At 38.5% G+C, this 72,089-nt stretch overlaps 1 pseudogene across 1 annotated transcript; it reads left to right on the top strand.

Annotated features, from left to right (window-relative positions):
- The first annotated feature begins 6,568 nt into the window (after positions 1–6,568).
- Positions 6,569–48,070, top strand: REREP1Y (arginine-glutamic acid dipeptide repeats pseudogene 1 Y-linked; annotated as a pseudogene). The gene is made up of 3 exons (XR_938667.3): positions 6,569–6,971; positions 33,790–33,862; positions 43,481–48,070. The product of XR_938667.3 is annotated as an arginine-glutamic acid dipeptide repeats pseudogene 1 Y-linked (transcript).
- The last annotated feature ends 24,019 nt before the right edge of the window (positions 48,071–72,089 follow it).

Raw genomic sequence — 72,089 nt, forward strand, 5'->3', positions numbered from 1 at the left:
AGCTGGAGTTTCACTCATGTTGCCCAGGCTAGAGTGCAATGGTGCGATCTCGGCTCACCCCAACCTCTGCTTCCCAGGTCCAAATGATTCTCCTGCCTCAGCCTCCTGAGTAGCTGGGATTACAGGCATGTGCCACCACGCCCGGCTAATTTTGTATTTTCAGTAGACATGGGGTTTCTCCATGTTGGTCAGGCTGGTCTCGAACTCCCGACCTCAGGTGATCTGCCCACCTCAGCCTCCCAAATTGCTGGGATTACAAGTATGACACATTCACATTTTTACCAGTTGTCCTAATAAAGTCCATGGCAGCAGAAAGATCCAATCCAGGATCACTATACCGAATTTTTGTGTATCTCTAGTTAGACTTCCCTTGACTTATATGACCTTGGTTTTTTGGGGGTGTTTTGTTTTGTTTTGTTTTGTTGTTGCCCAGGCTGAAGTGCAGTAGTGTGATCTTAGCTCACTGCATCCTCTGCCTCTTGTGCTCAGAGGATCCTCCCACCTCAGCATCTTGAGTAGCTGGGACTACAGGTGGGCGCCACCATGCCTTGCTAATTTTGTTTTTGTTTTGTTTTGTTTTGTTTTGTTTTGTTGGTAGAGACGCGGTTTGGTGACATTGCCGAGGCTAATCTTGAACCCCTGGGCTCAAAAGATTTGCTCTCCTTAGCCTCCCAAAGTGCTGAGATTATGGGCATGAGCCATCACGCCTGGCTGACCTTGATATTTTTGAAGATAGCAGGCCAGTCATATATGTCCCTCAGTTTAGGTTTATTCAGTGTTTTCTCATGATTAGACCCAGTTTATGCATTTTTGGCCACAATGTCATAGAAGTGATACTGTGCTCTTCTCATTTCATGCTGTCAGTTTGTCACGTTACTAGTGGTCTCGTCTTTGATGACTGGATTGAGATGACATCTGCCAGGTTTCTCCATGGTAAAGTTAGTTTTTCCTCCTTTGTGATTAATAAATGTTGTGAGATGTGGTCCTTTGAGATTATGTAAACTCCAGTTTCTCCTCTACTTTTACCCACTACTTTGAACATCCATTAATACTTCTTTCTTGGATTGATTTTACAGTCATGGTTGCCAAATGGTAATTTTTCTAACTTTATTACCCCTTCTACATTTATTAGTAGGCATTCTATTGTAAGCAAGAAGCTGTTCTCCTCTCATTTATTTTTTTCACTCATTTACTTATATCAATGTCTACTCATGGGTTCCTAGTCAGTGGGTTATAATTCATTGCTGTCATTATTTATTATGATGCTCTTATTATCACAGGTTTGGCTTTTTAAGCAGGCTTCTGTGTCCTTGCGTCATATCATTTAAGTATTGTTTGAGGACTTTCTCACCTTCTAGTGCAAGAGAACAGGCTCATTTTCTTTCCTTACCCCAGCTCTGGAATTAGCCATTTCTCCAGGGAGCCCTGTTCCTCTTAGTAGAAAGTGGCATTCAGAAACAATGATCTGGGCACTAGGTATGCTAAATGCTGCTCTAGTGTTGCTCTTCCCAGGCCCCTTTCAGTGGACAGAGCTAGGAAAGACATACATATGGATGCATTTGCTTACATATACACATACATTTACGTCTTTATTTCTTTATCTTTCTATATTGAAAATCATAAGTTCATACCAACATGGGGTTCTTTCTAGCTTTCCCTTTTTTTTTGTATTTATGTCTGCCTTCTCTAACAATGAGAAACCTAGTTGCCATTTTCAATATGTTTACTTATTTGCTCAATCCCTTGAGTAAAGGCAATCCCCTAATTAGAACCAAGTAGACCAGGCTACTACCTCACCACTATACCCTCCTCTTATTGTCAGGGCTCTTTGCCTTCTGAGAAATAAGGAAAGCTGGGAAGAGGGAAGGAGGAAAATAGGTAGAGATAAGTTTTTTCTTAAAGCATTTGAAAAGAAGATTCTGTCATCTTTTTCAGTAACCTTTTACATAATCACAAGGAAAATAAGTGCATAGAATATAAAAACTGATATTTAAGCTCTTTGCTTCAGATTTTCATTTAGATTCTTACATATATTTTATAAATGCACATGCATGTTAACCAAGTTTTTTTTGTGATAATGACCATGTATTGAGCATGACCACATGCTAGGCACTGTGATGGATGATTGTGTGTGTGTGTGTGTGTGTGTGTGTGTGTGTGTGTATCCTAAACCATATAACAACTCTGTAAATAAGCATCCTCATCACTATTTTGGGTGATGAACCAAATAAGATTCAATGAGGCTGAAGAACTTGATCATATCAGTCAGTTAAGCAGGGGTTAGAATTTCAACCCAGGATATCTGACCTCAAATACACAACCTTCCCAAACCATGTGTACAGCACCATGGTATATTGCTAGCATTGGAAATCATCACTGGGGAGCATTTTATCAAACATCACCCTTAAACCATGCCATTTGGGTTTTTTTAATTTAAAAAAATAAAAAGAGGAAAAAGTAGAAATTACTCAACTGGTTCATTAATTTATTCCTTTACTAACTTTTGGGAGAGTTGAGTCAATGACAGTCGATGATTAGTATTCACATCATGGAGACATTTTATTGGTTTATTCACACATTAGATATGTCCCATCTCAAAAACAAACTTATGCAGTTCCTCTATTTGATAGTTCTTATATTTGTTGGAAACTCTGTTGAGCTGACTACCTGGTGCTCTTAATTCCATTATAGCAACGCCCTAAAGTTTATAGACTTTTTTCTTCCCTCTTTTTTACCTACAAGAAATAAAATAGATGAACTCAGCATTCCTATCCTGCTTATCTGGAATGAGTTATTTTCTAAACAAGTGGCTGTTTGCAAAGCTCATCCTGTAGAAGTCTGTGGTCAAGAATATTTCCATTCAGTTCTTATTTTTACAGGGGAATTAATATCTTTACAGTCAGAAAGGAACAATAAATGCTTGTTGGCTGGGTTGAAAAAAATTAAATCTACAAAAAGACAAGTGAAGAAAGAAAGAGCTTACATTCAACTTTCTGGAGAATTTTTCTCTGTTTCTCTGTATATCTGATGTGTTCCTGCAAGTGTCTCAAATACCCAGGATTTTACTGAAGGATTTGAATTGGTAGATCTTTTCAGATCTGTTTTTACTTTACTTTAATCAACCAAAGTTTATTCTTCAGGCAGTTGTATTTTGTTCCCCTTTTACTGGCTGTGTGTCTTTGGCCAAGACACTTAACCTTTCAGAACTTCGCTTTCTTCATCTGTAAGATAGTAATATGGTCACGAGTCCCTTAACGACAGGGACACATTCTAAGAAATGAGTTGTTAGGCAATTTCGTCCCTGAGCAAACATCACAGAGTGAATTTAACACAAACCTAGATGGTACAGCCTACTACACACCTAGGCTATGTGGTATAGCCTATTACTCCTAGGATACAAACCTGTACAGCATGTTACTATTTTGAATATTGTAGAGCTGGAACATGATAAACATTTGTGTGTCTAAACATAGAAAAGGCATTGTAAAAATACTGAGTAAAAGAATAAAAATGATATACCTGTATAGGGCACTTACCATGAATGAATGCACCTTACAGGACTAGAAGTTGCTTTGGGTGAGTCAGTGAGCAAGTGGTGAGTGAAGGCCTAGGACATTACCGTACACTACTATAGACTATTAACACTGTGCACTTAGGCTACCCTAAAGTTATAAAAAAGTTTTTTCTTTCTTCAGTAATAAATAACCTTAGTTTACTATAATTTTTTTACTTTATACATTTTTAAAATTTAACGTTTTGACACTTTTGCAGTAATACTTAGCTTAAAACACAAACACATAACGCTGTACAAAAATATTTCTCTATATTCTTAATCTATAAGCTTTTATCTGTTTTTTTTTTTTTAACTTTAAAACTTTCTTATTAAAAACTAAGACACACACACATTAGCTTAGGCCTACACAGGGTCAGAATCATCAGTATCACTGTCTTTCACTTCCACATCTTATCCCATTGGAAGGTCTTCCTGCATGGAGCTGTCACTTCCTATCATAACAATGCCTTCTTCAGAATATCTCCTGAAGAACCTGCCTGAGGCAGTTTTACAGTTAACTTTTTTATATATAAGTAGAAGGAGAAGTACACTCTAAAATAATGATTAAAAATATAGTATAGTAAATACCAGGTTAGGCCGGGCATAGTGGCTCATGCGTGTAATCCCAGCACTTTGGGAGGCCAAGTCAGGCCAATCACAAGGTCAGAAGATCAAGACCATCCTGGCTAACATGGTGAAACCCTGTCTCTACTAAAAATACAAAAAAAGAAAATTAGCCGGGCATGGTGGCAGGCGCTTGTAGTCCCAGCTACTTGGGAGGCCGAGGCAGGAGAATGGCGTGAACCCAGGAGGCAGAGCTTTCAGTGAGCCAAGATCACGCCACTGCACTCCAGCCTGGGCGACAGACTGAGACTCTGTCTCAAAAAAAAAAAAAAAAAAAAAAGTAAATACCAGGTGATAAGAATTTTTCACTTCCATTATAGTCTTATGCGACCACCATTGTATGTGTGGTTTGTTGACAGAAACATCAGTTATGCAGGTCATGACTGTACAGTAGTATACATTTTCAGTGTGGTTGAGAGGATCAGGTGAGATAATATATGTTAAAACACTTTATAAAATATAAAAGAGTTTGTCATTGTTACTACTTCCTAGAAGTGGACATAAGATAGAAGTAAAAAGAGACAAAGAGGCCAGTTTGGAGTAAAAGAGGTTTACATTCCCTCTCTAATTGCCAGTGAGTGTGAAATCACTGTATGAATCTTACAGAAACAGGTCAGGAAACTGTGTCTGATCAAGTTGTTCTTGCCATGCCTTTAAGGAATAATATAAACTGGTGACTTTCATTCAACATATCAGAAAAGTGTCACTAACCTTTCCCTAGCCAGTCATGCTACCAAGCATGGGAATGTTAGTATTTAGGTTTACATCAGTATTTCTTTAAGTGAAAAGATCTAATGGAGACTCACCTTATCAGATGAGATTAGCTATATAAGCTATATCCATAATATATATCATATACGATCTGAATTCCCAATATAATTTGCTTTTTATTTTGTTTGTTTGTTTGTTTGTTTTTGAGACAGAGTTTTGTTCTTGTCGCCCAGGCTAGAGTGCAATGGCACGATCTCGGCTTACCACAACTTCTGCCTCACTGTTTCAAGTGATTCTCCTGCCTCAGCCTCCTGTGCAATAGCTGGGACTACAGGTGCCCCCCACAACACCTGACTAATTTTTTGTATTTTTAGTAGAGACAGGGTTTCACCATGTTGGTCAGGCTGGTCTTGAACTCCTGACCTTAGGTGATCTACCCACCTCGGCCTCCCAAAGTTCTGGGATTACAGGCGTGAGCCATCGCACCTGGCAACAGTTGGCCTTTGAGACACAGTGTATTCTAGTTTATGATAGAATTTATCAGTCTTCTTAAGGAAGACTGAGTAATTTCCAGGATCCCTAATAAAGGGGTTCTGATTCACTCTCAATCTAAAAGAATGAGTTTGTAAAACTCTTTTCAACCTATATTCCTCAGACCAACTTCCAAGTAGCTGATCACTTCCCTTGATTTAATTTCACAAAGTTAATCATAGGAGTAAAGAAGTTGTCAAGGCAATTAGAGGGAAAAGAATAGCATGTTGAGAAAGTTTGAAGTGAAAAGTATAAATTTCATGTGGAAAAAGGGAAAACAGGTTAGAGTTTCCAAGAGTCCAGAGAAAAGACGGTTGTTACTTTGGGGATAAACCCGTTGGCTTAGAAAACATTTGGCCTAGAAATTTTGGTTAGTGTAGTGGTAACAACAGAGTGCAAAAGATTAAATTTTAGATGTTTCTTCCAGGTCAAATCCAAAATCCTTTAACACGATGCAAATAAATTCCTCTCTTTTTAATTTCATTTTCCCTGTACTACTGAGTCTTGTAGCCTTGCAATTGCACTACTGTCTGTTTTCTCTCTTCATTTCTGGCCCTTCTTTCTTTTCCCTCACCTTTATACCACTTTCCACTGTCATTTTCCCGATTGTGGCATCTTAGGCAACTCTGGTAAGCTTTATACTTACAGATCCAGCCAGTAATGTCTTTAATGGACAGATAACTTTCTTTGCAGTGAGCCAGAGCTTCAATTTGCTTCCTCACGGTGCAACAGGAATGGCATCTCATTAAAATTGAACATTAAGGGCCTGAAGGTGCTTTGACTAATTTTTCTGTCTGGGCATTGTTACTTAAGAGATCTGGAAGTTGAAAAATCCCCCTTCTCATAGTAGTCAGAGCAATCAGCCTTAGAGACTGCTGCCTACTCTGAGGCAGGGGACACTGGAAGGTTGGTGAGGTTTGCCCCTGAGCATGCCCCCAAAGAGCCTCCCTTTATTCCTAGAAGCTGGCAGGCTTTCTTTTCCTCCTACAAGTGGCAACCCGAATTCTGAGTTGAAAGTGAATCTTTGCCCTTGGCTCCTCTCTAGCATTCTTCACTGAGTGAATAGGAGTTTGGAATGTCAGAAAATAGAAGAGGGGAGGGGAAAAGATGTGTGTATGACTGTGAGTGTTTATATGTAAAAGCAGCTTCATCTGGGAGGACTTAGGGAAACCTGACTTCCTCAGACTGCTTCCTTCTTATAAACTCTTGGTTCCTTATTTATCGTTTTTTTGTTTTTGATTTTTAAGTTGTCTGACCTGATTTTATCATAGTAGTTCCAAATGCCTTACAGCCCAGTGGAGTCAAGCTAAGGAAGGACAGCATGATTTCCACAGGATTTGTATTTCTTCCCTCTGGATAAAGTGATAGTAGATCCCAGACTCACTGCCAGCAGGATCCAAGGTGGTCTTTCCTCCAGTATTTAATCTGGTGTCATCAGGAACCTACACTCAGGTTTTATTGGAGAGCAAGCCTCAATAAGAAGTGTGCTTTGAGGAGAATCAAGGACTTAATCTAGGCATAAAAGGTGTTGCTCAGCACAATACCCTCTACGGTAAGCTACCAGTCCTGAGAACCTGTGGTCAAAACTGAATTGAAAATATTGATGGAACTCAGACTCTGTGTAACTGGGGACTGGTTCAGAGCTCAAGACTATAATTTACAGGGCAGCTTTTATCCTTTATTTAGTTCTATCCAAAGTCATCTTGCATCAAGTCAAAAGGAGAGATTCTGTGAGGGTAACCTAAAGGGGAAATTTCCCAGCTTTGTGTGAAGAATCCAGTGGTTGCGTGTCTATCTGCATCCTGAGGAACCATGTCCTCTTTATATACCCGAAGTAAAGAATTCACTAGGAATAGGAAACCTCAGTCTGATTCTCCCCCGGCATCTCCCTCCCTGACTGCCAAGATGCTCTGACTAAGCAGCATTTTTTATTTACATATGTTCATAGCTGTGTCAAAGGTAGAGAATGTGTGTATATATAACTTGGGGCATTAGGTTTAGAGCAAAGGGACTTCAGAGCATATGGGAATCAGTACAGGAAAAAAAATTGCAAGTAAAGACCCTGTAAGTTTCTCTGCAAGAGGTTATGGTTCATAATACTTAATGTAGTCTTAAGTAAAAGCAGACTTAAATATGTCGGGCTACAGTTTCTGCCTTTTAGCTTTTAACTATCAGTTGTAAACTGCTTAACAGTAAGATTTTACAGTCCTTATCACTTTATCTTACAAGGCTTTTCTTAATTTCTACAGCTATTTTAGTCACTGCCTTTCTTGTGTTTTATGGGTCAATACTATGTTTCAAGAGAAAAACCTCCTAAATGGCCACACAACTATATACATTAAACTTCAGTTTAGCAAGTTCTGTGTGTGTATTTGTGTGTGTATGTATGTGAGGTAGAGTATGCTTTTGCCTAGTTTGTATGTCTGTCTGTGAGAAAGACCAAAATGAGCAAGGAGCAAGGAGTTATGGCCACTTGGAATCTTACTCCTTAATCACCAAGTACCTTCAGGAAATTTCTTGCTTAAAAGCCAAAGAACTAACTCTTGGCCATTGACAACCAGCTGTATGGAGGTGTTTGCGATGTCCTAGGTAGAGCCATTTGGGACTTTTCTCCATTTTCTCTAATGAATGTCTCAGCGAAGAGATTTACATATAGGCATTTGCATCTGATTTAGTGTCTTCCTCTGTGGGAAGCTGACAAAAGCAACAACTGCTACCAATAGCAAGGGATGAGAAGCTCTGATGGGCATATTAGGTAGCAGGCAATGTAGCAGTTACTTTTTCAGGAACTAGATTGTGCTTTGCTGTATATACAGAGTAAGAAGAAGGACGGCCATAGCTTCCTTATTTAGGGAGCTATGGGGAGAAAATTTGCAAGAAGCCTGGATAGACTAGTGTGGGGTTTTTTTCCCCAATTATTTTGTATGCATTTTCAATGTCTTTCTTACCAGTATAAATTACCATGTAGTGGAATTTGGTATATGGCATGTTGGTCTAAGACCTCAGCTAGGGATGAGAATACCAAAAGAATATTGTTACGAAGTTATTTTATTCACAAGTTTTTGTGAGAGCACCAAGAGGGGCTCCAATATATATGTTACTGTCATCGAGTTCCAGGAGTGTCTCTTCAACACATAGACTGGTACCTCTTTTTCCCAAGGAGCCACAGAATGCTTTCACCCCACTAGCTGTTGGGTATTTTTTGGTGGCTACCAATTGAGGTCCGCAAAACTGAACACCTTACTTCAGTTAGTGTTTAACTTTGCTCCCTTCCCTCTTATACTGTGTAGTACCTTTAGTTGTAAAGAGCCCCTTATTAATGTCTCTTCACCACTATAACCATAGTTCCAGAGCAATGTGGTGAGCAGTCAACAATAACCTGTTAGGTGATCTTCCTCCATTTTCCCTTTCTGTTTCTCCTTTGCTTTCTTAGAGTTAGGTACTGCTTTCGTCTTGTCTCACTTCTAACAGCTGCCATCCAACCTCCCTACCCTCGTTTCACCACCCCTCATCCCTGCCTTTTAGACAGAGGTCACAGTGGGAGAAAATCTGAATTACAGGAAACTAAAACATAGACGGCTTAATAAGATACTGCTTCCCAATTTTAGTGGTCACTGGCTGTGGATTCCTACAATACCATCAACTTACTCTAACTAACTTCCAGTGTCCAAATGACTTGAGACTATAATAAAGAGAATGTTGATTTTCATATACCACTCATGTTCCATTATGTTGCTTATGTCTTTAATGTCAGAGAAAGATATGCAAGACTCATTTGGTGGCTGCTGACACTAAGGACTGGGTATAAAATGAAGATTTCATCTCGCAAGATCTCCCTTAACCTAGTTCATTTTCTCTCATGTCCAACTAATTAGGGTAGTCTTTAAAAACTGGTTTTGAGTGTATTTTAACAACTGGTTTTGTGATGGTGGTGTTGTGCTCATATGCCTTTTGATGCCTGGTTGCAACTGGCTGATCCTCAGCCACCCTGAAAGGTGGGTATTGGTATCCCTATTTTACATATGAGGAAACTGAGGTACATAGAAGAGAAATGGCTTGCCCAGCATTGCTCAACTAGTAAGCAGCAGAGCCTTGATTAAAGCACCAAGCTCTCTGACTCTAAAACCCCATATTCCCAGCAACATTGGAGTACGTCTCAAATATATTTGAAGGTCAAGTTTAAGAACATGCTAAAGGACAAAGATGACAGTTAAAAGCTTAAGTAGCTGTGGGAGTCCAAAATGTATCCTTGATGGAGACACAGGAAACTGAAATTGCAGGAAGGAGGGAAACTGTATTTATAGGCCAAGGGAGGGAATTGGCAGGCCATAACTGAATCTCCTATGCCTGGTTCTCAAATCCCAGTCATACTCTCTGGGACCATGGAGCCCACAGAATCTGAGAGCTTGTGGGCTTCAGGGTCTTTGTATTTCTCTAGAAAAGTGGAAATGCTTGAGTCTTTACAGTAAAGATACTGGGAAGTTTCTGTGTGCATTTCAGAGTTAAAGTCAGGACAGCTCTCTTACTGTCCTCTTCCAAACTTCTTTGACTTGTTTGTATACATACATACAGTTTCTTCTAGAGATGGCACAGAGTTACAGAGGGACAGCACCTGATCCAACATTCTTCAAAACGGAAGATTGAAATTTCAGCCAGCAGTTAAAAGTTTGATTGTTTTTTGAGTGTTGTTAACAGGGCTAAAGAGTAAATGCCCCCATATAAGGAAAATATCCTCAGAGAGAATTTTAAAATAATAGCTATTCACATGGAGAGAATATTTTGGACACTGTACCTTTCGTCAAATGTTCAAGCAGTAGTAAAGGCAAACTATAAACTGTAAGTCAAACAAGTTATTATTTTTAACTTGAGAAAACAAAAGGCAGGATGATTTTTCAGTGACTAGAAAACAAACCTTTATTATATATGTTTACTTTTAAACTCGTAACAGCAGCTGATATACTCCCTAATGAAAAATCACTCATGTAGAAGATAGTGCATGTCCTCACCAGCCAAAAAGATTTTTGTTTACCTTCTCTACTTTGTATTTTGAAAATAATAAATATTTTTAATTCTCTGAACACAAAATTATGCTATTAAACATGGTTTTTAAAAATATACACCCGGGCTGGGTGCAGTGGCTCACACCTGTAGTCCCAGCACTTTGGGAGGCTGAAGCCTCGTGGACCATGAGGTCAGGAGTTCGAGACCAGCCTGGCCAACATAGTGAAACCCCATCTCTACTAAAATTACAAAAACTTAGCTCGGCATGGTGGTGGGCACCTGTTATCCCAGCTTCTCGGAAGGCTGAAGCAGGAGAATCGCTTGAACCCGGAAGGCGGGGGTTGCAGCGAGCCAAGATTGCACCATTGCACTCCAGCCTGGGCAACAAGAGCGAAACTCCGTCTATAAGTAAACAAACAAACAAACACATCCCTCTTCCTCACTAGAGAAAATTTCATCCATCCTTTTGGCATGCCCTCACTCGCTCCTACTGACACTAAGAATGACTGTTATAAGTGGTATGCTCCTAATATTGCTGTTTTGGAGTCTGTTGATCCTAAATAATGAAATAATTTTTTTTACTGCTACTTTTGGCTTTCATATGAAGTTTCCATTAGTTCAGTATCTTTTTTGTGTCTAAAAGTTGAGAAGTTCCCTTAGTAACAGCTCTGATCATCTCTGATTTGTTACTCAGGAAAAGTGGAAAAACTTTCAGATTCACTTGCATTTCTAATGGGAACCACACCAGGTAGATATTGATGAGAATTTGAAAGCTCAGTCTCTTTTCTCATACCACAAAATAACCCTAATATAAGATGCTGGGTTCATACAATTAGTAGTAAAACTTTCTTTTGACAGTAATTTTCCAACATAAAAAAAATTATTTTTCTTTTGAGTCTTTGTAGTTAAAGAAAAAATTCTGAACTGCAAATACATTAGACACTTGTAGCTCTTGGTTTTTAATTACTATGTATATTATTGGGTCTAACGTTTATAAATTCTATAAATTAGGAACTACTCAATTTAGATGGTTTAGCATTTTTAAATTATCCTAAAAGTAAGAGCCAGGTAATCTTTGGTCAGTATTCTCAAATTTTTCTTATTTGCTAATTTAAAATTTTTTCAATGCAGGGTATATTTAAAGGAAACAAATACTAGAGGATGTCCAAATTGTAGTGCTTATCTGATATTTATTATATTGAATAAATCTTGAAGTAAGTGGGTCATCAGCTGAACCCTGGGAATCTTTTAATTAGGCACATTTTCATTGAACTGGTATTTGTTATAATAGGATTTGACCTGCATTTATAAAGCAAGATCAGTAGCATTTTCCCATTTAGTCTGGATTGCTATTCCTTCAGTTCTAACATCTCAATTTTAAAAAATGACAAAAACAAAAAATTACAGAGATTTTACATAATATTTTTCAGTCAGCCATTAATGTGCATAAAGGGAACATTTAATCAATAAGCTTTGTTTTATAACCAGTCCTACAAACTAATTAGGGTACATTTGATAAATAATTGGATGATAAAGGATTATTGCCTTCATCAGAGCTTGTCTACGTAACAACTTTGGTTAGCAAGCCAGAGACATTCTGCCCCTTTGCCTTCCAGACTGTCAGTGTTGATAATTACTTCTTGCGTGTGCTTTGTGCCTTCCTCTGACAAGTACCAAACAGTTCTTTAGCATATTATCATATCCTCTATACATCCAACACTACATCTGATGCACTACCAATCTGGAATCCATTTTTACTCCTCTTTATAATCCGTTGTCATGGAATGAGAAACACTTGGATGAACAATGCTAATTAAGAGTGCAATCTGTTAACCATTTTTTTCTGCCTAATTAAAACCAGGAGTGTATTTGTTTTTGGGGTTTTTTATTTCACTCAAGGAAAATCAATAGCAGTAATTGTTAAGCCCAAGGAATCTTCCTAGAATAGTAAAACCTGTGGGAATAAAAGTAGCTTTCCCATTAGGACCCATTACATGAATTCTTTTTTTTTTTTTTATTATACTTTAAGTTTTAGGGTACATGTGCACATTGTGCAGGTTAGTTACATATGTATACATGTGCCATGCTGGTGCACTGCACCCACTAACTCATCATCTAGCATTCGGTATATCTCCCAATGCTATCCCTCCCCCCTCCCCCCACCCCACCACAGTCCCCAGAGTGTGATGTTCCCGTTCCTGTGTCCATGTGTTCTCGTTGTTCAATTCCCACCTATGAGTGAGAATATGTGGTGTTTGGTTTTTTGTTCTTGTGATAGTTTACTGAGAATGATGATTTCCAATTTCATCCATGTCCCTACAAAGGACATGAACTCATCATTTTTTATGGCTGCATAGTATTCCATGGTGTATATGTGCCACATTTTCTTAATCCAGTCTATCATTGTTGGACATTTGGGTTGGTTCCAAGTCTTTGCTATTGTGAATAATGCCGCAATAAACATACGTGTGCATGTGTCTTTATAGCAGCATGATTTATAGCCCTTTGGGTATATACCCAGTAATGGGATGGCTGGGTCAAATGGTATTTCTAGTTCTAGATCCCTGAGGAATCGCCACACCGACTTCCACAATGGTTAAACTAGTTTACAGTCCCACCAACAGTGTAAAAGTGTTCCTATTTCTCCACATCCTCTCCAGCACCTGTTGTTTCCTGACTTTTTAATGATTGCCATTCTAACTGGTGTGAGATGGTATCTCATTGTGGTTTTGATTTGCATTTCCCTGATGGCCAGTGATGATGAGCATTTTTTCATGTGTTTTTTGGCTGCATAAATGTCTTCTTTTGAGAAGTGTCTGTTCATGTCCTTTGCCCACTTTTTGATGGGGTTGTTTGTTTTTTTCTCGTAAATTTATTTGAGTTCATTGTAGATTCTGGATATTAGCCCTTTGTCAGATGAGTAGGTTGCGAAAATTTTTTCCCATTTTGTAGGTTGCCTGTTCACTCTGATGGTAGTTTCTTTGGCTGTGCAGAAGCTCTTTAGTTTAATCAGATCCCATTTGTCAATTTTGTCTTTTGTTGCCATTGCTTTTGGTGTTTTAGACAAGAAGTCCTTGCCCATGCCTATGTCCTGAATGGTAATGCCTAGGTTTTCTTCTAGGGTTTTTATGGTTTTAGGTCTAACATTTAAGTCTTTAATCCATCTTGAATTGATTTTTGTATAAGGTATAAGGAAGGGATCCAGTTTCAGCTTCCTACATATGGCTAGCCAGTTTTCCCAGCACCATTTATTAAATAGGGAATCCTTTCCCCATTGCTTGTTTTTCTCAGGTTTGTCAAAGATCAGATAGTTGTAGATAAGCAGCGTTATTTCTGAGGGCTCTGTTCTGTTCCATTGATCTATATCTCTGTTTTGGTACCAGTACCATGCTGTTTTGGTTACTGTAGCCTTGTAGTATAGTTTGAAGTCAGGTAGTGTGATGCCTCCAGCTTTGTTCTTTTGACTTAGGATTGACTTGGCAGTGTGGGCTCTTTTTTGGTTCCATATGAACTTTAAAGTAGTTTTTTCCAATTCTGTGAAGAAAGTCATTGGTAGCTTGATGGGGATGACACTGAATCTGTAAATTACCTTGGGCAGTATGGCCATTTTCACGATATTGATTTTTCCTACCCATGAGCATGGAATGTTCTTCCATTTGTTTGTATCCTCTTTTATTTCCTTGAGCAGTGATTTGTAGTTCTCCTTGAAGAGGTCCTTCACATCCCTTGTAAGTTGGATTCCTAGGTATTTTATTCTCTTTGAAGCAGTTGTGAATGGGAGTTCACTCATGATTTGGCTCTCTGTTTGTCTGTTGTTGGTGTATAAGAATGCTTGTGATTTTTGTACATTGATTTTGTATCCTGAGATTTTGCTGAAGTTGCTTATCAGCTTAAGGAGATTTTGGGCTGAGACAATGGGGTTTTCTAGATATACAATCATGTCATCTGCAAACAGGGACAATTTGACTTACTCTTTTCTTAACTGAATGCCCTTTATTTCCTTCTCCTGCCTAATTGCCCTGGCCAGAACTTCCAACACTATGTTGAATAGGAGTGGTGAGAGAGGGCATCCCTGTCTTGTGCCAGTTTTCAAAGGGAATGCTTCCAGTTTTTGCCCATTTAGTATGATATTGGCTGTGGGTTTGTCATAGATAGTTCTATTATTTTGAAATACGTCCCATCAATACCTAATTTATTGAGAGTTTTTAGCACCATTACATGAATTCTTAGTAGAGACTGGCCTAGTTAACTCATGTCCTACATAGAGCTGGGGGAGATGGCATCTGAAGTCTTGGTTTGTTGACCAGAGAGACTGGGAGCTTCGAAGACATCAGCTCCCTTTCCTGCAAGCGGTGTCCTGCCCTTCTACTCTAATTTTTAGTTCCATGATAAATGTGTATCAAAGCCACCTGCCCTATTGTGAATCCTCCCACAACATTTTATGAGCATCTGCTTTGTAGTAGGCTTTATATTGGACACCAGAATTCATAAATGAAAGATACAGTTCCTGCCCTCAAAGAATTGGCAGTCTAATTGGGGAGATAAAGAAAATCAAGAATTAGAATACCAGGGAGGTGAATTTTCTAATAAAGACATAAGTTCAGGGTGTTTTAGATCAGTCATGTGGTTAATACATTAGCCTGAAGTTTGGAGAACAATAGAAGGTAGATGGACAAAGAAGAAAACAGTACATTACAAAGGTAGAAAAAGAATATGAGAACATAATGGCATTATTCTGAGAGCTGCATGTCGGTGTGGCTAGAACAAAAGATATATTTAGAAATGTAATAAGAAATGAGGCAGGAGGCTTAGCAAACCCAGGTCATGTGAGGCTTTGTATATAATTTTGAGCATTTGGGGAGTTATCCTGTGGATAAAGAATAAAGGAATGAAGATTTGAAGTAAAGTTGCTGTGCTCAGAATTGCATATTAGAGAAATAACTTTGACAGCTGTGGAAGCTGGACTGGGAGGAGGGTCAGGACATGATCAGGTCACTGGCCTTTGACTGCAGTATTCCGGGTAAGAAATGTTAAGGGCCTAGTCAGAGATATTTTTTCTGGGAAGTATAGAGAAGCATTCAGTTGTTTAGAAGGTAGAATTGATAAGATATGGATTGATAGAATGGGGATAAGGATGAGCCTGAGAGAGGGCAGAGTCAGGAGTGACTACCAGGTCTCTGGTTTAGGTGACTGGGTAGAAAATGGTATGATAAGTATCAGGTGCAGGGCTCACACCTGTAATTCCAGCATTTTGGGAGGCAGAGATGGGAGGATTGCTTGAGTCCAGGAGTTTGAGACCAGTCTGGTCAATGGAGTAAGAACTGTTTCTTCAAAAAATTGTTAAACTAGCCAGGTATTGTGGCACATGCCTATACTCTTAGCTACTTGGGAGGCTGAAGTGGGAGAATAGCTTGAGCTCAGGAGGTCGAGGTTTCAGTGAGCCATGATTGTACCACTGCACTCCAGCCTGGGCAACAGAATGAGACCGTCTCAAAAAGAAAAAAAAATAGTGTGACAAAATTGAGTTGGCAAACACAGGAGGCTAAACGCTGTCAAGTGGGGAAATGGTTTCACTTTTGGAATGTCGAATTAGAGGTACTTTGGGACATTCAGATAGTGATTTCCAGAAAGTAATTGGTCTGACACTTGGGAGAAAATTATGGGCTAAAAATACTGATATTTATTGTTGAAGCCATAAGAGTGGTGAGCTTATCTAAGGAGTAGATGTAACATAAGGAGGGGCTGAGAGTAAACCTCAAGAGGAGTAACCACAGCAGATAAGAGATATGTTTCTTTTTCTAATGGTGCTTTCCTATTCCATCACCAGTGGAATCACATGCAGGAAGACAGCAGGTCTTGTATCTGGTTTCTTTGTTCAGAGGTATTGTGGTCAAACTTATGTTACGGTGATGAGTTTCAGTTCTCAAAGGATTCAGAAATTTAGTTAAGGGTCAATTGGTTATGAGTTTTGTGTTGCATTCTAGTTTTGTCTTCAGTACCTAACCAGTTGTGTGACAAGGGATTATTTTTTAAAGTTTGGAAAAGTTCCCAGACTATTCAGCATTGGTTTTTAATTTCTTTTCTTAATCTGTTAATATTTGGGTGAGCTGGCAATTTATTACTATAAGAAGACCAAAGGGAAACAATCAGAGTTGGCTTTCATCAGCTTTTTATTTCTTTTAAGCCTCCTTTTTATTCCATTCTTGACCTGGTTATCATGCAGTGAGTGACGGTTATCCACAACTGGAATGTTAGTTCTCATAACAGTTCCAAAATCCAACAGCCTTCTTTGGTTACACAGCATGGAAAGAGTTCTACCAGTGACATGATTAGATAAAGATACTGAAAGTGTGTCTGGACTTTAACCTCTCATAGTTCATTATGAAAGCAACATTTTCATATAGGAGTTGTACATAAAATTGCAAGTGGCTATTTTAAAAGTTGTATGAAAAGTTAAATATTCTAGATTTAAATAAAGTTATAAAATAGATGAGAGTATATTATAGCATTTTAAAAAATGTTTTGCATTGATTTCCAAAATCAACTTTACATAGTTGGTTGTCTGAAAGTACATATATCCATCCAGACAGTAAAATAATGACCTTAAATGTGTGTAGATTAGAAAGGGAAGTAGGAATTAGCCTGGTTAATCAAAATCTACAAATAATCAAAACCCTTTACTTGAGTGCTGAGGAATTTATTTGAGCTTATTCCTCTTGCAGCCAACAAACATTGGGAGAACCAAAAGACCAAAGAGGGACGAGAGAGAATAAAAAAAAGTATGGAGGACTGTAGTAATATCAATAGCTAAAATTTATTGAACATTTACTCTTTGTCAGTGCTGTACCAAGCACTTACATTTATTGTCTCATTTAATACGTTTGATAACCATAAACACCAAGTTAACTATCTCATTTTAATGACAAGGACACTGAACAGAGAAGTTAAGTAATCATGTAAGATCACATAACTTAGTAAATGCTGGAGCCAGCTATCTGGATCAAGAGCCTCAGCCTTAACCAGTAAGGCATGTAACTGTTCTAGTGAAACTACTGTCTCTTCTTTAAATAGCTCCTAGATTATTACCAGTATCCCTGACTACTGAATCTGACTTGGAAAGAGAGATGATGACAACAAAAGCTATCTTAAGGAAAAATGTAACAGAATAACAGGAACAAACAAACCTAGATTAGTAAAAAGTCAGAATTTTTTTTTTTTTTGAGACAGGATCTCGCTCTGTCACCCAGGCTGGAGTACAGTAGCACCATCATGGCTCACTGCAGTCTCAAACTCCTGGCCTCAAGCAATTCTCTTGCCTCAGCCTCCCTAATAGCTGGGACTATAGGTGTGCTGGGGCCTCACTAACTTGTTGACCAAGCTGGTCTCAAACTCCCAACCTCAAGTGATCCTCCTGCCTCAGCGTCCCAAGGTGCTGCGCTTACAGGTGTGAGCCACTGTGCCCAGCCAAAGTCAGAATTTTACATCATTTTAAAATAGGTGTGGTGGTGCATGCATGTAGTCCCAGATACTCAGAAGGCTGAGGCAGAAGGATCACTTTGAGCCCAGGAAATAGAGGTAGCAGTGAGCGATGATCATGCCAGTACACTCTGACAACGCAAGACTCTCTCTCTCTCTCTCTCTCTCTCTCTCTCTCTCTCTCTATATATATATATATATATATATAAAATTTTAGTATTTACAAGTGTCTATGATAAAACTCAGGACCTGTTAAATTGTAACAAGTTCTGAATTAGCAGGGCCTGAATTACTGAGATTTTTCTCATCTGAGGAGACCCTTCCCTGCCAAAACCAAGAAAATAAACTACAAAAGCATCCCCTGTCCCAAAAGTCTACATTTTAAAATACCTATTCTGCTCTGGGAGGTGGTTTAGCCCCCTAAATAAGAAACTTGTGCATTTGAAGACTCAAGTTCCCTACTAGGGGTATGAAAGTGGAAGAATCAAAGAAAGCTTCAGTTCTTTATCCTTCTAAATTTCATCTTTCAAGGCAGAGTAGCACTTTGGGATGACTGTGGCCCTTTCAAGGCCCCAACTTATGTAAGATCACTTACAAGTCACACATAATAGTGTCATTTTTCATGACCATCCAGTTTCAGACTTCAAGCTGATGTATCCACTAAGTTTGTTCCTTCCATTATCGCCTTGCCCAGAATATCTAGTCAGTATTGGTCTCTCCCTTTCCTAACTACCCCTTTTTATTTACTGTATGTACTAGATGGTCTAACATTTGATTGCATTTAATCAATTGCTTTTTTTTTTTTTTTTTTGAGACGGAGTCTTGCTCTGTTGCCCAGGCTGGAGTGCAGTGGCATGATCTCTGCTCACTGCAAGCTCTGCCTTCCAGATTCATGCCATTCTCCTGCCTCAGCCTCCCGAGTAGCTGGGACTACAGGTGCCCACCACCACACTCGGCTAATTTTTGTATTTTTAGTAGAGACGGGGTTTCACTGTGTTAGCCAGGGTGGTCTCAATCTCCTGACCTCATGATCCACCCGCCTCAGCCTCCCAGTGCTGGGATTACAGGCATGAGCCACCACGCCCAGCCAACTTTCTTGAATTACATTCTATTTGTTTTATGAGTGTGCATATTTTACCTCCTCAAAGAAGAGCTCTTTGAGATCAGAGAGCCATGTCTTAGATTCTGTAATTGTCGATTTTATTCCTGTAAGTACTACTCACAAGGCTGGGCACATACAGGTGCTTAATGTAAATGCAGGGAATGAATGCTGCTGCTTGAGATTTGATCTCTCCGCTCCTATCCCATTTAGCCGTCTGGAAAGGAGTCAGAGGCCACACACACTTGAGAATCTTATTTCTAACATGAAGGCTAACCATAGGTCTTCCCAAGTCAATTCAGATTCCTGTTTATTGCAATTTGCTAGTATATCGGTCACTCCAAAATATATGAGTTAATATTTTGGTTTTTGTGGGAATCAAAAGAGAAAAAGCCTGTGGAATCTACTCAGAAATAAAAAGTTCTACCCTATGTTACTTAGGTCCCAAGTATTAATATTTATCTCCTCATGAAATGTGAGGTCTGGAGAGCCTCACTAATTCCTTTGTAAAAGTTTTGATTCACAGCCTAGTCCAAATAAAATTAAAGTTACTGCTACCCAAACAGGCTGCTGGACTGTGACATTTACCATATGAAAATACCCATCTCTTCCCAGGCTTCAAGGAAAGCTTACTTCCTAAAGAAGTATAATGGTGGTCAGTAACATCATGACAGGCTAGTGGGGAGAGACCTGGAATCTCAATTAGAGAAATGGAGTGAAACTCAAACAGTAGGATTTAAGGCCTAAATAAGGACTTTTAAAATTTACGATATACTCTATGCTGTATTCTAACAATATTTTGGAGGGACTGATCAGGCTTCTTTTCTCAGGTGTTCACTGAGGCTGTGTTTTTTTTAAATCATCTGAATGTATTTCATAGTTTCAGATGCCCATACACATCTGTGTGAACCTAAAACTCCAAGCTATGGGGAAAGTAAACATAGATATTAAATGTGAGAAACGTGACCCATGTGCTAGAGCCACACAAGTTTTAGAGCTCCTCATTCCCCTGTTGGTCATTTTCATCCTATATAGTACACAGCATGTGAAAGGCTAGAGGGAAAATATGCCGGAGGCTGCAAATGCATTTATGAATCACAAGAGTTTTCAATTATACATATAAAATGGCTTGCCTTAGGTATCTTATGGAGGCCTTAATATATCCATATATTTCCTTCTACAATGAGTGCATTTTGTGAGTTTCCAAAAGATCCAGAAATTCTTCAGAAGCTGGGAATATTCACAAAAGGGAGGTGCAGGTCTGCATAGATGCTAAGAGCTTTAAAATTCTAATAATATTAGGTAGCACAATAGAGACAACAAAAGATGAGTCTATTTCTATCATTTAATGAACTTAATGGTTTTTCTTTTAAAATATAGTGACATATGCTGCAATATATGAGATGATGTTACATGATACCATTTTTACATGCCTTAACATTTTACATGCCTTAAATTGATAGGGTAGTCACAATCTGGCATATGAGATTTTTCAGAAATATTTATAATATGAACTGAATGTAAATACTGTATTTGACTATGTTTAACTTTTTGTTCTATATGTATTAAGTAGTCGGTAAAGACAAATCAAGACATATAATATGATGAAGACATATGTGATTTAATACTTGCTTTTAAAAGTTAATTTTTCCTTGGAAGTATACTCTCTTACACATATGTATACCAGGTCACATGGACGCCTGTTTTTTTCCCTGCATAAGACAGCACTTTTGGTATTGCCCTGATTCTGAATGTATGTAATCACCTAGTGCAGCTGAGAGGCCATGTGCTATGGATGTTTCTTTTAGGATGTTACAGATAAATTAGACCATTTTTTATAAGGGAGATCCTTGTGATAGTTGGAATTTCTAAAATGCCTCCCCAAAAGGTCCTCGCCTAATCTCTAGAACCCATGTATATGACAAGATAGCTCTCGCATGATTGTTCTGTTACATACCACAGTTGACCTAAGTTAGGGAGGTTTTCCTGGGTGGGCCTGAGCTAATCACATAAGCCTGTGAAGGCAGAGAGCCTTCTCAGCAGATGATGGACAGGAAGCCAGAGAAATGTGAAGTGCGAAAAGAACTCAATGCTTCATTGCTGGTTTGAAAATCAGAAGGGCCATGTGAAAAGGAATGTAGGAGCTTCTGCAAGCAGTAAGCAGCCACTACCCTGCAAGGCTGTGGGTACCTGAAACCTCACAGGGCTGGATTCCTGCCAACAACCTGGATGAGCTTGAAGCAGATTCTTCCCCAGATGCTCCTGATAAAAGCCAATAGCAGACTCCTTGATTTCAGACCATTGAGTACTTGAGGAGGGAACCCAGCAGAACTGTGCAGACTTCTGACCTACAAAACTGTGTGATAATAAATGGGTTTTTAAGCCACTAAATTTTGTTTTGGCAGCAATAGAAAACTAATGAAATTGAAAATTTGATGATATTAATTTTTTTGATATAAAAAACAGCATAGGCCTCATTATCATTGCCCTCTACTGTCACATCTTTGCATAAACCTTGGAAGTTCTTGTTCCACCCTCACATTTATTTCTAGATTATGCAGGATCCCCAGATAAATTACTAGAACAATGAAGGCTTCACTTCAAAGTTAGAGACTGGTAGATTCTCCTTATTTCAAGTTTCCTAAGAATCTTGTCTGTTTGAATTATGAAGAAATCTTTTTCCTTAAGATAGAAGGATGGAAAACTTTTGTCTCTCTTGGACTTACATATGAAACCAGAATGATTCTTAAACTCAAAAGTTACAAAATTATACTATTTCGCAATTAACTCAGACCATGATTAGGTTTGCAGTACCTCTGAAAATTTGAAGGGTCCTTGCTGCAGCCACACTCACATCATTGGCTTGTTCATCAACAGTCAATATTCTGAGAACACTGAAGGGAAAGAAGATGGTTCTCTGTAGACCACCCCAGAATAGCTCAAATTTTTTCCTCTGGCTCAGCTAGTACACAAGAACATAATATAAAATGTTCCTTCTGCTTATTCCCTCTTCGGGAGAAAATGTAAATAGAAGTTTTTTCCCATCACTGTGGGGTCAAGCCATAACTCCAAAAGGAAAATGAGTTAAACCAGTTTCAGCCTTGGTAGCAGACATGTGACTTGGTCTCATTCCTTTCCCTTGGGCCCAGCTTTCCTGAGCCACAGTTTTATTTTAAACTTGGTAGAAGGAGTTTGCTTTTAATTATGTGCCTTCCTGAACTCCTGATAACTTTCAAGTTGAAAGCTTTTGTGGGGATTTTTCTAAGCCAGTCTCTGGTGTTTTGAGGGCCCTACACATTTCACAAATCAAAACCAGTCTGATTTCTGTCCCTTTCTAGGATTGCCATCTGAATTAATGGTGATCTTCATTCTGTTCTTTTATGAGAAACAGGCCCAAGCAATGAGATTATTATGGGAGAATTTCAAGAGGTATGAAAGAAAGAAGTCTGCTTCTTATTTTGGGACATTTTTAAAACTATGGTCTATCCAGCTAATCATTCTTTTTACCTCTACTCTCTGTATTCATATTGGTTTCTGAGCAGCTTTTAGTCTCTTCTTCTCTAGAGTCTCATTCACATTATCTGTTGTCCCCAGTTGGGCCATAAAAGCTGTGAAAGTAATTCCTTCTTTGAACAGTTTCTATCTAGTTCAGACACACTAGAGAGTCTCATTTTAGTGGCCATCATTTGTCTTCAATAGAAGGTAGAGCAAAACAGTCTTTGACAAAAACACTTAGAGAAGTTCTAAGACTTCCAGATTAGAGCATACAGCATAATAGATTTGTGAATTAACCTACCAATTGGAGAAAAGATTCATGCCTTTTCTAAAATATATGATATCATCATGTGCAGATAAGCTATTCAGACTCTACTTACAGAGTAGACTAACTTGTGTTTTTGAGAAGAGAGAGGGAGTATACAGAGGAGGAGGATGGAAGGATGGGACCATTGCCAGAGCATAGATAAGATGAGTCCACATTCCTAGCCTCTAAAGGATCATCGATTCGGCTGAAGTCCCTAAGCCTTATGTTCTAGGACTTCGCCTTATTTCCTGCCCACTCAGCTGACCTCTTAGAATCCTCTTCTCTGGGAGAAGCTTCAGTGTTCATTTCCCTACTCTGTGTTCTGCTTACCTCTTCTGATGTCACTTCCTGGCTTACTGTTCCCCTGAGATTACTTAGGCAAACTCCCACTCTGTCTTATCTCCTCTAGATTTACTTAGTAGTCACCCTGCAGGGTTGGCAGTCAGCTTTCTTGAATGAAGTCGAGTTAGTCTAACAGTTGATGTGATCTGTAATTAGTTTGAATGACAGGAGGATGAAGAGGAAAAATTCAAGTTAAGTCTTCTGAGTCAATCCAGCCACTCTGCTTCTTTACCCAAGAAACCCCATCTTCTCTCTCCCTAAATCCAACTAGTGTTTTTTTCATCAAACCCCGGATTATCTAGGGTATCAAGAAGCCAAGCAAAACAATAGTTTCTAGAGGTATTCCACCAATGAAAATTAGTTAGGAAGTATGATCTAAAAACCTAAGCCATTTTATCAGAATTAGGGGAATTAAACATTAAACCCTATATACTTTTAAGCTATCTTGCCTTACTCTTTTTAGGCTAAAAACCTGAAAGGAAACCATTTCTATTACAGTGAGAATAATTCACCCTTAGAAGTCCAGTTTTCTTCCTTTTTTGAAATAATATTGTTTGTATTAAGTTAACTGTGTTATCCCTACTGCATCCAAAGCTCACTAATCTCTGAGGTTTTAGGAGATTTATCTACTCTCCTCTAATTGGTAGGGTTGACTTTCCCAGGACATTGCTAAGGCTAGCCCCTGACGGCAATAATATTTTAAAAAAATAAAAAATAAAGGATTCCACATAGCTCCAAAAGTCAGGTAAAAGCTGGAGGGAATTAGAGATAGCAAGGAAAGATCAAGGATTAACTTGCAAGCTCTGTTTTCTCTAATATCTGCATCTAGGTAAATTGTCTACTGCCTTGTCTGCTGGATCACTCATTACTTACACATTTTATAAAAGGTTACCCAAAAAGAAATTGTTAACAAGGAATGTTAACAAGCCTTTAAAAGCTAATAAACAACAGACTGTGGTGTTTGCTTTCAGTTACTCCTGGCAAGCAGAAGTAAGAGTGTAGGTCATCAACTTCCTAGGTGGCTGTAGGGAACACCTCCTACAGTAAGCCTATAGGGACAAAAACTGGTATGGGAATCACAAGTGTGAGCACCATTATCATTACCTTCCTCCACGTGCTCTCATTTGTGGAAAAATTAATCTAGGCCTCTTGAAAATCCTGTGGAATCTGCCTTTTCATATCCAGGAACCCTGGGGGCTTTTTCTGATTGCTGCTTGATAGTGCTAACCTATTTTTTGTGTGTTTCAATTTTTAAGTGTTTGTATTTTATGTCAACCTCCTCAGTGAAGGTCATACAGTTCACACAGCCATACTATACAGCCATATATCTGAAAACTTTCTTGGCTTAATTGTGCTTCCAGAACATTCTAAATGAAAAGGGTTAATGTCATTTAAAAAGTAAAGCAATGGAAATTATTAGCATGCTTTGATTTATAGATAATGGCTAAGATTGATGCCTGGTAAAATCCTAATCTCCCTGTTTTAATGAAAAAAAAAAAAAAAAAAAGCTTGTTTTGTCACCATAGAGGCAGCTGCCAGAGTCTACACAGCAGAATTTAAAACTAAAGATATAGTAAAATCTTACCCAACAAATAGGATATTTAAAAGAAGAAACTAAAAAAAAAAAAAATTCAAGTGAGGTTTCACATTTCAAGAAAAAGTCAGCAAAAAAGCATGATTTAATTGTCAGAAAGTTAGGCCTCAGTCTGCACACCATGGAGAAATGAGCTCCTAGTTCAATAGGAGGAAGAAAAGGCCCAAGGGACCAGTTTGATTGTAAACAGGTCATTTTTCCATACCTAAGACGATGTGGAAAGTACATCTTTGGAAAGAGTGTCAACAATGCTACCCCCATATGAAGGGTATAGTTTGAAGGCTGTTCTAGTCAGAAGCACTGAGAGAAAATAAATGGTCTTCTAAATTATTGTTTCATTTGGTTACATGTGAACTCAATTCCCTGAACCAAAGGTATGAAGTTTTAAGTTGGTACTCTAACCAGCATCAGTAGCCAATATAATATTCTTTTTTTTTATTTTTTGACAGTGTCTCACTCTGTCTCCCAGGCTGCAGTGCAGTGACGCTATCTCAGCTCACTGCAACCTCTACCTCCTGGGCTTAAGCAATTCTCCTGCCTAAGCTTCCCAAGTAGCTGGGAGTACAAGCTTGTGCCACCACACCCAGCTAATTTTTGTAGTTTTAGTGGAGATGGGGTTTTGCCATGTTGGCCAGGCTGGTCTCGAACTCCTGACCTCAAGTGATCCACCTGCCTCAGCCTCCCAAACTGCTGGTATTACAGGCGTGAACCACTGCACCTGACCTAATAAAATATTCTTACAATTTAAAAAATGAAAGCAGAGGAATGGTGGCGGGGAAGCTGACATTTTAAGAGTTCACTTCCTTGTAGTTATCACAGTTAATTCTTACTGTTAGAATAAGTGGTAACTTGCCAAGGTCACATTGCTAGATGTCAGAGCAGAAATTAGAAATCAGGTCTAGCCAAGGCCATCACACTTCTCAGAGCATTAACAATTCAGTTCAGTTAGTGTTTATTGAACACCTATTGTGTTCTGGCCCTGTAGGTACTAAAAATATAATTAGGAATAAGATGGAATTTTAGGGAAATGTTCCCTCCATAACAATATGTTTTTTAAAAGAATGTATGTATCTCTTCTGGATCTTTGTTATCAGGAAAAAAATATGTGTTTGTATGTGTTTCTCTAATATGATCTTCCCAAAACTCCTATCTTTTAGGAGGTTTTCTTAGCTGAAGCCAATGGGTTACCACTGTTATCTCCATAGCACATATTCTCATGTTTTCCCTACATTGCTTCAGGCGAACTTGTTAATTATGTTCACAGTGCTCTCCTGGTTCTGTCGTGCAACTTATTCTGCTTCTTCCTCAGTGCCTCCTCTACAGGGCTCTGCACACAGTGGGCTCTTAAATACAACAGATGTTTTGCATTTGCTGGTATGGAGTTCAGGCTGAATTATTCACAAGTATTTGACATGTCACAATAAATAGTTTTCCTGGACCATGAATTTTAATCCACCCAGATGCTAGGTCTTCTCACAAAGCTAATGAGTGACATAACCCATAGCCCAGGATCTCAGCTTCACTTGCATACTTTTTTTTGTTTGTTTTGTTTTGAGACAAGGCGTCACTCTGTCACCCAGGCTCAAGTGCAGTGGCATGAACACAGCTCACTGCAGCCTCGACCTCTCATGTTCAAGTGATCCTCCTGCCTTGGCTTTCCATGTAGCATGGATCACAGGTGCACACCACTATGCCCAGCTAACTTCTTAAAAATTATTTTGTAGAGATGGGGTCCCGCCATGTTGCCCAGACTGGTCTTGAACTCCTGGGCTCAAGTGATCCTCCTGCCTCCAGAGTGCTGGTATTACAGGTGTGAGCCACTGCACCCAGCCCTGTATATGTGTTAGTTCTTGAGAGGTGATTAAAATTTAGTTTCTTTTTTGAAAAAAAAGATATCAAGAAAAAAAAACTTCAGGTAAGTTGAGAAAGTAGGCAATGAAAGTGTGGGGTATACATGTAAGTGCCACTGGAGATTAGATATATAAATGTGGGACAGGAAAAATGCCTGGAATTGTCCTGAATTTTAGATTTCCAACTTTCAGGATTCTCACCTCAATGTATGAGAATATACCATATACTTTTCTTAATGAGTCCTAATGATTCCCCCACCTCAAATGGGGGCATGTCTCCATGTTCAAAAAACCTTCATTTAGTCCAGCGGTATTTAACCAGGGCTGTACAGCAGAATCACCTGGGTTACTTTTTAAAAATACATATAGGAAAGCTGCATTCTAGACCTACTGAAACAGAATCTCCAGTACTGAGGTTAGGACATGTACATTTTGCAAAAGTGTGCAGGATTATTCTGATGAGTATAACCCTTGATTTAAAGAGAGATTCCATGAGGAAATGTCATGTTTATCAAGGTGACTCTTTTCAGTCCTCTTTAGTCATATGTGCTGTCACTGTATACCTCTCCTGGACAGCTGTAGGGTGTGGTGTGTTGGGTTGTCCTGCTATGTTGTTTGACAAACCAGTGGCTTCCAGGGACTGTTTAGTGCAAAGCAGTGTCATTGAGTGACTTCTCAGAAGTTCAAGGATTCATTATCCATTTTGTAGATTATTGGACCTTTGGTTCTCTTCCTCCTCTTGTCTGTCTTGAAGATTTTGTGGTTCTTTAACCCTTCAGAAAGGGAAATAATTAAGTACATTTAAATCAATTGAATTTTTATTTGCCAGAGTTCTTAAAAAAAAAAAAAAAAGAAGGGATAGGAGGGTAAAGGTCATCTACAGTAAAAAGTAAATGTCAAACACAGACATAAGCACTTTTTGTTGTTTGATTTGTTTACAATGACCAAGCTTACTGGTTGTATCTATAAAACTCCTTTTGAGACCTCAGAGTACCTACTTTTTTTTTTTTTAACCAGCATCCTAGGGACTAGGATGGGACTTTCTCCCATCTCCCTTACTCTTCTACTTTCACTAGCAACCTAGGAGAAACTGAGGAAGTCTCCTGAGTTTTAATATTTGTAGTTGCAGCATTCACTCAGGGCAAGGTTGGGAGTTTGTGAACGAAGGAAATTAATAGAATGAATGTTGAGATCCAGAGAGGCCAAATGTCACATAGAAAGTCTGTGATAGTCACTCCTAGAACACAAGCTTGGCTAGTTAGTTGGGCGGGGAGTTGGGGGCAGTTTTTGATCATTTTACATTTTGCTAACTTCTAGTTTAAAAAGATGCTATCCCTAATGCCTCAAATCTAGTGAGTCATGGCATACAAAGAAGTGTGAACTAGGGCTAAGTCACCTTTGTGTAGTCAATTTGATTGCTTTTCTTAAATGGCACCCCCACCTCCAGCTGTGAAGTTCAGCCATCTGATTTCAAAAGTGCATTTATAGATGGAAATAATACAAATCAGTCTCTTGCTAATGCTGTTTTCTTTTCTTTTTTCTTTTTTTGTTTTTGTTTTTGTCTCCTTTCTCTAGCATGAAAGACTTTCTAAGTAAGAACTCTCCCTGTTATATATGCATGCTTAATACTTGTAAGTGAATGCATGTCTAATTAAACTTAGCTTTATATAATAATTCAGTAATGTTTCTCACATCCTTTCCGTCATTTTCATTTCCACTGCCACCACAATAATTCAGACTTTTATTACCTCCTGCCCAAAACAGTGGAACAAGCTTTTCAATTTACCTTCCTGTTTCCAGATTCTCCTCTTTCCAGTTCACCTTGTAGACTTCCACTAGATTAATTTTTTTAAAGCACCAGTGTACCAGGCACCATGCTCGGTATTAGGGAAACAACATGAATAAGACAGTATCCTTACCTTCAATTAGCTAACAAGCCACTAGAGAGACAGATCATTTCAGCAGAACATAATAAGTGCCCATCAGAAGTACAGACAGGTATTCTGAGCACAGAGAAGAGCAATTAATCTAATCTGATGGTTCAGATTGAGGTTAGATACTGTTATTTAATAGTGGATCCAACAAAATACCTTATACCTAGATGATGCTCCTTAGTAGTTTGTTGAATGAACAAACTAAAGACCTGTTTTGCAATTGCTGAAAAATTAAAGAAGGACATCAAAATTGGGGGAATGACCCTCTGCAGTTTTTCACCTCGTATCTAAGGGTACAAAACTGATCTTCTGAAAGAAGAAACTAAATAAAAAATAATAGACTATAGAGCCAAAAGTTGGAATCTTTCTTTTTCTACTGTTACTCTGATGAAATTAAGAGATTTTCTACTGTTACTCTGATGAAATTAAGAAATTAAGAGATTGGGAGAAGACATAGTTATGGGACTATAGGCCAAATGAGTTTCCTTATAATTTGTTTAGTATTGAGCTGGTTCTGCCTTATTAATATATTCTAAATTTTACATATGTTCTTCCTCTGCTTGCCCTCTCACCAGGCAGCAGCTGAGGACAAATCATTTACTTCTAACCTAGCAGAAAATTACTTAGTTTTGCAAAATTGTTGGAGAGTGGTATTTTGCCATAATCTTTTGTGAACTCTCTTGTATTATAATAGCCATTTGTGAAAGGAAACTTTTTCCCACAGACTTCAAAATATGCTGTGAAACTGTACCAATTAAAAGAGTGAAGCACTAGCTCAAGAATAAACAAAGAGGCCTATGGAACACAATCCATAGCCCCTCCAAAAAATCACATGTATAAGGTGACTTCATCTCAGTGAGGAAATAATTATTCAATAAGTGATCATTAGGACAGTTGATTATCTGTTTGAGCAATTATATCCTTCCCTTCAGCCATACCAAAAACAAATGGATTTCAGTTGGATTACAATTTGTAAGAGAAAAGTGTTTTACCATAAAAGTTAGCAGAAGAGAATATTTTGTAATCTTTATATAGGAAAAGCCTTTCCAAGTGTGATACCGTTAGTAGAAAGGGGTCCTGATTCAGACCCCAAGAGAGGGTTCTTGGATCTCATGCAATAAAGAGTTCAGGGAGAGTCCATAAAGTGAAAGCAAGTTTATTAAGAAAGTAAAGGAATAAAAGAATAGCTACTCCATAGACAAAGAAGCTGGTTGCCCATTTTTTTGGTTATTTCTTGTTTATATGCTAAACAAGAGGTGGATTATTCATGCCTGCCCTTTTTAGACCATATGTTGTAACTTCCTGACTTTGCCATGGCGTTTGTAAACTGTTATGGTGTTGGTGGGAGTGTAGCAGTGAGGATGAGCAGAGGACACTCTCACGGCCATCTTGGTTTTGTGGGTTTTAGCCAGCTTCTTCACTGCAACCTGCTTTATCAGCAAGGTCTTTATGACCTGTATCTTGTGCCAACCTCCTATCTCATTCAGTGACTTAAAATGCCTTAATCGTCTGGGAATGCAGCCCAGTAGGTCTCAGCCTCATTTTACCCAGCCCCTATTCAAGATGAAGTTTCTCTGGTTCAAATGTCTCTGACAATACCATAAAGATAAAAATCATCAAATTTAATTATATAAAATTTAAAATCTCTAAGTAAAAGACACTATAAACAGAGACAGAAAGTGAAGTGGGAAAAAATATTTGCTGCCTATATTAGTTTTAAAAGCCCTACTCTATAGGAGGTTCCCCTACTACAATAAGAAAAAGATGATTACCCTACTGAACAAAGGCTATTAATTGGCAATTCAGAAACAAAGAAAAGAAAAATAACCAAAGATATTGATTGTTCATAATGATTTTAAAATATTAAAATTAATGACAGATATCATATTTCTGTCAGAAATATTTCATAAGAAGGTAACTGGACAAAGGCACTAAGGTTTATAGATAAGTCTGCTCATTTTAACATTGTTTAGCTTCAATCATAAATGAGACTGTGGTGACCCTGCAGAATTGACTGTTTGGTGGAGACAAGTAAACCTTAAGATTCTTAGAAACAGGAAATTTTACCTTGGGACAGGATCGACCAGACTCTAGAGAGGTACTTTTTAAAAATGGCCTTTAGGCCAGGCATGGTGGCTCACGCCTGCAATTCTAGCACTTTGGGGGGCTGAGGCGGGTGGATGACCTGAGGTCAGGAGTTCGAGACCAGCCTGACCAACATGATGAAATGCTGTCTCTACTAAAAATACAAAAATTAGCTGGGCTCGGTGGTGTGCACCTCTAATCCCAGCTACTCGGGAGGCTGAGACAGGAGAATTGCTTGAACCCAGGAGGTGGAGGTTGCAGTGAGCCGAGGTCACGCCACTGCACTCCAGCCTGGGCGACAGAGCGAGTCTCTGTCTCAAAAAAAAAAAAAAAGGCCTGAAGATCAGAGATTTATTGCTCCTGCTAACTTCCTTTTCCAAAAATTTGAGCTTCAGGCTCTCTAATCAACGATAATAGAAGAAGTCATCTAACCTGCTTGGTGTTTCCAAAAATGTATTATGGTCATGCCAGTATATTGTGGCTTATAGCATTGCTCAAAAAAAGACAGACTCAACTTTTAGATGAGATCAGGGAAACAAGTGAGTCAAAACCTGTTGAACACTAGCAAAGCCTTTCCTTTTCATTTGATGTATTGTGTGTATTAAGACACCTTTTTTAGGCTGGGCACAGTGTAATCCCAGCACTTTGGGAGGCGGAGACAGAAGGATTGCTTGAGCCCAGGAGTTCAAGACCAGCCTGGGCAACATAGTGAGACCTCATCTCTACAAAAAATTTTTACAAATTAGCTGGGCCTGGTGGCATACACCTGTAGTCCCAGCTACTCAGGAGGCTGAGGCAGGAGCATCACTTGAGTCTGGGAGGTTGAGGCTGTAGTGAGCCATGATTGCACCACTGCATTCTAGCCTGGGCAACAGAGTAAGTCCCAGCCACTCAGGAGGCTGAGGCAGGAGCATCACTTGAGTCTGGGAGGTCGAGGCTGTAGTGAGCCATGATTGCACCACTGCATTCTAGCCTGGGCAACAGAGTAAGACCCTGTCTCAAAAAAAAAAAAAAAAACACGATATTTTCTTACAGAAGACAGTAAAACCTAGGTGAAATCATTTTGTTTAAGTTACTTTTACTGTGAAGAGTGACATGAATTTCGTATGAGATGTAATTAGCAGATTAACATTTTTATGTTTTTCTGAGAAAGAGATGAAAATACTTCACTGTGTTATGTCCGTAATCTGGAACAATCATTTTACTGAGGAATGCTGTTACTGTTCTGAACTTCACATCAAGTTCCAGATTTTCATTCTCCCACATAGGAGTTTTTTAAATTTCAAAAGATGGCAGTGGGGCTGAGCGCAGTGGCTCATGACTGTAATCCCAGCACTTTGAGAGGCTGAGGCAGCGGGAGGATTGCTTGAGCAATGTGGAGACCCACCTGGGTAACATAGTGAGACTGTGTCTCTACAAAACAGTAAAAAATTAGCTGGGAGTGTGATGAGACCGTAGTCCCAGCTACTCAGGAGGCTGAGGTAGAAGAATCCCTAGAGCTCAGGAGGGCAAGCCTGCAGTAAGCCCTTTCACATCATAGCACTCCAGCCTGTGCAGCAGAGCAAAATCCTATCTCCACCCCTCCCCCGCCACAAAAAAAAGTCAGTGCTAGAACTTAATACAGACAAATTTGCATTCACAACTACAATTTCTTGGTTGAAGATTAACTGAGAAGGTATTTGTGTGATATAAATTGATCAGAATGGAGGTTTTAGAGCAGTTAGAAATCTGCTGTAAGGATTAAATGATGTGTGTAGGTTACAGTACTGTCTGTATTTATCTTTGATTTAGACTCAGCTATTGGGCAGTAAGAATTTCTTAGCAACTGAGGAATCTCTCAGAGTTACCACAGATTGCTTGTTTAGGGTGTACGCACATCTAAATCATGGGAAAGGAACAAAATATGTTAACTCTTTTTTTTACTATTATTATTATACTTTAAGTTTTAGGGTACATGTGCACATTGTGCAGGTTTGTTACATATGTATCCATGTGCCATGTTGGTATGCTGCACCCATTAACTCGTCATTTAGCATTAGGTAGATCAGCACTTTGGGAGGCCAAGGCAGGGGGATAGCTTGAGCCCAAGAGTTTGAGACTAGCCTGGGCAACATAGTGAGGCCCTTTCTATGCAAAATGAATGAATGAATGAGGCATTATGGTCACCGTTACTAGATTTGATTGACTGTGCCTTTACTTTTCAGTAAATAATACATAGACTTTCCTGACCTAAGCTTTATGATGATCTCAGGTTGTGATATGGGGGTAGGAGGAGGTTAACTCTCTCTATAGCCACTGCTTTCCTTAAAATCATTGCTTTTTATTAAAGTGTCTTAACATGGCATTTTAAAAAGCAACCTTGGCCAAGCATGGTGGCTCATGCCTGTAATCCTGACACTTTGGGTGGCTGAGGTGGGAGGATTGCTTGAGCCCAGGAGTTGGAGACCAGCCAAAAAAAAAAGCAATGCTTTACACTCCAGTCATTGAGAGCATCAAAAATTATTTTCCAACCACTGCCATGTCAAATGTAATTTAAGAAAGCACCCCTCTTCCCTGAAGAAAATGCAATTTGGTTTACTTTATTCCATCTCTGATTAGTGGCATTGGTTTTGTTTACAATTAGAAAATAAAATGTGTTTAGGGTACAATGTAATGGCAAATTGTCTGTAAGAGGTTAGTTTTCTTTCTCTTTTTGATGAGCTGAAAAGGTCATTGTAGTAGCATATTCAAGCTAGTCATCTTTGCGTATTTCATTTATTTCCTCACAAAATATTTATTACAAATATAGTAGCACGTTTCTCTTTTTTGAAGACATGTGAGCATCTATCTGAATAAGATACTCAATATTTCATCTTGATGTGTGATCTCGAGCAAGCGGTTTCTTTTATCTAAATGTCTTCATCTGAATATGGATAATCCCTTGGAATCCTCCCTTCTTCTTCAGGGACTCTGAAGAAAATAATTTAGGCTTCATCAGATTCTTTAAATTATTAGAAAAATAATCAGAAAGAACCAAAGGGCTGTTTTCCTTTAGCCTAAAGATATTTGCAATTTAATATCATCTTTTGGAAAAAAATTTACGATAAAAGATATATGTTTTGTCACTTATTTATGCAGTGGCTTTATGGGCCTTGTCTTTGTTCCTTAAAGGTAAATGCCATTGTTTTAAAATTTCTTTTTCTTTTAGAGACTGTGTGTATATCGCGAGTCGGAGGCCAAACACACCGTATTTCATCTGTAGCATTCAAGACTTCAAACTGGTAAGCATTTTTAACGTGCTGTTCGCTCTGCTCTGTATTCTCTCTTTTTCCAGTTCCATTGGCTATCTCTTATTGTTACTCCATTGCTGTTGACGTGGTTACCAGTTCACCTTTTGAGTGCTAACTGTCTCGTGGCAGTAGCACTGAAACGAGGGTTACTAGTTCCATCTTTTCAGCTTTGTAACACTTACTCTCATAATGCTTATATTGTAAACAATATTTCTGAAGTTTTTATCCCTTTAGTAACTGTTTTGACAATTTCAGATAGTCCCTTGAATTTCTGAAGTAGGTTGTTTCTTCTTAGCCATTGTTAAGAGCCTAAAGTAAAGTAAATTCAGTAAATTGATGAGTAGGGGAAATAATATAAATGGGTCAGAGAATAGTTTCCAGTGGAAATCTGTCACTTCCTTCAATATTTCGGTAGGTGTGGAGTATATGTTGAAATTGTTGTGGGGGTTTCCCGGGGTAGCGGTTGAAAGAAGTCTGGCTTGGGCATGGTAAAGCTGTTGTACTTTCTTTCCAGTTTTAGTGCATGTGTTGCAGAACTGAGGACATAGCTGCTGTACTTTCTCGTTAAAAATTCTTCCTGAATATATAAGTGTTGATGTTCCTCATTATGAAATCGCTTTTTTAGGGCCAGTGGTTCTCATACTTTAGGCTTTGGATCCCTGGATGTCTGCAGAGATTTGGCAGAGGTCTGCAAATAAACATGCTAAGCTTGATGTAAATGAATTGATCTCACATGTCTGGACAATGATTTTTCAGCCTGTTTTCAGTATGCTTTTATGATTTTTAAAAATTTCACTTATTTAAAAGCAATACACAGTTAAGAACCACTATTTGTTGTTGTTGTTGTTGTTTGAGACAGAGTCTTGCTCTGTCACCCAGGCTGGAGTGCAGTGGTGCAGTCTTGGCTCACCGCAGCCTCTGCCTCCCGGAAACAAGTGATTCTCCTGCCTCAGCCTCCCGAGTAACTGGGATTACAGGTGCATGCCAGTACAACCAGCTGTTATTTTTATATTTTGTATTTTTAGCAGAGAACAGGGTTTGTATTTTTAGCAGAGAACAGGGTTTCACCATGTTGGCCAGGCTCGTCTCCAACTTCTGACCTCAAGTGATTTGCCTGCTTTGGCCTCCCAAAGTGCTGGGATTACAAACGTGAGCTACCATGCCTGGCAGGAACCACTGTTTGTTTGTTATTTTCCTCAAACAATTGGTATTTGAAATACTACTGAAGTAGTATCATTTGGGAGTCTTTTGAAACATTTTGATCTTACAAGGGACCCTAGTACTTTGAAGATTGTGAACCACTGTCTGTACTCTTAAGGGTAGAGAATTCCTAATTCCTTAGCTTTGTAGAGATGTGTATCACTATCTGTGAATGCTCTTATTTCCAACACCCTTTGTAATTTGACAATATTTGTTTTGACTATGTTGTATGTGATATTTCAGTCTAAAGAAATGTAGTTTGAAAAGATCTTTCTCTGCATCTCCTTTGTTTTTTATCATTTTTAATGGCCCAAGTACCAAATTAGTATATTCAGTAAAAAAAAAAAAGTCACATTATTTTTCTTTGTTAAAAAGTTATTGCTTAAGTTATTGCATGCCTACTGTTTTAAGATGAAGTCAAATGTGCTATTTACTTATAAGATGGATCTATTCTTGATAGGTGACTTTTAACTTTCCTGGTTGCATTGCAAGGCGGCCTTGCAGTTTAATCTTGTAAATCAAATGCTTTCTATCCAATTTTTATGTCTATATGAATTTTTTAAAACCATTTTTAGAGGTCTTTGCTACTTATTATATCTTTCCTTCCAAAGTGTTTTTTTTTTTTTTTTTAACAGATACAGCACTGACACCTGAAATACGGGTATAGCCTTATTCCTGAAGAGTTTTGTTTTGGTAGTGGCTGCTGCTACTGCCCTTTTCCTGCCCATTGTCTTTGTGTGTGATTTTCACAAAACCAAACATCAGTGCACCATGAAAAATATATAGCTGTGAAATAAAATTGTAAATATTTTTATTTTACCTATTAGATCTTGAGCCCCCTTTGTACAGTTTTTGCACATTAACAGGTGCCTTCCTGTTTGAACAGCATCTCTTATGAAATGCTGATTACAATGTGATAGTTGCTGTTCTGGGCAGAGGTTCCTGCTGAGTTACGGTAATTGCTCAGGGTGTTAACAGCAATAGAAGCTGAAGCTTCTGTTGTCAGTATTGGTCTAATACAACACATTAAAGCTATCTACAAAAATATGTGGGAAGTAGGGTGCAGTATGTTTAGATACCTTTTTCTAAATCACACACTGCTGTTTCTCATGTTTTTGTTTGAGGTTCTGTATTCAGCACATCCTCATAGTTGTTGTGTAAGAACAACAGATGATGAAATATTTGCTCTGGGAATAAATATAGTTATTTCCACTGTCTTATTTTCTTACTTCTCTGTACTTATTAAAAGATAATCAAATAGATGAGAATGATCAAGATTTTTTTCTCCTTCAGTTTACTGAAGCTGTAAGGGAAAAAGATGAGCAGAAGGAAATAAGCTTTGTTTCTCTGTGAGATTTTAAAAAGAAGAAGAAATTGAATTTGATTTTGCTCACAGCAAATAACATGACTAGTGGAGCAATGAAAGAAAAAAAAACCCGATAGCTTTGAAATGTTGAGTAATTAGGTATTTTATCTTTTTAATAATCACAAAATAAAAAGTTGGTTTGGGGTTATAATTGAGAGACGTGTTTCATTGTTTATACTATAAATGAGAATCCCTTTGCCGTGGTGAAATTTTGTGTATAAAGTATGTTTGGGCACTGTAAAAATAACTGGGTGAATGCCCTTTATGATACACATTAGTAGGTATGATTACGATGTTAAAGACAACAAAAGCTAATGAGGTGAGGCGTGGGGAGGAGGAGACATGTACCGCCAGTCACTGAGACTAGAATAATGGCAGCTTATTGAACCGAGGGCCTTAGGTCACATTTCATGAAATAGCTCTATATGAGATAAGGAGAAGGGTCTTTGTGTTTTATGTGGGGACCTGGGTTGTCTTCTCAACTCTGCTGCTGCATTCCCTTAGAATCGAGTCTGTGGTATAGAACACAGCTGCCTCTATGTCCTGATCCCTGTCTGTTGTCCTGCCAGACTATTAAACAGCCTCCCCTTTCACTCTCAAAAATGTCTGAGTGTGGATGATAGGTTGTGAGGTTGTGTGGTTATCTTGCCTACGGGGATAGGGTCCATGGCTTCTGCTTTATTAATATTCAACCATCAAAACACACAGGGACACCACCATCCTACACTAGTAGGTGTATTTTGAGCCCGTACTTCCACAGGGTACGTGGAGGCTATGATAGTATCAAGCAACTAAGTTCCTAACTGAGCTGAGGTTTTAAAGGTAGGAATTATGTATTCTATTAGGAAGCTTTCATTCTCTTAGGAAGTATTCATTTGATTGGGCTTATTTACAAACGGAGATGTCTGATTTTGTTTAAATGCGCTGACCAAAGTATTTATGGAACAACTAGTCAAAAGCAGGAGCTCAGGTGAGCAGAAGAGGCTGGGTAGAATTATGGACAGTGCATACTTAGAAGCAGGAGAAAGAAGTATTGTTGATTAAAAAGGTCGCTTTGCACCGTAGATTTCTGAACTATATAGTAAAATAGCTGGCAAAGTCTTTATTTAGCTTTTTGAAGGACTAATAATTTGGAATGGCAGTCTGTGATCCTTGTGGCCTGGCATGAAAAGATTAATTGAGCCAAATTTCATTTTTAGAATTTAGAGTTGAGAAACTGAGAGACTGAGGCAGTTAGTAGAGGGGAAAGGTGAATGGATAATTCAAGAATTACCCCTAATATATCTGTAAAAATTAAAAATAAAAAAAGAATTACCTGAATGACAAGAGCAAGGTTAGGGCTGACATAGGCAAGCTCACTTGCTAGGGTAGGAAACTGGGAAAAGCAGAGGACAGGGAAGCTGTGGGAAGGGCAGCAGACTGCCAAGGGAAGTGTGTGCACAGCCGTCTCTTCCTTGACTCCCCTGGGTCCCACTGCACTGATGTTCTTCCCACAGGATTCTTAGATTATCCTGTTCGCTCTGAGTAGAGAGCTCTCATCTGGGCTAGCTTGAGTGGATCTTCATCAATTGCAATGGAAAGAGCCTAGGTTAACATCTCCAACCCTTCTGCTGCCCTCCCATAGCTTTTATAGGTCACCATGTGACTTAGTTACTTTGAGGGTTTTGTTCTGAATAAGTCAATATCATTGAGGAGCATTATATCACAGAGTGCAAATAGGAATGTTTTGGGCTATAATCAGGGGCATTTACTGAATACCTACTTTGTGTTCTTTATGGAACTCAGCACCTAAAGGGAGACTGAAGAAGTATAAAATATTGTTCATTCTCTCAGTGATCTTAGATTCTAAGTGACAGACAACTTGTGGCATTATTGGATGTCAGTCTTCTTTGGAGAACATTCTGAATAGGATTGACAAGAAGGGCATTCACTTTTAGTTCTAAAAGAAATGATTTCTTTTGTGTGTTTATGAAAAACAATAAAATCATATTTTTATAGAAACCCAGGCATTAAGAAGTATAATACAAATAATTTGCCATCTGGAAATAATCATGGAGTCTGAGAATGCTAACAAGGTCATGGAGACAGTAATTTTCATTCAGTATAACACTGAGGAGTTCCTTGTATAGTAAGTGGTTCCTTGTAGCAGTTAGTACCTTTCTTTATTCACAGATAAGTAAGCAAACTCACTCCTGTAATATTCTCCATGGAAATTCAGTGTGTATTCTTGCATTGCCGTCATTCATACAGTAGAGGAAAACGTGCTTTTGGTTTCCTAAAGTTACATAGGTGTTTCAGCTGTTACTTATACCAAATGAGTTTCTAGGTAGTATATGTAGCTATAAGTACTATTTTGGGTTAATAACATTGATTCATTTTGGTTCCTCAGCTGTTTTATTAAAACTTGGAAAATTGTCCTTAAAGTTAAGCCAGATAACAGAGATTCCTTAGAGTTGGGGGTGATAGGGATGTTAAAGTGTTTCAGGTGATGGTTAGCTGGGCTCGACATATTGTTATGGCTCCACATAGATGATAATGTCGCTGTATCATTTGTGTCCCTAACAGCCTACTTTCTAAGTGCTAGTTCTGAATGTGGAATAGCTAAGGATGCATACTACTAGTTACCTTGGAGAATGCACAATTCCATTATTGCTGTGAATGTGGGGGCCAAGTTATTTATCGTTTAATACCATATCCCTCTCATTGTTTCATTGTCAAATGTGACCAGCTGGAGGAAAAACACCTGGAATTTCTCTCTGATTCCTGGTCTGTACTCATAAGTTGTTTGCTACTCACTACCCTTTATTCATGCCTTCCCCGACAGTACAGCAGCAGAAGGGCTGAAGAGAAATTAACTTCATCTTAGGTTCCACTTGCCATTGAGATTGCCCACCCTCCACCAAATTTATTTTCCTAAAAATGGATTAAAAGTAACAAGAAGCTATTTCTCCTCCTTTTTAATAAAAACTTACTGAGGATGAGTAATTATGTCTTCTTTTCTTATTAGAACCATAGATGATGCTGGGAGATATCAGATAGCGACTTAATTACCCATACCTTTTGTGCACACATTCAAGTGTACACACAGTGACTTAATTATCAGACTTACACATTATCTACCGCATTTCTTTAATCCCAGCGTGGCTGTTACCACTTAACACAGAAGGCGTACTGTATGGACATTCATGGAATGGGCATTCGTTTAAAAGGAGGTAAATCTTGCATTGGAGCCCTTTTTTGGTTGCGGGGGGTGGGCAGGAAGGTCCACATAATTTGAACATGGCTAATTCAGAATTTAGGATCTGTTATTCTGGGATTGAGATGAGGGATGGTAGATTGCCCAGGTTCAGAGCTCGGACTTCGACATCAGGTTGTCTGAGTTCACGTACTCCGTCCATCAGTTGCCATCTTTCCTGACCTTGGGAAATACACTTAACCCTCTTAACTTTCTTTAGTTACCTGTGAAGTTGGGATATAAAGTACCTACCTTGCCAAGTAGATTGTTTTTAGATTAAAAGGTCAAACTTACAAAGTGTCCAGTGCCCCATAGAGTGACACTGATTGTGATGTTGTTGTTTAGTTGGTACCTTAGGTTTATGCTTTTTATTCACTGATGTATATATTGTGTGCTTATCACATTGGCTGGCTGTATTGTCCACAGTAAGTATTTAGTGAATACTGAATGAAGTAACATTTAAGTGGAATAAATTCACTGGATAAGTATTTTTAAAAAACTTTAGTAATAGTTGTTTGATACAGTGCATCAACAACAAATTAACATTCTCTTAAACAAGCCAAAGAAGTCTACTCAATTACCTTTGGTTAGCCTGCAGTGCGTAATGTATAGAACTAATAAAACTTTATTTCTTTTAAAATACTTGAGGAAAATTCAGTTTCTTCTTTTCTTCACGAATTTGAATGAATGTAGCCTAAGTCATAATATTTTTTAGGCATCATTATATTGTTTTGGGTTTTCCATAGGACTGACTTTCAGCAAAGATAAATGAGGGCCTAGTATATGTGTGAACCTCCCAGAAAAGGCCAACTGTTATGAAAAATGCCTTACGCTATGATGATTTGTTTCTGTTTTTGTTTTTGACAGTCCTTCAAGGTAGGCCTGCAAAACTGAGTATTTCTTTCTATAACTCCTTCTTCTCTTTACTTTCTTGGCTTGTACCATACAAAAAGGTCAGTATCACCCAGTTACGCCTTTGTGACTTGTTGTGTAGTGTCGGACAATGAAGTAAAAACTTTACATTGAAGTTCATTATCAAGTATTTTCAGCTATTATATCCAAGGACCAAGTGGCCTTTTCACATATAAATTTGCGATTTCTAATTTTGTTTAATTCTTTAACGAGGCAAGAGGCGGGATGGAATTCTTTTTTGGAGACAGAGTTTCCCTCTTGTCACCCAGGCTGGAGTTCAGTGGCGTGATCTCAGCTCTTTCCAACCTCCGCCTCCGGGTTCAAGCGATTCTCCTGCCTCAGCCTCCCAAGTAGCTGGAATTACGGACACCTGCCACCACCCCCAGCTATGTTTTTGTATTCTTAGTAGAGACGGGGTTTCACTATGTTGGCCAGGCTGGTCTTGAACTCCTGACCTCGTGATCCACCCACCTCGACCTCCCAAAGTGTCAGGATTACAGGCATGAGCCACTGCATCAAGCAAGATGGAATTCTTTAGCCCTGAGTTTGGTGGACTGAGTCAGAGGAGGTTGTATATCTATACTCCCCTCCCGCCACAATTGTAGAGTAATGACATTGAAAGTTTTTTGAACCACCACATCCTTTTTGCATGATACTGATGTCAACCTCTAAATGGACAGGGTGGTATTAACATAAGTGGAAATCAAAATGAGGGCTTGGGAATAAATAATTCCAGCATTTTATTGGCCACATTTTCTGAGCTTCCCAGCAATTTGTCTTCACTTGTGGCTGCCAGTCAGGGTAGGGCACTTGGGATTTTAAGTTTTAGTGTTTAACTACTATTGTGAGGTTGAATAATTCATTTTCTTCTAATTTACTTGGGTCAAGGGACTCTAAGAAACTATTGAAAAAATTTCGTTTAATTATATGTATTTCCATAAAATATATTTCTGAAAATGTTATTTACTAAAACTGTTAACTATACGTGAAATTGTTTTCAATGCAGAAAACTCTATTCTAATTTTAAAGGAGCTTAAGAAAGGTTGAGACAATCTGATATTTGCAGCCATCTACTATGCAAGAATATTGGTAAAGTCTTGTTCAAACTTAATTCTTTTCAATTGGAAATTTGTAATTTGTATGTATATATGGATGCTTGCATTAAGAACCAACTCAGTAGTCCAAGAAAAACCTATTAGAAGTACTAAAAAAACTTAGGGAAACAGATACTGTCAACATTTTCTCATTTGTATGTGAGAACAATGACTTGTTTTGAAAAAAAATGCCTTTTTAAAATGCATAAAATGTTTTAATAATTACTTGAACTATTTGCATGTTTAAGATAATGCCAAAGTGTTTGGAAATGCTTTACCAGGTGTTTTTGATTTAAAACCTTAATTTGAATGTAAGGATTTAGGTGGTTTGGGCAGTCATATTCCTAGTGGAAGAGATTATCCAGAAGTCCATTTTTATTTTGATGCTTCTGGCAAAAAATACTGAATATGCTGTACATTCAAGTGCACAATTGAATCTTTAATTTGGAGTTTGCAGTGTTGGTGATGACGGGGAGAAGGTGTGTGGTGAGAAGGTTGTGGCTACTGACACTCTGTCAGCTATACCATCACTGAGGCCATGAGAATCAGAGACTGACTGCACACAAATTTTAATGTAGATCCTAGGATGTACTCTAGATGGTCATCTTTAGTAAAAGAAAAGAAAATGATCACGATAAAACATTCTGAACATTAGCTTATTCTCCTGGTATTTGTTTTGTGTGTGTGTGTGTGTGTGTGTGTGTGTGTGTGTGTGTATGTGTAGGGAGCTTAAGAGACTTACAAAAATAGTGAATGAAATATATTAAAATCTTTGTTTACAGAAAGTTGTTAATTACTCTTGCTTTTCAAAGGGAATTATATGTAACAGGACACCCTAGTAATGATTTAATATTAAAAGGTTGCTCACCTGTAATTTTTAGACAACCGTAAGACAGGTTCTTATATAAGTATTGGGATTTTATGGATTTTTTTAGTTCATTTGAAACCACATGAAATTGGTTTAAAAAATGTTATGTGCTCTCTAAAATATTTGAAAAGGAACATACGCAAACTGTTATCTGAGGTATACTGTGCTAGCTTTCAGAAGTTGCTCTATAGTCTTTTTCTTCCTGGTTTTTAAATGTTTTCAAAGTTAATTTTAAAAAAGACGTGATACATACTAAACTAGTTTTGCCTATAAAAATAAGTAATGTCTTTCTGGAACTTTATGGTCTGTGCCTGTTCATTATACTCACCTTGTGGGCGTTTGGAGAAAATTACAACTCATGTGAATGTTGTCTTTTTCCCTCTGTTTTGGGGCCTTTGTCTATTTACTTTGCCTTCAGCTTTATGCAGTTAAACTTGAACTTTCAGAAAATGGCAGGGCCTTTCACCACCCAAATGCCCTATTTCCTTATTAAGTACATGTCTTATGTCTCTAGCTTCTGTCATTAGAAACTCTTCTGAAAGCTCAGTTTGTCCACTTGTGATTCATTTTACGGTTGTGTTTATCTGACATCATAGCATTTCTGTTTTTATTATAAGCATAGCATGTTGCTGTTAACTGTGCTTTGGCACTATCTCACATCTTAACTTGGTTATTTTGAGGGGCACACACCATACTGCTTTATGATAGGACCTGGATTAAAGTGTGGAGCCAGAAGGGTCATACGTTTGTTCACACTGAAATAAGGTAACAGCTTTGATTAATGCAAAAAGGTTAACTTAGTGGTAGAACAAATTATCTGAGGTTTCAGAGGTCATCTGCTAAAGAGTTTTTGCAGATACCGACTTGTGTGCTGCGTGCCCCAGGGCATGATGGGGCATTGGGCACGTTAACTTAAAACTGTTTTCTTTTTTAGGTCCACAACTCCCAAGCCTGTTGCAGATCTCCAACTCCTGCTTTGTGTGACCCCCGCAGCATGCTCTCTGCCGGTGGCATCACAGTCACCACAGCATCTTTCTGAAGCTAGGAGAGGGCCTGTAGGGGTAAGGAGAATCCCGTTTTTAAAAGCTATCAGTATTTTATATCCCATAGGGTATAAAATAGGAATATTATGTCCCTCCCCAGAGCCCCTTTTTAAAATGTGCTGTATTATATGTGTTTTTAAAGGAGTAACAAGTACATGCACAGAGGAAGCAAAATACGGGACTTGCCTTACCCCTCTAGGACAGTTCCAGAAGTTAGCGGGGTTTGGTGGAAGGGTATTTTGGCACCAGCAGAGAGCATGCTGGGCTGCTGCAAGGAGCAGGAGCTGGCAATCAACAGCGAGTTTGGATGTTGGCAACTGAAATGGGGAGAAAAGGGGGTAAGTTTGAGTTCAAGTGTGGAATGTGAATTTCCCCAGGCTCATTGGGACTCATGACCCACAAATCTAAACTATTTTGGGTGTTGTCCTCTCGGGTGACATTTTGTAGGGTGTTGCTCAGAAATAGCGAGGCTTTTCTCCAGTGCTAGATGCAGAATACGCACTTCAAGAGGCTTGGGTCGGGCTGTAGCTATACTTCTTAAGAGCTATCCCTTGGTTATTCCTCTGTTACTAGTGGTGGTCCTGAGGGATGTGTAAGAGGCAGCAGGATGAAGTATCTGTAGTGCTTTATCCCTTAAAGCACAGGAACCCATGTGGGTGATCATAGGGGTTATTATTGTGTAGTGCATCTCCCTTTTTAGGAAAGTTCACACTTGTCTTCCTTTTTTTTCCTGTAATCGTAGGACTTAATGGAGGACTTAATGGTAATGTTTTCTGAAAGTCGAGTATTTATTATTCCGAATGACTACTGGGTTAACATGAAAGAAGTGTAGTTTTAGTTAAGCATTGAAGTCAGTGTGAAGAAGTGACTGTGGCTCCCCAGTTCATACTGAATTAGCAAATAATACAAGAGGATAGCAAGCTCTCTCACACTTAGACACACACAATGCAGCATACTGTCAATATACAGTGAATTGTTCAGTTGCAGTGCAGAATATTAATATCTTGGGGTGAAGAAAAGAAAGTGCTCCAGATGGGATGTGGCACTTGGGGAAGTTCTGTGAAGGTGGGTAGGTTTTGAGGAGCTGGGTATGTTTTTCACACATCAATAAGAAGTGGATAGGCAGAGTATAGGAGCCTTGCAGGTGTACCTGGCAGCCTGTCCTTATAAGCAACACAGGCAGTGAGGCTGACGAGTCTGGGAGTTGTGAGAAGATGACCCGCAGGACGTCACTGAAGAGCATGGGTTAGTGGATTTTGGGAGGCAGATGTGGAGATATAAAATGGGGCTAGATTATAGAGAATCTTCAAAGTTAGCAAAGTTAAGATTTTGTGTAATAGGCAGTAGAGAGCTTGTGTAAGCTTTTTTATTCGAGATGAGCCATCTTGCAGACCACTGCTTAAGAAGACTGACTGTGGCAGTTTGCAGTGTGGAAGGGGGAAAGATGGTGAAAGCTCCAAGTAGGAGGCTAGGGCTGCCATTCGTGGGTAAGATGAAGAGGACCAAGACAGTAGAGATGATATATAGATAATTGTAACCAAATCAGGAGTAATTGTTGGAACAGCATAACACATTTACATATTTGCTGATGTAATTACTCAAGGGTCATATCATAAAAAGGGGTGGGGGTTTCACATTATGGAAACCTTGGAATTCTCTGTCTTACGGTGGAAGACAGAACCCAGTGTAGTGTAGACAAAAGTCTAATTTTAATTCCCAGAGAAAGACTGATATCTTATGGGACAAATTAGTATATTCCCATTCCTAATAATGGTGTACCTAGCTGGTGGGTAATTGCAGGCTTTCAACCTCCAGTTCATCTTCATGAGATCAATGTTGATTCAGAACAATAAGTGTCAGGTCTATGACACCTTTAAAGTTATGCTTAAATGTGAGTCTGTGACCACTAATGAATGACTACAGTTGTTTCATGACTTGCTAAACATACCTGGTTTTTCACAAGCAATAGATTTTTGAAGGAGAGGTATTCACAGTGGGTGCTAGGAAGATACACACATTAATTCTGTAGAATTTAGCTAAAATGTGTTCAGCCTAAGGGATGACATTAACAGAGACTTGTGATCCTGCTTTGCATCTCATGAGTGCTGAGCAGTTGGTAGAGATGGATGGTATTTTCCATATATCAGCATCTGCTGTATGCTCAGGCTTTGCTCCTGTTAAGGGAACTAGGGCTCTCTAGCCTTTTCAGAGATTCTGTGAGATTATGTACTTTATTATTATTATTTTGTCTAATCTAATCAGACTAGATTCTTGTATTTCGAACTAAGAACTCAGAATATATCCATGACCTTTGGTTAAAAAGCTTAAAGGGAAAGTAAACTTCATTTATTCGTTGAACAATTTATTTAGTATTTCTTATTTATTAGTGTTCTGTCTCCTGAATAAATAACTCATTTTAAGTGTTTATTGAGCACCAATTGCACATAAACTATTGTATTAGTTTTGTGGGAGAAAAAAATAAATAAACTAAATATCCCTCCCTCAAGGAATGTTTGTAAAGTTGATTAACTATGCTAGAAAATAGAAAGTGAATGGTGCTATGAGATACAGAGGTATAGTAGTAGTATGAAGGTTGAATGGAGAAAGAGATTAAATACAGCAGAAGACAATTATTTCTATCAGAGAAGAGATGACATAGGAGATGAAGAAGAAAGATTTAAAATGATTTTTACAGAAAGATGAAGAGATACATAACTCTTGAGTAGAGAAGGCAAGAAGAAGAGAAACTGTATGGACAGTATGAGCTAAATGTGAAAACAGAATTTTTTTTGGCTGGGTGCGGTGGCTCATGCCTGTAATCCTAGCACTTTGGGAGGCCGAGGCAGGTGGATCACCTGAGGTCAGGAGTTTGAGAAAAGCATGGCCAAAATGGGGAAACCCCATCTCTACTACAAATAGAAAAATTAGCCGGGTGTGGTGGCACATGCCTGTAATCCCAACTACTCGGGAGGCTGAGGCAGGAGAGTTGCTTGAACCTGGGAGGTGGAGGTTGTGGTGAGCCGAGATTGTACCAGTGCACTCCAGCCTGCACCATGGGATCGAAACTCCATTTAAAAAAAAAAATCTGTGCACAAAGAAATGGGCAATGCATTGACTCGGTGCAAAATATCATAGATGAGGTAGTGAACATGTTTAGGAATATATTCACATTTTCAAGAAGACAGCTAGTTTCCCTATTGAAATCCCTGGCATACAGGAGCAAACAGCATGAAATAAAGAAAAGTTCTATGTTTTTAGAAATAGGTATCCAACTAATACACATAAAAATTGTCTTTATGGAGTAAAATGCATATTTAATCAATCTAATCAAACACAACCTCAGCTAAATTCTTCTCTAAGATATAGACACACCTGCTAAGCAAAAGGGATAAGATATCTTGTCTCTAGGAAACAACAGAAGTTAATTAGCTTCAAAAATACTTTATATTTGCAATTAAAAATAATTTTAAATCCACAGTAGCTATGGTTCTCATTAGAACATAGAATATTGTGATGCCTTGGACTATTTTATTAAAAATGGCTATATTTGGTCCTTATCTCAAACTTTGTGTTCAGGTATATAGCTGATTAATAATGTAGTTTATTAAGAAATATTTTTTGCATATTACTGTGAAATCATAGTGTATGAAATGGACTAATAAAGCCTATAATGACCAGGAAAATATTACTTACTGCAAAGATAATATAAAGTTCAGTTCTTTTATCTATAGTTTTATTGTTAAGTTACATATATAGATAAATGATAGACAGACATCAACACACACATGACTGTTTACAAATTACGGAGGTTACAAATCTAAAACACGTGATTTTTATCTCAAAATAATAAAGATTAAAATGTTAGCAATGTTCATCCATTGGTCAAAACTTTGCATTCTTGTCTTGGATTCTTGCTTATATTCATCAATTTTAATCTGGATCTAAACACTTAAATAAATGAAAATAACATATTAAATAAATTTGTTTATGCACTGCACTTCATTTCTAACGATTTCTCATGAGATAGTGGAATGCATGATGACATATAATTTATGATATTGTTCTAGTGTTTCCATGCCCAAATTAAAGTCAATAAAATTTTATAATAGAAATACCCAAAATGAAGAATGATGATGAATTGAGCACTGATATTAAAAAGATTAAAAATGGTGCAACTTTTTATAAGCAAATTAGATCTATGTTTTAAGAACTTTATATGAAGTCTTACATGTATCTGCATTATACTCAGAGGTATAAATAAATCGTTAACTTCTTTATTATGTCTTCAAGTTACCTGATGTTCCTCCTGAGCATCTCGAACCTCAAGATAGGGAAAAATTGTATTCAATAAATCAAGTAAATACATAACAATGACTGTGTATTAACAAAAAATTAAAAATAAAAAAGAAATCAAGTTGTCTTAGTTCAATGCAATAACAAAAATAGTCACTTAAGCACAACACTCAAATGCTGAGTTTTCTCATTTCACTTCTTTCTTTTCTTATCCAAGATGGTATCTCATGTATGAGATGAACTTTACTAATAATACAGGCAAATGGGGAGATGTTGGTTGAGAGTGTATTGAATCTATAGGTAAATTTAGGAAAATTTTAAATCTTAAAAATATTGCTTTTAATCTGTGAACATGTTATATTTCTCCTATTATTAAATAATTTTTAATTTATCTCAATCATGTAGTTTTGGTAAAACATCTTGTAATTACATTTAAATCTATATATTACACAATTTGCATAAGAATATAAATTCCATATTTTTAGAAATTTATTTTTGAAATTTTCTTTACTGTTATAGAGAAATGAAATGGGGGATGACCTCCACTTTTCCCATTTTACTGTAAGTCTTTGAGTAAAGGAGTGACTCCTCAACCTTATTGTATCCACAACACTAAACAGGATATGTAAGCCAAATAAAATTTTGTTGAACAAAAGACATAACACTTTATGGGTCCACATATACATATGCATCCAGAAAACTCACTTCTGCATTTTGTGTCTGCTCCTTCTTGTGACTTTAAACAGTAAGTCCTCAGCAACAGCGTCTTCTCATCCTAAAATGGATATGATATGTCCCAAATGCATAATGCTAAATTATTTGATCATAAATTGGGAGTCTCCACTCTCAATCCTAAAGACAAGCATTATCTCCAATACCAAACACTTGAAAAAAGTGTAATGAGATTACATTTAGATATTATTCAGAAGCCAAAACCACAAATAAGGCAACAATTCTCAAAGTTTAATTTTCTCAAAAAGGTTCTTTTTAAAAAATTATTATTATACTTTAAGTTCTGGGGCACATGTGCAAAACATGCAGGTTTGTTACATAGGTATACACCTGTCATGATGGCTTGCTGCACCCATCATCCCATCATCTACATTAGGCATTTTTCCTAATGCTATCCCTCCCCTATACCCTGCCACCAACAGGCCCCAGTATGTAATGTTCCCCTCCCTGTATCCGTATGTTCTCATTGTTCAACTCCCACTTATGAGTGAGAACATGTGGTGTTTGGTTTTCTGTTCTTGTGTTATTTTGCTGAGAATGTTGGTTTCCAGCTTCATCCATGTCCCTGCAAAGGACATAAACTCATCATTTTTATGACTGCACAGTATTCCATGGTGTATATATGCCATATTTTCTTCATCCAGTCTAAAATTGATGGGCATTTTTGTTGGTTGCAAGTCTTTGCTATTGTGAACAGTGCCATAATAAAATACATGTGCATGTGTCTTTATAATAGAATGATTTATAATCCTTTGGGTATCTACCCAGTAATGGGATTGCTGGGTCAAATGGTATTTCTACTTCTACATCATTGAGGAATTGACACACTGTCTTCCACAATGGTTGAACTAATTTACACTCCTATCAACAGTGAAAAAGCATTCCTATTTCTCCACATCCTTTCCAGCATCTGTTGTTTCCTGACTTTTTAGTGATCACCATTCTAACTGGCATGAGATGGTATCTCATTGTGGTTTTGATTTGCATTACTCTAATGATCAGTGATGATTAGCTTTTCTTCCCATGATTGTTGGCTGCATAAGTGTCTTCTTTTGACTAGCGTCTGTTCATATCCTTCTCTCACTTTTTGATGAGTTTTTTTTTTTTCTCACAAATTTGTTTAAGTTTTTTGTAGATCCTGGGTATTAGTTCTTTGTCAGATGGATATATTGCAAAAATGTTCTCCCATTCTGCAGGTTGCCTGTTCAATCTGATGATAGTTGCTTTTGCTGTGCAGAAGATCTTTTATTTAATTAGATCTCATTTGTCAAATTTGTCTTTTGTTGCCATTGCTTTTGGTGATCTAGTAATAAAGTTTTTGCCCATGCCTGTGTCCTGAATGGTATTGCCTTGATTTTCTTCGGGGGTTTTTATGGTTTTAGGTCTTATGTTTAAGTCTAATCCATCTTGAGTTAATTTTTGTATAAGGTGTAAGGAAGGGGTTGTTACAATTTTCTGCATATGACTAGCCAGTTTTCCCACATTTATTAAATAGGGAATCCTCTCCACATTGATTTGTTTCATCAGGTTTGTCGAAGATCAGATATTTGTAGATATTAGATATTTGTGGTGTTATTTCCGAGGTCTCTGATCTGTTGCATTGGTATATATGTATATGTTTGGTACGAGTACCATGCTGTTTTGGTTACTGCAGCCTTGTAGTATAGTTTAAATTGAGTTACCATGATGCCTCCAGCTTTGTTCTTTTTGCTTAGGATTGTCATGGCTATGTGGGCTCTTTTTTGGTTCCATGGGAAATTTAAAGTAGTTTTTCTAATTCTGTGAAGAAAGCCAACAGTAGCTTGATGGGGATAGCTTTGAATCTATAAATTACTATGGCAGTATGGACATTTTGACAATATTGATTCTTCCTATCCATGAGCATGGAATGTTTTTCCATGTGTGTGTGTTCTCTCTTATTTCTTGGAGTGGTGGTTTGTAGTCCTTCTTGAAGAGGTCCTTCACATCCCTTGTAAGTTGTATTTGTAGGGATTTTCTTCTCTTGGTGGCAATTGTGAATGGGAGTTCACTCACCATTTGGCCCTCTATTATTTGGGTATAGGAATGTTTGTGATTTTTGCACATTGATTTTGTACTCTGAGAGTTTGTTGACGTTGCTTCTCAGCTTAAGGAGATTGTGGGCTTAGACGATGGGGTTTTCTAAATATGCAATCATGTTATCTGCAAACAGAGATAATTTGACTTCCTCTCTTACTGTTAGAATGCGCTTTATTTCTTTCCTCTGATTGCCCTCACCAGAACTTCCAATACTATGTTGAATAAGAGTGGTGAGAGGGGGCTTCCTTTTCTTTTGCAGGTTGTAAAATGGAATGCTTCCAGTATTTGCCTATTCAGTATGATATTGGCTGTGGGTTTGTGATAAATAGCTCTTACTATTTGGAGATACTTTCCATCAAGACCTAGTTTACTGAGAATTTTTAGCATGAAGACGTGTTGAGTCTATTGACATATTTATGTGGTTTTTGTCATTGCTTCTGTTGATTTGATGAATTATGTTTATTCATTTGCCTATATTGAACCAGCCTTGCATCCCAGGGATGAAGCTGACTTGATTGTGGTGGATAAGCTTTTTGATGTGCTGCTGGATTCGTTTTGTCAGTATTTTATTGAGAATTTTTGCATCGATATTCATCTGGGATATTGGCCTGAACTTTTCTTTTTTCTTGTGTCTCTGCCAGGTTTTGGTATCAGGGTGGTGCTGACCTCATGAAGTAAATTAGGGAGGAGTCCCTCTTTTTCTATTGTTTGGATTTTTTTTTTTTTTTTTTTTTTTTTTTTTTGAGATTGAGTTTCACTCTGTTGCCCAGTCTGGACTGCAGGGGCATGATTTTGGCTCACTACAACCACTGCCTCCCAGGTTCAAGTGATTCTCCTCCCTCAGCCTCCAGAGCAACTAGAAATCCAGGTTCATGCCACCACATTCAGCTAATTTTTGTATTTTTGGTAGAGATGGTTTTTTGCCACGTTGGCCACGAGGGGGCTGGAACTCCTTACCTCAGGTGATCCACACACCTTGACCTCCCAAATTTCTGAGATTACAGGCATAAGCCATCGCGCCAGGCCGGTACTCTTGTTTCAACTGAAAGAAAGAAATGTGCTGTCATACTTTACTCCTGTGAGAAAGTCCAACAGAGAAGGAATCTAATAACATCCCAATTTCCAACTGATTTCAATAAACATTTTACATAATCTAAGAAATAGAAAGTGCGAACAAATTTGTCATGAGCATTAAAGTGAGCCAGCCTCCCAGCTACTCAGGAGGCTGAGGCAGGAGAGTGGCATGAACCCGGGAGGTGGAGCTTGCAGTGAGCCCAGATTGTGCCAATACCCTCCAGCCTGGGTAACAGAGCGAGAATCCGTCTTAAAAAAAAAAAAAAAAAAAAAAAAAAGTGAGCTAGTTTCTATGTGCTAATTCAAATCAAAGATTTGGCCTCACTGGCCTAACTCCTTGGAATGAAGTATCTGCCAACTGTCAAAAGTCAGGCTACATGAGCTTCAGAGGCCTGCAGAGACCTCTGAATGACTTTGCCATGGAGAAGAGTCACACTCTCCAGGGCCTCCTCTCTGCTAAGAGCTGAACACTCAACTGGAAAGCCTGCCTACAGAGAGGAGCAAACCGTTCCTTTGAACTGTACTAACACTGAACAAAATGTTTCTTCTTGTTCAACATTCACTTCTCTGCTACCTCATTCTACCTCATTCTTCCTGACACTGGACAAGATCTTGGACAAAGGAGTCACAGCCACAGACGTTTCTGGCTAGAAAAAAAAAAACAACAACCAACACTCTAGAGATCGGTAACAATAAAACAGAATTTCTAGTTCTCAAATTAAAAAAAATGAAGTTAAGATAATAGATAATACATTCATTAGTTTACAAAAATAAAAACTAATAGTAGCATCCACTGTTGATGAAATTGTAGGTTCTAGAAGGAATGTGATTACTACAAGGTTTTCGGAAAGTAATTTGGTATTTAAATAGTTATAATTTTATTTAATATTACATAAATTTAGTATTTAAATAATTTCAATACATGGTACTTACAGCACTTGGCCCAGTTTTCACATTTTGTACCACTTATTAAATACAAATAAAATTACCAGGATTAAAAGATAAATATGCCATCATGTTTATTGTATCATTGTTATTAATACTAAAGATTTGGAATTATAGAATTTTTCTCAAAATTAGAAAGATTAAATGGTACATCCATTGAAACCTTGGTATAAATATAATATTGATTATTATGTAACTATTAATGCAAATAAGATTGATATATGTGTTCCTTTGGAAGAAAATCTAAAATATATATTTTAGCAAAAGCGAATTATACAATATGCATGTATTGTGTGTGTACATGGATGTATGTATAGCAGTTTCACTTTCATAAACATGAACATAATCTTTGCAAATGTTTTATATGCAAAATTAACTTCGTGAAAATTATTGCCAAACTGCTGTTGGTGCTTATATTTGAAATTGGAAGAAGAAAAGAAGTTTATTAATTTATTTTCCACACATCTACTTATTTTCAAATGTTACAATGATTAATTTTTTGTAAGAGCACTGAGAAACCAACAAGCACTTCTAGTTTTTAATTTTACAGTAAAAAGTAATTTCATTGGTATGCTTACAACAATATTGTGAGTATTAATATATGTTTTTACTTATAAAAAATTGAGTTTCATAAAGGTTAAATGACATATATAATGACACATATCAGAAAGTGCTAGTGCCACGACTCAAAAACTATTCTATTTGTGGTTCCAATTCATATACTTTCCAATTTATCTCATTATTTCTTGACTGTGTGTATGTAAATGTGTGTGTAAATGTTGAATTTTTCAGATGAATAAATTTGTGTAACAAATTGGATATAGATTAATTCAGTTCATGTTTTTTGATGTGCAGACCAAGGAATTGAGTAAAAGCCATATATCTCAGAGAATCACAAAGGTGAGAAAAATCGTACCAGTTTCACAACTTTTTTTTTTTTTTTTTTTTTTTTTTGTAGAGAAAACCTGGGACCAAGTAGGGATGATTTTTCAGCTTACTGTAGTAAAAAACAAGAGCTTTGCATTCAGGCAGTAGCAGCATCTGTTTCCAACTGAGTCTTTTACTAATAGTGGCATGCACTGCTAAATATCCAAACGCCACTATCAACCACTCAAGACAAAACACCAAAGATTTATCCTCAATTTCTTCCTTCCTTAAAACTTTACATCAAATCCATAATTAAGTCTGCTAAACTTAGTTTCAGAATATTCCCAGTCAGACTATATTCTGCTCTCAATATCCACTGTAAATCCAAGCCACCATTATATTTTGCTTCATCTACTGCAATAGCTTCCCTAAAATTAACACTTTCTTACTTTTGCCTTCTTATATTTATTCTCTGTAATATTCCCTTTTAAAAATATATATCTTATATTAAGTCATTCTTCTTAAGGGATGTTTGTGGAGGATATGTCGCAGAAAGAAACTACTCGCTTTACCAGCATCCAAGATGAGGCTCATGTCCAGTGCTCTAGCCTCATATCTCAGGCCCACCCCTTATTCCAGAGTAAATAGTATTTTATTCAAGTTGCCCATATTTTCAAGTTCTGTCTTGGTTCAGAGCTTTCTCCCTTTGCTTTTTCCCATACTGTTTTCTGTTAGTCTTCTCAGAGCTGACACTTTCTTCTTTTCAGGTCTTAGATTACGCTTTATTTTCTCACAGCTCTGGACATCAGAATTGTGAAATGGGTTCAGCAAACTATAATCAAAGTGTAGGCATGGCTGCATTTCTTCTAGAGTCTCTACGAGAGAGTCCATTCCCTTTTTTTTTTTTCTAGCATCTAGAAGTCATACTGCCCACCACATTCTTGAACACTGACCTTATTGCCTTCTCCAAGTCTTACTAAAAACATCTACTTTTGAAATTTCTCAGATATTGAATTATCTCTGCTGATACAGCCTTTTTATCTTTTCTTTTAAGTCCTTGAACACAATTTTAAGAAATGTTTTAAGGCCCTTGTGTGTGAATTCCAACATTTGGGTCATGCAAGAGTCTGATTTCTTATTTATCTCTCCTATGTCAATATGCTCCTGTTTCTTTATACATGTAATAACATTTTTCTGTGAACTGCAGTTGCATGTTTAGATAAGGGATTTGTTTTCTTTCTCTGAAGAAGGTTGGCATTTGCTCTATCAGAAATTGTTGGCTAGTGATATTGATGTTGTAGAACCTTTGTCTTATTCTTTACTGGGATGAGACTGTTTGGATTTTATCCTTATTCTCATTGTGAACTCTTTATTCTTAGCATCCAGATTTTCTTCCTAAAGTGTATCCTTTCTGCAATTTCAATAGGAAGCCAAAGGTTTTTGTCTACTCTCTCTATCTTAGTAGGACTCAAACTCCACTACCCTGACTAGAACTACCAGTAGTTTGAGTTTTCTAACAGGTGTTGCCTCTCACAAGAGGGCATTAGCTGTGGGCGTCTGCCTGCAGACCCTGGCCCAAACAACAGATGAATAAAATGTACACTGACACACAGGTATTCTGTTTTGCTAGTCCTGCTGTGTCTGACTGCCTGCACACCAAGACAGGTTTGTCACTGCAGCAGACCCTGAGCAGCTAGCACTCCAGGCATTTATTTAGTATACAATTACCAACAGAAGCTTTGAGTAATTACACTTGAGGATAATGAACTTGGTTAAGACAGTAGTTCTATGAATGATTAAAGCTCAGGTACTGTAGTCTAAGTGAATACCATTAGGGGACAATATCCTTGGTCCACCTCCCCCTGAGAGGGCCATTTGGTACAAAGGTTAGTTAATGGAGGTAGGATAAACAGACTTAACTGGGGAAGCCTCAATTGTCCCTTGTATTTACTCTATGACATAATGTTCCAAGGTAAGAACTAGCTGCCTTCAATCTGTTCAATTATTACAAGCTGGGTAACCTTTTGGCCTTACGAAAGGTTTGTGACTATTCCCTAGAACTTCCCCTAATATTTCCCTTTACTATTTCTGCCACCATCCTGAGTGAATCCCAACATTTCCCCATTTTTGTTTTCTTTATTAGGGTTTTTTGATTGCAGAGCACAGATATGTGCAGCCACAGGATTTTCAGATGAGGCAGTCACTGCTCTTATTTAGACTTTGCATCCTAGGATTAGCAAATAACATAAGACAAACATGAGCATAATTAGCAAAAATCTTTTCCAGTCAAAGAGTATCCCCCAGGAGTTAGGGTCCAAGTAGGAGAGATGATCTTGTACTCCCTTCCACATGGCTGTTGGGTGTGCAGATCTGTGGTGTGAACAGATTTTAAAATTTTAGTTTTAACTTGCTTCATGTCTGCAGTTAAACTGTTATAAAAGGTTCCCCAGAGGTGTTGTTTCACCTCACCCTAGCTATACATTAATTGGTTCCATGGTAGAGAAGTGACACAGGTATGTTTATGTTGCCATTCACATTTTCACTGTTGACAGAATGCTAGTGCATCTTGTGGCTCTCCCGCATACTCTTTCCTTACTGTAGGAGAAGTTCATCACATATATTTTTGGCCAGATTATCTACAAAAGCAGTTGTTTGTACTGATTCAGTAATAGATACAACAGCAATGCTAACAGTTGCCATAATGACTATGGCTGAGCCTGTAAAGACCATAAGTGTAAATGTGAATCTTTTGTGTCTGACCTGGGACAGGGCACTTTCTAAGGTGGCAAGGGCAGAAGAATCTTGCCAATTGCATGTCAAATTGGCTGGTAGAAGTGCCTCAGATTGTCTCCTTAATACCACGACACTGGAAGTTTTTAAACTAGACATATCATGACCAGTGATACATGAGGCAAACCAAGCCTGTCCCTGCACCCGGGTCACAAATGTGGCATTTCCAGGTGTAATGGAAATGTTAGTTCCTGTAAGGAAAACATATGGATGGGTAGTGCAAACCAGGCACTGATCAGTGTGAGTATGAATAAAGGCTATAGTGTAGTTGAGCCTGGAATTATGATATCTCCCATAGCAGGTGTTAAGAGAGGTGCTAAGATGTCCCAGGTGCCATAAGGTGCCTTGGGTTGGTATGGGGTTTACTCAGGGTCTGGGGATATCCCATCCCTCCATCGGCCCAAATTACAGGGGAACGAGACATGGCTATAAAATATTGTGGTTAATGCTACGATGCAGAAAGACATTTGTAAGCGTGCCCTGCAGTTGGCCATGGAGACTCCACTCTAAGATGTTTTAATTGCCCAACCAGAGACTATGAGACTTCCCAGCTAAAGTGAAATCCATTATTTTCTTGGCTCTGTTCTTTAGTACGGAAAGGAATATTTGGGAAAGCAGCATGGATTGCATTGCCCAGTTTGAGGTTATCTGTAGCTAAAACTGTTAAGGCACTTTTTTTGCCATGATGTACCCATACTTGTCTTGGAGCAGTTACACAGTAAGGGTTAGAGCCTTTATAACTTAGAAGCGGTGAGAGGATAGTGTAGTGCTATATAGTGTTATCTGGCACCTTAGGGAAATGTGTGTTATTATTGAGGGACCCTACTTGGTGTAAATCTATCCGTCCTAGCCAAGCAGTCATGTTGTTACAGAGTGGGAAGGGAGTTATCTGCCCAGGTGACAGGGTGAAAGAAAAGTGGGCCATTTTAGGCTCATATTTAGGGCTCATATTTTAATGAGCCCAATAGAGTGTAGCAGGTACAGTTTGCAGGCAAAGCGAGAGTATAAAAATGATCAATACCCTATGTGAGTCGCATTGTACAATAGATAGCATAGAAAGAAACAAAATAACTGGAGTAAATGGTGCCTGTGTCTGGAGCAGGATTTGTTCAGCCTCCTCTGGAACTGTGGGTCTTACTGGGTTAACTCTTTCAATTCCGGTACTAGATTGGACCCTAGCCATGCCATGTTATGGTTTGATGCCTCGTGCTGGAATCCAAAGAGGACTTGAGGGGGTGTAAACACAAGCCTACCCTCTCCCCCATGTTAATAATTCATTAAGACCACACTGTGTCCAGAATTGGTGGGTTCTTGGTCTCACTGACTTCAAGAATGAAGCCACGGACCCTCGCGGTGAGTGTTGCAGCTCTTAAGGTGGCGCGTCTGGAGTCTGTCCCTTCTGATGTTCAGATGTGTTCGGAGTTTCTTCCTTCTGGTGGGTTCGTGATCTTGCTGGATCAGGCGTGAAGCTGCAGACCTTCACGGTGAGTGTTACAGCTCTTAAGGTAGCGCGTCTGGAGTTGTTGGTTCCTCCCGGTGGGCTCGTGGTCTTGCCAGGCTCAGGAGTGAAGCTGTAGATCTTCGCAGTGAGTGTTACAGCTCATAAAAGCAGCGTGGACACAAAGAGTGAGCAGTAACAAGATTTATTGCAAAGAGCGAAAGAACAAAGCTTCCACAGTGTGGAAGGGGACCCGAGCAGGTTGCCAATGCTGGCTCCGGAGGCAGCCTGCTTTTATTCTCTTATCTGGCCCCACCCACATCCTGCTGATTGGTAGAGCCGAGTGGCCTGTTTTGTCAGGGTGCTGATTGGTGCCTTTACAATCCCTGAGCTAGATACAAAGGTTCTCCACGTCCCCATCAGATTAGTTAGATACAGAGTTTTGTCACACAGGTTCTCCAAGGCCCCACCAGAGCAGCTAGATACAGAGTGTTGACTGGTGCACTCACAAACCTTGAGCTAAACACAGGGTGCTGACTGGTGTATTTACAATCCTAGAGCTAGATACAGAGTGCCGATTGGTGTATTTACAATCCCTGAGCTAGACATAAAGGTTCTCCACGTCCTCACCAGAGCAGCTAGATACAGAGTGTTGATTGGTGCACTCACAAACCTTGAGCTAAACACAGGGTGCTGATTGGTGTATTTACAATCCCTGAGCTAGATATAAAGGCTCTCCATGTCCCCACCAGACTCAGGAGCCCAGCTGGCTTCACCTAGTGGATCCCACACCGGGGCTGCAGGTGGAGCTGCCTGCCAGTCCTGCGCCGTGCGCTCACATTCCTCAGCCCTTGGGTGGTCGATGGGACTGGGTGCCGTGGAGCAGGGGGTGGTGCTCATCGGGGAGGCTCGGGCCGCACAGGAGCCCATGGAGTGGGTGGGAGGCTCAGGCATGGCGGGCTGCAGGTCCCGAGCCCTGCCCCATGGGAAGGCAGGTAAGGCCCGGCGAGAAATCAAGCGCAGTGCCGGTGAGCCAGCCCGGCTGGGGCACTCAGTACACCCTCCGCAGCCACTGGCTCGGGTGCTAAGTCCCCCATTGCCTGGGGCCAGCAGGGCTGGCCGGCTGCTCCGAGTGTGGGGCCCACCAAGCCCACGCCCACCCGGAACTCCAGCTGGCTCACAAGCACGGCACACAGCCCCGGTTCCCGCTCGTGCGTCTCCCTCCACACCTCCCTGCAAGCTGAGGTAGTGGGCTCCGGCCTTGGCCAGCCTGGAAAGGGACTCCCACAGTGAAGTGGGGGACTGAAGGGCTCCTCAAATGCCACCAAAGTGGGAGCCCAGGCAGGGGAGGTGCCGAGAGCAAGCGAGGGCTCTGAGGACTGCCAGCACGCTCTCACCTCTCAACACCATTCATTACTGTTTACATCTTTCCATAAAACTGCAGGTTTTATGCCTTGAGAGGTTTTAGCAAAGTGCTTTTCTACAACTGATTGAAATTTGTCATCTGAATTTAAAACATTAAGGGTAAATAAGGCCTGTGCCAGTAGTGTTGCAGCGTGCTTACTTATATTACCCTGTCTCTGTTATTAGTGCACATTTTTAAGGGTGAAGTGTCTGTGTTCTACTATTGCCTATCCTTGGGGGTTATATGGGATGCCTGTGGAATGTTGGAGTTTCCACCTGTGACAAAATTGTTGAAATCGTGAGCTGGTATAAGCTGGACCATTAAAAGTGTTCATTTTTGTGGGTCATCCCATAAATGCAAAAGTTAAAAGAAGATGTTTAATGACATATTGAGTAGGCTCTCCAGGCAAAGCATGTGCACTGATTAAATGACTGTTGGTATCAATGGATATATGCACATATCTTAGTTTCCCAAATTCAGGGATGTCTGTAACATCTGTTTGCCACAACTGATTAGGTTCGAATCCTGTAGGGTTCACACCTGTAGAAGGAGGGGGCGTGCCTGTGCGCTGGAAATCTGGGCATTGTAGGATAATTTGTTTAGCTAGCCTCTGGGTAAGTTGAAAATGGTTTAGATAAATTTCTCCAATTTTGGTGGAAAAATTGATGTGATTGGGTGGCTTGGTCTAGCAGTGATGTCATAACCTGAAGGTCTGCTTGTTCGTTGCCATAAGCCAATGGGCCAGGGAGTGGGCTGTGGGCTCGAATGTGTGTAGTAAAAATAGGATGTGAACATTAGTCTAGAATTGTTTAAGTCAGAGAAAAAGAGTAAACAGAGCTGGCTCCAGAGTGGACTTAATCAGTGCTGTTTCAAAGTTTTGTAACAAATAAACAGAGTATGCAGAATCACCTAACTATATTTATGGGCTGAGTGGAAAAAGTTTCTAAGGCCAACCAAACTCAGAGCCCCAGTTGCAGCTCTCTGCATGCTAGTAAACCCAGTTCAAGTGATTGAATAGTGTGGTCTCCTCCAGACTGCCACTTTTCCATGTTTAGCAGACCCCTCAGTAAACAGTGTTAAAGGATTAGGCATGGGGGTGTAAATTATTTTTATAGGCATTATTATCAGAGTGTGAGATAAGAAATGAAGGACTTCATCAGTAGGGAGGATGTGCTCTATTTGCCCTGTGTAATCAGAGAAAGCTATTTGCAGGTCTATTGCCAAAGGTAATACTGCTTCAAATTGCTTTTTACTTAAAGGAATCCTGATGACATCAGGGTCATAACCTAGTAACTGACTGCAATGTTTGCAACCTGAATAGATGACTTTAGTAATTAAGTGAATATAGAGAGACAGTGTTTTACTTCCAGTATGTGAACAAAAAACCCATTTTAGGAAATGTAGCCCAGGGGTCATTTGTCCTAGTAACCCTGTAGGGGAGTGTTTGTTGGGAAATACAAACAACTGAATTGAATATCATAGATCAATATGATCTAGCTGCCTCTGAGAGATGGCTAGCTCCATTTCCTCAATTTCTCTTGTTGCTGCAGGGATTAAATATCTGGAAGAATCAAGAGCTGGATTGCCTTTTAAGATAGAAAAAAGGTTTTGTAGTTTATTAGTAAGAATTCCTAAAATGGGATGGAGCCAGGTAATATCACCCAGTAATTTCTGATAATTACTTAATGTGTGTAATTTGCTAGTATTTAGTTTAACCTTTTGAGGTCTTACTGACTGGGAGGTTAACAGATATCCAATTTATTTCCAAGGAGAGAGCATTGGACATTTGTACTTTTCCAGGTGCAATGACTAAACTTCTCAGCTGTGCATTCTTTATGACAGAAGTAAACAAATTTAAAAGTGTTGGCCCATTTGGAGCTACTAGTAGAATATCATCCATAGGATGAATAATTTTATAGTCAGGAAATTCTTTTCTACTAGAGAGCAAAGATTGATTTACATGAAACTGACACATGGTAGGACTATTTAGCATCCTTTGAGGAAGCATTTTCTAATAAAATTGACAAGCTGGATTTTCATTATTGATAGCTGGTTTTGTAAATGGAAATTTTTCTCTCTCCTGTTCTGTTTTACTGGCTTATTGGACACAGGGGTGGACATCGGATAAATGGTATAGAAGCAATCTTTTAAGTCAATAACAATTATAGGTCAATCTTGAGGGATTGCTGCTGGGGAGGGGAGGCCCTTTGAAGGAGTCCCAGGGGCTGTAAATTAGCATTAATAGCACATCAGTCATGTAAAAGCCTCCATTTCACAGACTTTTTGGCAATGATGAAAATAGGCAAATTCCTGGGGCTGGTAGAATGTTCAAGATGTCCAGCCTTTAACTGCTCCTCAACTAACACATGAATCCTCTGTAGTTTCTCTACCTTCAGAGGCCACTCTTCTAAGCAGACCGGATCTTGAGAGAGCCAAGTCAGAGGTAGCGGAGGAATAACCACAGTGGTCATTGTTAGAAAGGGGTTTGCAGTGTGCCCCGCCCCCCAACAATTGCGCTAATAATTCCCATCCCCAGAGATTAACAGGGATAGGTGTAGTGCCTAACCTTGTTTTTACTCTAATGCGTTACTTTTAAATTTTCCTTGCTTGTCTCCTTAGTTACCCAGCCTTGTTTTTCCCATACAAGTAAGACTTCCTCTTGTCTGGGAAAGCCAGACAAACTCCATGTGGCTTCCTGATTTACCAGACATTAAGGGGTCCTTACCCAACCCCTTCCTCAAGGAGTTAACCTGTGTAAGCAGATCCTCAGCATATGGCAGGAGCCCAATTAACTGATAAGGTACTGAAACAAACAATGTAAGAAGTTCCCAGGATTTTACTCAAAGAAATAACAACATAAAGCCTTGAGACCATGCCTGGCATAACATCTATATCTAACTCTAATGAAGGATTTAGAGCCCCACACCTGGTTACACTGCTTTTTTTGTAACCATTTGTCTTTTAAATTGTTTGTCTCTCTGTAACCATTTGTTTCTTTGATTCTTGCATGTTTTTACTTCTGTAGAATTATTGCATTTGAGTTCCCCTCCCCTTCCTAAACCAAAGTATAAAAGTTAATCAAGCCCATTCCTCGGGGCTGAGAGAATTTTGAGCATTAGCCATCTCTTTGGCCGCTGGCTTAAATAATTCATCTCAAAGTGCGGCGTTTTCTCTCACTCATCTGGGTATAACAATGGGCGTGATCAGAGGTTGTATAACTGCCTTTCTTCCTTCTGAATCATAGCATGTTCAGGGGTGTGTGCTCTGTTTGGCTGTGTGTGCTTCCCCGATGCTGACAATTTTCTATTTCTCAGTGATCCAAGTCCAAATTTCTGGCCAGTTCTGATCACTAATGACTGAAATGTCAACCCCTGTGTCCAATAAGCCAGTAAAATTATTATTACCAAGTTTTAAGGTAATCATGGGTCTCCGATCAGTGATTAATTGATTCCAATATATTCCTGTAGCTCCTGTGCTTCCAAAACTTCCCTTTCCCCTTTCCTTCCCATGGGTATTAGGGTCTCACTATGGTAAAGTCTTTCACTAAGCTATTTTTGATCCAGGGGGAAGAATATGCAGACCTTTATATTCCATTATAACCAATATCTGATCTTGGTCATCACTATCAATTACCCCAGAGAGCATATTAATTCCTTTACTGGATAGGCTAGGCTGCCCAAGGACTAATCCTGCTGTTCCTAGAGGCAGCGGGCCACAGATCCCAGTCTCAACCATTTTAGGGCTTTCTCCCTCTTTTAGCTCTAATTTGGCAGGGCAGAGAAAGTCCAGTCATGCACTCCCAGTAGTGGCTGCTCTAAGAGAGAGAACTGTGGGCTTTCCAGCTGACCAAGGAAAGCTGTCGGCATTGTCCCAGTTGGGATCAGGGCTTGGGGCTGGCCCCTCATGAAGTTTCTCGACTGATTTCCTATGAGATTGCCATTTTTATCAAATTTAGACCTGCATTGATTTGCCTAATGTTTCCATTTCCTACATTCGGAACATATAGAAGAGGGTTCTTTCCCTGAGTTAGCTCGGTTATCACTAGGGGGGCATTGCCTCTTCACATGACCTTTCACTCCACATAGAAAACAATTTTGGTGTCTCTCCCTTTTCACTTTCGGAGGGCTTAATGACATAGCTCATATTCTGGCCTTGTTTGTCTCAGTTCCTACCAGGTGAGGCACTTATATGAGCTCCTGGATGGTGCTTGCCTTTCCTTTGATTGCCTGCCATTGCCTGCTGGCAATCCACATTAGCGTTTTCAAAAGCCAGTTGCAGCAATAAGATAGGAGTGGCCTGGGTGTGACTAATTTGCCTCTTAATTGCCTGAGTTAACGGATCCATAAACTCAACAAATGGCTCCTAAGTCCCTTGTCAAACATTTACAAAAGACCTCTGCTGAACTCTGGTCTTGGGAATTTGGTCCCAAGCTCTGAGAGCACACAGACACTTCAGCAAAGGCCTGGGGATCAAAATTTAGTTGTTTTTATACATCAGCATGAGGACACCTCCCTTGGAGCTTATCAGCTATTATATTTTGCCCGGCTGCCTGATTCTGGTTGGCTTGTTGTTTGCACAAGCCGTCCATATCCTGCCTTCCAGAGGAGGAATGGGCTAGGCTCCAGAGTTGCTTTAGCTAGCATTGACCAGTCCCATGGGCCCACACAGAATTGGTCTGCTAAGGCCCCAATCATTCCTTTTGTAAATGGTCTAGTGGCTCCATTTTCTTTAATGCTTTTTCTTCATTGTTTATAAGAGTGAAAGGAAATGGGTTCATGTACTTGATTACCATGTTGGTCTTGCATTACTGGACAGGCTAAGAGCTCTCCTTCTAATGCCACTTGTTTAAGACAAGGTCCCATAGCTGAAGTATGTTTCTTGCCTTTTTTTCTACTTACAGTAAGACGGGGCTCAGGCAAACCCTCCATTTACTCTTTGTTATTTTGGCCCGGTGATAGTGGGACTGAGGGAAAAGGAGGTGATAAGGCAGGTGATGTTTCTCCCTCCTTCTCATTTTTAGGCTCTTCTGTGTATAATGGGACTAAACCATCCTTAGTAAAGCCCGCCATGTTAAAGCTGATGCTGGGACCTGACGACCCTGTGCATAACATTGTTTAAGATTTCTCCCTACTTGTTCCCAGAGTTCTACGTCTAGCATTCCTTCTTCTGGGAACCATGGATTATATGACCAAAGTTTATATTAATTTCATTAATTGAACCTGGGAAACTGAAGCCCCGCTAGCCGTAAGCAACTGTTTTAATACTTTTATATACTGTTTCTGAGGTGCTGATAACTGTTGTCTTATAATGAAAACTCAGCTTGAACCAACTTCCCCCAGAGCTTTGTGACCTCAAGTGCGGACCAATGACTTACTGATTACTCAGTGAGTTAACCATGCGGTTCCTTTCTTCACCTTTTTTTTGGGAGTCCAAGTCTTTCTATTGTGAATAGTGCCACAATAAACATACATGTCTTTATCATAGAATGATTTATAATCCTTTGGTATATGCCCAGTAATGGGGTTGCTGGGTCAAATGATATTTCCAGTTCTAGATCTTTGAGGAATTGCCACACTGTCTTCGACAATGGTTGGACTAATTTACGCTTCCACTGACGGCGTAAAAGCATTCCTATTTTTCCACAAGCTCTCCAGGATCTGTTGTTTCCTGACATTTTAATGATTGCCATTCTAACTGGAGAGAGATGATATCTCATTGTGGATTGATTTGCATTTTTCTAGTGACCAGTGATAATGAGCATTTTTTCATGTATCTGCTGGCTGCATAAATGTCTTCTTTTGAGTAGTGTCTGTTCATATCCTTTGCCCACTTTTTGATGGGGTTATTTGTTTTATTCTTGTACATTGGTGTAAGTTCTTTGTAGATTCTGGATATCGGCCCTTTGTCAGATGAATAGATTGCAAAATTTTCTCCCATTTCGTAGGTTGGCTGTTCACTCCGATGACAGTTTCTTTGGCTGTGCAGTAGCTCTTTAGTTTAATTAGATCCCGTTTGTCAATTCTGTCTTTTGTTGCTGTTGCTTTCAGTGTTTTGGACATGAATTCTTTGCCCATGCCTTTGTCCTGAATAGCATTGACCAGGTTTTCTTCTAGGATTTTAAAGGTCCTAGTTGTAACATTTAAGTCTTTGATCTATCTTGAGTGGACTTTTGTAAGTGGTGCAAGGAAGAAGTCCAGTTTCAGTTTTCTGCATATGGCTAGCCAGTTTTCCCAAACCATTTTTGTACTTCTTAAGAGTATATTTGAAAATTATTCCTCATGATTAAGATTTATGTCTTTTAGAAGGAGAAGCAAGCTAGTAGCATTTTAGATATAATATACACTGAGCTGTTTTCTTTTTTCACAGGAAGTGTCTTTATTCAAAATTTCCACTAGTTTTAAAATTGATCAATGTAAACAAATTATAATTAAAAAAACTTTTCCTACAATTACAAAGTAGTATTTGCTAAACAAATTCTCCTTTAAAATGATTTGCATCAGGTAAACTTAATTTTGTCTAAACTAAAGGCTATAAAAACCTTGGAAGAAAATATTTAGTACCATGTAATTAAGGGAATTAGTATCACATTTTCAGGTACCCAACAATTACTACGTTTTTACAAACATGAAAGTAAAAGAAAACAACTATGACTCTTATTATATCACTACAGTCTGTGATTTTTCTTCCTTTTTCTCATTTATTTATATTCATCATAGGTTTAATTGCATGCCTCTGCATTTCTCTGTATACCTCTGAAAGATTAATATATGGTTCTGCAATTATATATTTATTTTACCTTTGAAAAGGTATACAGCATATCATGATACATTTTCCATTAGTGTTGTACCCAAGCGAGTTAGAGGAATGTCACACTTTGAAATGAATTTAAGGGTCCTTTATTTAGCCGGCAGCCGAGAGGCGGATAACGCTCAGAATTCTCTCGGCCCCGAGGAAGGGGCTTGATTTTCCTTTATACCTTGGTTTAGGAAGGGGAAGGGGGCTCAGTTGCAACAATTCTACAGAAGTAAAAACATGCAAAAAATTAAAAAGACAAATGGTTACAGAGAAATAAACAGTTCCAGGTGCAGGGGCTCTAAATATATTATAAGATGTCAGGTATGGTGGCTCTGCTGAACACAAACTCAAGGCTTTATGGTGTTATCTCTTGAGTGAAATCCTGGGAACTTTGTACATTGCTTGCTTCAGTACCTTGCTTTGTGCATTGCTTGCTTCAGTTAATTGGACTCTTTGATGCGTAGACAATCAGCTTACACAAGTTAACTCCTTGAGGAAAGGGGGTGGGTAAGGAGTCCTTGATATCTTGTAAATGAAGGAGCCAAATGGAGTTCGTCTGGCTTTCATAGCTAAGGGAGAGCATATTCACATGGAAACAAGGCTAGGTGATTAAGGGAGAAAGGGAGAGTCTAAAAACAAGGTTAGTAAAAGCAAGGTTAGTAAAAACAAGTTTAGGTATTGCATTAGTATACCTATCTCAGAATGCACATAACTTTAGAACCTATAAAACTTTTGCATGGGTTAGAAACTAGGCAATGTTAAGCAGTATTTATTTACAAAACATGTCTAATTTATAATGGGAATAGGATGAGAAAAGATGCTTTCTTTTTGGTTTGACAACATTATGGGCTCTGAGGGTTACTCAAAGAAGACAGATTTCATCTTAGAAGTGGGTATTTGCTTACTAGGGTTGAAAGCGTTATGGTGGTGGCATGCTCCCAGATTACCACTTGAGATGCATCGCTGGTTGATCTACAGAGCAGCTTTGATGCGGTTTTACCCAGCCAGATTCCTGCTATCCTGGCTGCAAGGTTTGTTTTCTTTTGCTTGTAGTCAGAGGGGAAGTGATGCTTGATTTTCTACTTGCCTCTGAACTTTAGAGCTTAATTTTGCTCCAGGAAAGAGGAGAATTTCTTAAATCTGAAGTGTTTCACTTAGCTTTATGAAAGTAGGAAAAAATAAAATAAAACAAAATAAAAACAATCCTTGCTGGTTTCTTATTCATATTCCATCTATTAACTGCTGGATTGAAACTCTTTTTAAAAATTTTTTGATGACTTCTGAATCAAAGTAACAATGCAGGCAAAGCTCCCACACCTGGAAACTAAGAAAGGACTTGCACAAAAGAAAGTAAGACAGAAAGAGAAAATATGAAGGTTCTGAGGTTACCATGAAATTGATTCTAAGTTCCTTTGCCTGAGAGTCGAATCCTTTCTACAATTGGTTGGAGTTCCATTCTCCTTTCAGGGCTCAGCTCGTGTTACACTTTCTCTCCAATCTCTTGTAGCTTTTCCTTACATTACTTCATTTTCTCTGGCATGAAGAAACGGTGCAGAGGAAAATACAATATTGAGTAGATTTTGCAGTGAAATATTTTAATTGCAGAATGGTATGGAAAACAATGGATGCTAGGATAAAAATTGTGTGTGTAAGCTTATTGAGAAATTTGAATGAATGTCAGTTTCAGGAGAGTTTAGACTTGAAAGTGTCGTTAAAAGTATGTTTTCATATCATGCTTGTGTTTGACATAAAAATGTGTAATATTTTTTATGTCAGAGAAGGTAGTTTTCATATATTGTGCATCAACCTATGGATCTCCAATTTCCAAATGTGCAGTACATGCTCAACAAACTGTGGAACAGAATGATGAATGAGTAACATTAACCGAACTCTTTAGAAAATTGGCATACTAAAGTTCATACTAAAACATGAATGCATTCTCTTTATTCAAGTAATTAATTTCTAATAATCCCATTCATCTTAGATACAAAACTTAATTAGCTTAGTAATAAAATTACTGGTGATAGCATATTATTTTACTAAATATATGCTTTAGAATGTACTAACAGTTTCTGTCCAAGTTTATCCTTATGGAAACCATAGTAGTAAAAGCATTCTTATGTCCAGCTTTCTTTTTATCAGGTTCTAAAGAGAGGACATATTAATAGTACACACGTAAACAGTAGCTGACTGAATTTTTAAAAGATTAAATAAAGAAGCACTAAGACAAGCATTAAAATTTTATAAACAATTATTGCTTATCCTTCATTAGACAGCAACAACATTGATAAGTTAACAGGCAGCATTTTTACAAGTTCAGAGGGTGTCTGAGTACTCAGTGGGATTTATTATGTGAAACAATACTCACATAAACCTGAAGAAAGTGTACTTATTTTATATACATAAAAGGTAGCAGGTAACCTACTTAGAGATTACTTGAAATTTCTACTTGGATGGGCCCTTTCATCTCTGTGAGAATGTAGAGCAGGTCAAGTTCTCCTGGGAGGCTGTGGTAGTAGTCTTTTGTGCAGATTGTTTTGTGTTTTTAGAATTTTTAGTTTCTCAGGTCGCTGATATGGCTCAGTCATTATAGTTTCTCTGGAGTGGTTGGTCTGGAGCAGACATTCCCAAACTTCCTGGTACCAGGGACTGGTTTCATGGAAGACAATTTTTCCACAGATCATGGGTGGGGAGCTGATGGTTTTGGGATGATTCAAGAACATTACATTTATTCTGTACCGGTATTTCTATTATTACAACACTGCAATATATAATTAAATAATTATATAACTCACCATAATGTAGAATCAGTGGGAGGCCTGAACTTGCTTTCTGTCCCAGGGTGATGGCAGACAGTGACAGATCATCAGGCATTAGATAATCATAAGAGTGCACAATCTAGATCCCTCGCATAGACAGTTCACCACGGGGTATGATAATCTAATGTCACTTCTGATCTGACAGGAGGTGGGGCTAAGGCAGTAATGCAAGCAATGAGGAGTGGCTGTAAATACGGATGAAGCTTTGCTGGCCTGCCAGCCACTCACCTCTTGCTGTGCAGCCAGTTCCTAACAGATCATGCACTGGTACCTGAATGAGTGTTTAGAATCATCAACGTCTTTAAAGTGGTTAGCATATCCAGAACAAACAGTGTGTCCAGGTAAGAAAGGCCTACCTATGGGGAGTGATTAGTCACTCCTGTAGAGTCAGTCTATTAAGGCTGATTGACATATCTTACAGTTTTTATCAAGACAGTGCTTGGTGAATAAATATGCAATAAATGATAACCATATATTCAAAATTAGTGTTTCCTGCATGTTTCAGCTGGGTTTGTTTTTAGGTGATCATATTGTTTCTTCATGGACTAGTCATAAGAATACTCAGTTGAATGCTCAGTTGAACCTTGGAGGAAACATGCATCACTGTTTATACAGCAAAAATAACTGAAGTAAATTGTTTGTTTAGAGTCTCCTGGCTCTGCTAAAGTCACCAGAATAATCACCGCTTAAAAGTTACCAAACACTGCATGTTCTCACTCATAGGTGGGAATTGAACAATGAGAACACATGGAAACAGGAAGCGGAACATCACACACCAGGGCCTGTTGTGGGGTGGGGGGAGGGGGGAGGGATAGCATTAGGAGACACACGTAATGTTAAATGATGAGTTAATGGGTGCAGCACGCCAACATGGCACATGTATACATATGTAACTAACCTGCACGTTGTGCACATGTACCCTAATACTTAAAGTATAATAAAAAAAGAAAAGTTTATCATAGATAGTACATATTTGAATCTATGCATATTTATGAACTATGAAAATGACTGCCATGTTCATAACAACGGTAATATAAAACAGTTTATGGGCACTCACTGGAAATCAAATGTCAAAGACTCAGAGACTAAGTCATTTAGAAAAGAAAATAAATTCATTTGCAGAAAATTATTAATTGGAGTACAGGTTTTAACAGAACTTGCTGTAAAATTAAAAAAAAATGACTAGATATTTAATTTATCAAAGCTGTAATGTTCATGATGGACAATTAATAACTTCTTTGAATTATTGTCAAATTAGATGACATTCTCCCATTTTTATATATCAACATTTCAAAGGCCAAGATAAAATTATTTTTGTTAGGGAGTCAGTAACTTACAGAAAAGCTCAAGATTTGATTTAATTTTTGGAACCAGACAGAATGAGTCTGTTTTTCTTGTTGTTGTTGTTGTCATTGTGGTTTACCTTAGGGAAAATGAAGCATTTAAAAATGTTTTCCTTGTGTGGAATATGATGTAAACCCTCATTCCTTTAATGGAGCAGGGCAAGGTGATACAGTATTTCCTTATAGACACTGTGCAAGGCACTCTATTCACTTATCTCTAACAACAAGCCCATGATGATCACAGGGCACTGCTTACTCACTGAATTTTACAGTTACACTAGAGGTGGAGTTAAACCTGCATTGGTAATACATTAGGCTTAGTAAATAATTTAGTGAGCCCCTTGAGAATGATCTAAGATATGAGCACCTAATTGTACCAAATGTATGGTCAATATTATTTCCTGTTAGAGACTCATGATGAGATTACAGAGAAATTAGAAACTAATTAAACATATAGAACCAAAGTTTTCATTCCCTAGTTCAAGCTCATCAGTACATTTTACTTTCTTTCAGATGCAGACATAATTTATTGTTTTTGAAGAATCTCTATCTCTTTATCTCTCTCTGTTTCTCTCTCTCTGTTTCCCTCTGTTTCTTGGTTTCCCTCTCTCTGTTTCTCTATTTGCTTCTCTCTGTATGTTTCTCTCTCTCACTCTCTCTCTCTCTCCTGCTTTATATTATATGCTAGCAAAGGATTAGGCAAGGATAGATGTTCTCTAAAGACAGATATTGCCTGTTTGAAAAGCTAAGGACAGGCCAACCAAAAAATAAAGAAACTAACACTGATTTTTTTAAAAAGCCATACGTAGCGTCAGTGATGAGGACCTCTCATTTTTGTTATTACTGCTGTTTCATTCAAGAAACTGAAAACTAGGACAAGATTTGTTCCCACATACACAGGTAAGAGCAGCTCAGCCACAATAAAGAGATGTCTCACTGATTTGAGTGAAAAATGCAGGACCCCATTTACATGGAAATATAGTATTTTAAAATAAAAAAAGCTGAAGTTTTAAGCATTCCAATTCACAATGTAAATTTTGTCTTTTTTATGTAAAATGAGATAATGTAAGTAAGACACTTCTGTTGTAATTGTTATTGCTATTGAGGTTATCATCCCTGTTCTTGTTAATATTACTTACTTTTAATTTTCTGTTTTAATTGTTATTGCTACTGAGGTTATCATCACTGTTCTTGTTAATATTACTTACTTTGAATTTTCCTGTATAGGCCTTAATCTAACACTTTCTGTACCAATGCTTGTTTGGCAAAACTATTTTTTTAGGTAAAGAGTATACAATTTAGTGTCTCAATAATGTTGCATAATTACCCATACCAAAACTTGGTGGTATTTTATAGTAAGCATGTATTTTTGCCTTTGTAACTGCAGAAAAAGAGGGATTTTTTACTCTTCTAAGCTTAGTTGGAATTGGTTTTGTCTCAGTCGATTCTAATGTGTTCTCTTTAAACCTACAGCTAAGTTATTTTCTTCTTGTAAAGAAAAGCAGGAAAGCAAGACGGTAAGTTCAATTGCCAAACACATTTCAAGACCTTCCCTGTTTTTCATGTCTGGGCATCCCATTAACCCCTAACAGGAAGCAAAGGAACGGGAAACACAGTTCTGCCATGGAAATTATGAATATGTGCTAAGCAACAGGACTATTAATTTTAAATAATAAGCTGTTAGGTGGTTTTTATTCCATGAACAATTAGATTGCAAGTGACTTGTACATGTTACCTTTCTACTAGAAATCCATACCCAGAAAGCTTTATCCATCACTCCTGATTTTAGAGGTGTTCAGTTGTCAGATTTTTTTCTCACTTCCACTGGCTGCATTGCTCCACTCTTCTAACCATCCTCCTATTCATTTTAAAGTCAACGTGAATTATGTCTTGCTTGTCAGAGTTTATTAATGTTGGATCCTGAAATTATAAAGATTGTTA

Source organism: Homo sapiens, chromosome Y (assembly GCF_000001405.40).
Source record: "Homo sapiens chromosome Y, GRCh38.p14 Primary Assembly".
Lineage (NCBI taxonomy): Eukaryota > Metazoa > Chordata > Mammalia > Primates > Hominidae > Homo > Homo sapiens.